At 34.7% G+C, this 72,089-nt stretch overlaps 3 protein-coding genes across 4 annotated transcripts; 2 read left to right on the forward strand and 1 right to left on the reverse strand.

Moving 5' to 3' along the window:
* The first annotated feature begins 26,579 nt into the window (after positions 1–26,579).
* Positions 26,580–30,705, forward strand: LOC132276588 (26S proteasome regulatory subunit S10B homolog B-like). Its single transcript, XM_059778076.1, has 10 exons — positions 26,580–26,736; positions 27,169–27,288; positions 27,568–27,704; positions 27,881–28,042; positions 28,179–28,265; positions 28,362–28,448; positions 28,540–28,677; positions 29,906–30,097; positions 30,171–30,269; positions 30,406–30,705. The coding sequence occupies exons 1-10, from the start codon at positions 26,637–26,639 to the stop codon at positions 30,478–30,480; spliced, it is 1,197 nt and encodes a 398-aa protein (XP_059634059.1). The 5' UTR covers positions 26,580–26,636; the 3' UTR covers positions 30,481–30,705.
* A 996-nt stretch (positions 30,706–31,701) lies between these two features.
* Positions 31,702–41,260, forward strand: LOC132276589 (uncharacterized). The gene is made up of 8 exons (XM_059778077.1): positions 31,702–32,205; positions 36,759–36,851; positions 37,080–37,158; positions 37,281–37,359; positions 39,742–39,781; positions 39,871–40,005; positions 40,170–40,307; positions 40,868–41,260. Exons 1-8 carry the CDS (start codon positions 31,964–31,966, stop codon positions 41,154–41,156), a joined length of 1,095 nt encoding a protein of 364 aa, XP_059634060.1. The 5' UTR covers positions 31,702–31,963; the 3' UTR covers positions 41,157–41,260.
* A 487-nt stretch (positions 41,261–41,747) lies between these two features.
* Positions 41,748–48,131, reverse strand: LOC132276586 (uncharacterized). 2 transcript variants are annotated; one of them, XM_059778075.1, is made up of 5 exons: positions 47,875–48,131; positions 44,979–45,405; positions 42,920–42,951; positions 42,643–42,830; positions 41,748–42,561 (listed from the first exon to the last, which is right to left on the reverse strand). In XM_059778075.1, exons 2-5 carry the CDS (start codon positions 45,307–45,309, stop codon positions 41,868–41,870), a joined length of 1,245 nt encoding a protein of 414 aa, XP_059634058.1. In that variant the 5' UTR covers positions 45,310–45,405; positions 47,875–48,131; the 3' UTR covers positions 41,748–41,867. The 2 variants fall into 2 exon arrangements, with proteins under 2 accessions (XP_059634058.1, XP_059634057.1); XM_059778074.1 differs by having other exon boundaries at positions 41,748–42,830.
* Positions 48,132–72,089: the final 23,958 nt, after the last annotated feature.

A 72,089-nucleotide genomic window follows, 5' to 3' on the forward strand; every position in this document is an offset into this window, starting at 1 on the left:
TTTATGTATTTTAATTGCATGATTATAAGCAATTGACTTAGGTTTTTTAAGTAATTAAAGTTTTAATGTAATAAAATTATTTTTTTATGAAATTAATATCTTGTCTTAGAATTGATTTTACTTTAATCAAATTTGAACTGTTCTTATTGTTTCAGATTGGTGGGTAAGGGCTTTGTTGTGTGTCAATTTATACTCCAATAATAAATAACCACTCGCAATAGCACGAATCTTTGTAGAATAGCACTATAGAGAGGGTGTCGAACCTATAGGGAGATGGGTGTATTATATTTTGCTTTTAAATAATCTTTATTGGTTTACAGGTAACTGGTTGAATTGATTGATTGGTTATCACGATTATAAATTGAAATTAAACTAAAATTAAACTAAAGTGATCAGAGAGAGAAAGGTCTTAGGGCTTTGACTTCACCACAACCTTCATACTATGTTAACTATTTTAACTCTGGGATTTAACAAATTATATTTCAAATGAATTGAACTCAATAACATTCGTTCAATTTGATTTTTAAAGAAAGATATTTTATAAATTGCAGTTAACTATAACCTATCTGTGGTTAGCATGGACTATCCACCTACCTACTCTAACTACTTTAACCAATTTTGTAAATAATCCATCTTTCCTAAGCATAGACTATGAAAACATTCATTTATAAAAAATATTGGAATACCATTACATGACCTCCATTCTTATGTCTGGCAGGGCTCCACCAGATACCGTCCAATAAAAATAAGTTGAGAATAGAAAACGAATAGTTATATCTAAGATAAGGTAATAATAATTCAAAAACTATTTAAAACATTAAATCCAATTGAGTTGTCTCAATTACTCATAGTCATGTAATCAGAAACATAATATATATTAAAAATAACCCAGAGTTAAAACAATCAAACCATAGTATTAGATTGGGTTATATCAGTACCCTAAGAGAGGAATTAGCTACTTTTGATGATGCCAAATATCATCTGTGTTGAAGTCGTCTCCATCGTCACGGATGACACTTCTCTTCTCAGGATATTCACCTTCTAAGGTTATGGAAACCCTAAAAGCCGCCACCAAAATATCAGCCTTCTGAATAATACGAGAAAAAGTGACTCCTTCTATCAAGGCTTGTTCCTTCTTTTATAGAGGAAAATAAAGGTTTGGTGGACTTTTAGGTCTTCTAGCCCATCTAGAATGAAATACGATGTTGAAAAGAATAATCGATCCCGTAACTTTAAATCTGATCTGTCATGGAAGGCTCGAGTTTTAGGAAGTAAAGCTCGAGCTTTTGGGTTTGGACTCGAACTTTGGGAACAAGGCTCGAGCTTCAAAGAATTTATTGCTCGAGCTTCAAAGAATGATGCTCAATCTTCACTTTTACACTTTGTCAAATTTCTTCAACTATTTTCCGAAGCGTCTTTTCCTTCAACACTTAGAATATTTTAAGATTCTCTTCTTTTAACATTGCTCGATCCAGGCTTCATAGGGCTCGAGCTCTAGGTACCAAGCTCGAGCTTTAAGTACTCAAGGCTTGAGCTTTGAATGATGGTGCTTGATCCTTGAGGTCTGGCACGAGGCCCTGGGAGCTTGGTTATTCCTATAAATCAACCCTTCAAATTCCAATGCCTTATGCTCGAGCTTGAGGGCCAAGGCTCGAGCACCTTGTAGTTAGGCTCAAACACCTTAAGTTGGGCTTGAGCTCTGAATGTACAAGGCTAGAGCTTCAATGCCTTGTTGATTTTTCTTTTTTTTTTTCTTGCAGGGCTCGAGCCTCAAGACTTGGGCTCGAGCTTTGGTTCTTGAATTCTTCAAAACTTCACCATTGAAGCTCTCGGCTTGCTTTGAATGACCGGCAACGACTCTGTATGCTTTGATATCAGTCTTTTTATCATAAAGTCCCGATTTTAACCATTTCTCTGGGAATGTACCTATAAACACACATTGAACATAAATCAGTCTAACAATGGATAGAAGTATCACTTTAAGCCTTAACATATGTATATTTAGGGGCCCAAATATGCAATATTCAGCACCCATCGCACCCCCAAACTTACATATTGCTAGTCCATTAGCAATACATTTAGCCTATGCAACAAGCCTATGCAACAAGCCTTTAAACCCTTAGGTTACCCTTAGTGGATGAGTTGTAGTCTCGTGAAGGTTTCTAGGTACCCACAAACATTTCAAACAGTGCCTTAATTGCACAATAAGCTCATTCAAGCCTGTTCTAAAATTATAATATCCCTACAGTTTATTAATCAATCAAATATAGAAAGTACAGCCAATCATATAATCAGAAAAACTCTCAACTTCCAATTTCAATTTAGCAGCCATGGTCTCCATATGTCAGTTTAATCATTTATTTAACAATCTTAATCTCCAAAACTTTTTGAAAGTGATCTTACAATTAAACATCTGGCTTACTGCCATGCTTGCATTTATTCCTTGCTATTCCTCAATTCACAGGCAAACTTTTCAAATTCCAATTCTCAAGGCATTATTATTTTTTTTCTACAAGAATGCGTTTTTTTCAAAAAGGATACCATGCAATGTTCAGGTCTATTAAGCTTCTAAATCACTCATGTAATGAACTTTCAGCCAATGACTCCCAGACTAGATGGTCTTAAGGCATTAAGTGATAAAGCACCCCTCTGGATCTAATTGTTTAAGTAATGTAGGTAACCTAAACCCCTTATGTAACAAGCTTTCAGCCAATGACTCACAAACCAGATGGTCTTAGGGCATTAGGTGTTAGAACACACCCTAAGGACTTAATTACTCAAGCAATCTAGGTACATACATGAACTTGACCCTTTTTTACTTCTTTTTTTTTTTTTCATTCACATTAGTGAAGAATATTTTTTTTTATTTTTTTTTTTTTTTCATTCATTGCATACATACATTTTCTTTCTTTTCTTTTATTCTTTTATTTTCTCTGTTTTTTTTTTTATGCCTCGATTATCAAAATTATCAAATCCACCTGCTCATCATAGTTTAACTAAAAACAAAACAAGACTTCTAGTTTTTACCCCACAGGATTCATGTAACTGTGAATATGTGTAAAATGTAGCAACTCAAAGATCAATATCATTAAACAAAAATCATCCTAACAGAGTAGACTACAGGCCACCATCTAATTTCAAAAAATTTCAAGAATCCCTTTTCACATTATTTTGGCATACAAACCATTACTAACCAACATTAGACTGCCAACAGAATATATGGCAATCAACAGACTTAAAATCACACTTATAACATCAAATATCATAACCTTGTTGTTGGCCTAAGGATTTTTATCTAAAGGTCAAGCTTATTTTTGATGATTACAAACCATTAATGATGTTTATGTACTAATATTTTCATTGAGTTATATATAGTTCATATCTTATATGATGAGCTAGATAAGCCATTTCAATCATTCAAGTACTCAAGCTATAGACTCAATGAAGCCTCAAAGATTGCAAGAAATCAAAGAAAGACTCAAACTTCAAAGATCAATCAAACAATTTCAAGGAAGAAAGCAAGTCTTCATCAAGCTCAAAAGATCATGGTTAGGGAATGGAGAAAAGGGTAGATAGGATGGTGAGAACTTTAGATTTAAATGTTAAAGCATATTTGAATATCTTCTGAAGCTCAAGTTTTTAGGTTCATGCATATTTTCTCTAAAAATCAGTTTTTAGAAGGCCTAAAATCTTTCCATGAACTTTACTTATGCATGCTCTCATAATAGGAAGTGCACAGAACAAAACTTGTTTCATGTTTAGTCTTACACAAGGATTGGAGCCGCCTCCCAAATATTGGAGCCTGCTCTTTGTAGCCAAATTGTGTGTCGTAGAATGCATTTTGTGAACTGGAGCCTCCTCCCAGTTATTGGAGCCGCCTCCCATTTATTGGAGCCTCCTCCAATTTTTTGAAGAGCCGGCTCTTCTAGATTATTTGAATCTTCAACGGCACTTTTCTGCATTTAAGACTTCCAACTACTTCTAACAGACATATTAAGCCTCGGTTGTCTGTATAAAGAAGGCTCATTTTACTGAAGAAATACACCACTGAATAATACATTCAAGAGAGCATTCAAGAGCATTCAATAAGCCATTAAATTCTTCTCTGAGCTTTCACTTTCAACCATCACTACATTCTCTCATCCTAGAACTTGAGCTTCATTAATATTCTGATATTCTCTAGTTGTGAGCTTACACGTATATCTATTGAGAGAGATTCTTGTATTTCATTTACAAACTTTGGTACAATCTTGTAAGGGTTGGTGTGACCCAAAAGAAGCCTAGGAGAAGGATGTTCTCCTAGCAAGGAAAAGAAGCAAGGTCTTGCTTCAAGTTTGAAGGTTTGCTCTCCACCATTAAGGAGAAGCTCTAGTGAATTTGGGAAGTCTCAAGGGGGATCTTGAGCCGAGGAGTAGGAGTTTCCGAACCTCGCTAAATCACCGAGTTTATTGTTTGCATTTTCCTATCTCTATCTCTTTTATTCTTGTGCTATATATTGCTTAAATTTTTCAATTAATCATTGCATAATAGTTGTTGTAAAACAAATTCATAAATTGCGAAAATTGGCCATTGACTCTATTCACCCCCCCCCCCCCCCCCGAGAGTCAATTAGTGGTTAACAATTGGTATTAGAGCCTAATCTCTAGAAAAAGATTAATCATCTTAGAGAACGATCATGGCCAATACAAATTTTCATCAAGAAGGTCAATCTAACAATAAACCCCCTTGGTTTGATGGAAGTGACTACAACTATTGGAAAATCAAAATGAGAGCATTCTTAAGAGGCATAGATGTAGATGTTTGGAAAGCCATAGAAAAAGGAGACCATGTTCCAACTAAGATAGTAGAGGGTGAAAATGTTCGAACACCCGATATTGAATGGACCCTCAATGACTGTAGGCTTATACAATGTAATGTCAAGGCTATCACTAATCTCTATTGTGCCTTAAGCAAAAACGAATTCAATAGAATTTCGGATTGCGAAATGGCTAAAGAAATTTGGGATAAACTTGAAGTTACCTATATAGGTACTAGTCATGTTAAGGAATCCAAAATGAATATGCTTGTCCATAAATATGAACTTTTTACCATGAATAACAAAGAAACTATTAGTGAAATGTACTCTCGTTTTACTAACATTGTTAATCCTTTGAAAGCTCTTGGAAGAAAATATACATCATCCGACAATGTAAGAAAAATCCTTAGATCTTTGCCAAAGAATTGGGAAGCAAAGAAGACCGCCATCCAAGAAGCCAAAGATCTTAACACACTTCCCATTGACGAACTCATTGGTTCATTAATGGCTTACGAGCTAGAAATGAATGATAAAGATGAAGAAACTCAAAAGAAGGATATAGCTCTACAAGCTACTACCAAAGAAGTTGCAATTGATAAGGCTCCTCATGATGATGAAGAAGAAGAAGTTGCTCTCATTACCAAAACTGTGAGAAGAATCCTTCAAATGAAGAAGTTCTAAAAGAGCAACAACTTCAAAAGAAATGGGTCATCTAGTGAGCAAGGAAAAAGAGAAGCACCTACTTGCTTCCATTGTGGAAAACCGGGGCATTTCAAATCCGATTGCTATGCCTATCAAAATGAAAAGGAAAGGAAAAAGAAAGGAAAGGCCATGCAAGCTACATGGGAGGATGATGATTCAAATGGATCCGAAAGTGACGATGAACTCAATGAATTGGTTAATCTTTGCCTCATGGCCGATGACGATGAGGTAAATTCTAATCATGACTCATTTGATTTGGAAACTACTTATGATGAATTGGTTGATGCACACAATTACTTGCTAGATGCCTTTAGAGAATTGCATGATGAATTAGGCAAAATGGTTCAAAAATGTGCTACTCTAAAAAGGGAAAAGAATACCATCTCTCAAAACCTTGAAAAATTTCAACTTGAAAATGAAGCTTTGAAAAAGGAAAAAGAATTAGCTAAAGAATCGGTTTCAATAGATTTAATTTCTGAAAATAAATCATTAAAAATTATAATTGAAGATCAAATTGAGACTTTAGCAAAATTCACAAAAGGTAGAGAAAATTTGGGTCTCATACTTGGAAAGCAAAGAAATGCTTATGCCAAGGATGGACTTGGATTTGATCCTCACAACAAAGATTCTTGTTTATTGAAAAAGAGAGAACCTTTGAACAATTACTTTATTAAAAATTCCTCTTTTAGTCCACAATGTAATTATTGTAAACAAATAGGACATAAAATCAATCATTGTCCTATTAGGCCATGTAGGACAAAAGAAGTTTGGGTTATTAAAGGGACTTATACACCTCTTCCTAACTCTCATGGACCCAAGAGAATGTGGGTACCAAAAGAAGATTATTCAAATTCCTTTTGTAGGTTTGCTTGAAGTCTCCATATTTATCCAAGGACAAATGGTTTCTTGATAGCGGATGCTCAAGGCATATGACGGGAGATCAATCAAAATTTCACTCCATCAAACCTCATAAAGGAGGAAGCGTCACATTCGGTGACAACTCAAAAGGCAAGGTCATTGGCATTGGAACTATTGGTATCTCCTCCTCCTTATCTATTGATGATGTGTTACTTGTTAAGGGCTTAAAACATAACCTATTTAGTATTAGCCAATTATGTGATAAAGGATATGATGTTTTGTTTAAATCGGACAAATGCATTGTCAAAAAGGATAATATTGAAGTTTTCCATGCTCTAAGAAATGGTAATGTATATTCTTTGCTTTTATGTGAACTACACGATCAAGATGTCAAGTGTCTTGTATCCTCAAATGAGGATAGTTGGTTATGGCATAGAAGGTTAGGTCATGCTAGTATGGATTTGATTTCAAAACTATCTAAGAATGAATTGGTCAAAGGCCTCCCAAAGACTAATTTTTCTAAAGATAAAACTTGTAGCGCATGCCAAATAGGCAAGCAAATCAAGTCATCATTTAAAAGGAAAAAGGATATAACGACTTCAAGACCACTAGAATTAATTCATATGGACTTATTCGGTCCGGAGAGAATTGCTAGTCTTGGTGGAAAACTCTATGCATTTGTCATTGTGGATAACTTCTCTAGATTCACTTGGGTATTTTTCCTTACACATAAAAATGAGGTTCATACAATCTTTACTAAATTTTGTAAGAGAGTCGAAAACGAAAAAGAATGTAAGATTAAGTCTATTAGAAGTGATAGAGGTATAGAGTTCGACAACCAAGATGTGGAAAGATTTTGTGATGAAAATGGATACAATCATAATCTTTCGGTTCCTAGAACTCCTCAACAAAATGGATTTGTTGAAAGGAAAAATAGGTCTCTCCAAGAAATGGCTAGGATTATGTTAAATGAACATAATTCTCCTAGATCTCTATCGGCTGAAGCTGTTAGTACCTCATGCTATGTCATAAATAGAGTCATCATTAGAAAACTCCTTAATAAGACTCCTTATGATCTTTGGAACAAAAGGAAACCAAATATTGGATACTTTAAAGTCTTTGGGTGTAAATGCTTCGTGTTAAATGACAAAGATAATCTAGGAAAATTTGAACCTAAATCAGATGAAGGTATTTTCCTAGGATACTCTTCTCGTAGCAAAGCATTTAGAGTGTTTAACAAAAGAACACGAGTGGTTGTGGAATCAATACATGTTGTATTTGATGAATCACCATTATCCCCTCTTAGATGCTCATTGGATGAAAATGAAGATGTGTTTGAGATTGAAAAGAATGTTGAAAATCTTGATTTAAATGGTCCTTCTCATAAAGATCTCTCCAAAGATGTTCCAAAAGAAAGTCACTCTCATGAAGACACTCCTCCTAAGGCTTGGAAGCAAGTGCTTAATCATCCAATAAATCAAATTATCGGTGATCCATCTAAAGGTGTAAGAACTAGATCTCAAATGAGTAATATTTGCGATTATGTAGCTTTTGTTTCCCAACTTGAACCAAAAAATATTCATGAAGCCGAAAATGATGAATCTTGGCTTTTGGCCATGCAAGAAGAACTTAACCAATTCAAAAGAAATAAAGTTTGGCTTTTGGTTCCAAGGCCTAAAGACAAAACTATCATTGGCACAAAATGGGTATTTAGGAACAAAAAGGATGAATCGGGAATCATAGTAAGAAACAAGGCAAGGCTTGTTGCTCAAGGATATAATCAAGAAGAAGGAATTGATTATGAGGAATCCTTTGCCCCCGTAGCTAGACTTGAAGCTATAAGAATGCTCCTTGCTTTTGCATCCCATAAGAACTTCAAGTTATATCAAATGGATGTAAAAAGTGCTTTCTTAAATGGTAACATTGAAGAAGAAGTATATGTTGATCAACTACCGGGCTTTGAAAGCTATAATTACCCAAACCATGTTTTCAAATTATCAAAAGCCTTGTATGGTTTGAAACAAGCTCCAAGAGCTTGGTATGAAAGACTAAGTGGTTTTCTACTTGTTAATGGTTTTATTAGAGGTAAAATTGATAATACTCTTTTCATTAAAACCATCGATAACAACTTATTGGTCATTCAAATTTACGTTGATGATATTATCTTTGGATCAACCAATAGTGTGATATGTGAAAAGTTTGCTTCTAGTATGCAAAATGAATTCGAAATGAGCATGATGGGTGAACTTACTTTTTTCCTAGGATTGCAAATCAAATAAACACTTGATGACATTTTTGTTTGCCAATCTAAGTATGTTAAAGGTTTGCTAAAGAAATTTATCTTGGAGGAAGTCAAACATGCCAATACTCCAATGAGCTCATCTTTGAAACTTGATAAAGATGAAAAAGGCACTGATGTAGATATTAAAAAATACAGAGGTATGATTGGTAGTCTCTTATATCTAACCGCAAGTAGACCGGATATCATGTTTAGTGTATGTTTATGTGCTCGTTTTCAAGCTTGTCCTAAAGAATCTCATTTATGTGCCGTTAAACGAATCTTTCGCTATTTGAGCTATACCACATTCTTGGGACTTTGGTATCCTAGACATACATCATTTGACCTTATTGGTTACTCGGACGCTGATTTTGGTGGATGCAAAATTGATAGAAAAAGTACTAGTGGGACTTGTCACTTCATTGGACAATCATTAGTATCTTGGTCTTGCAAGAAACAAAATTCCATAGCTCTATCAACGGCGGAAGCCGAGTATATTGCAGCAGGTAGTTGTTGCGCTCAAACACTTTACATTAAACAACAACTAGAAGACTTTGGACTCTATTTTGATCACATTCCTATTATATGTGATAATACAAGTGCAATATGCATCTCTAAAAATCCTATTCAGCATTCAAGAACAAATCATATAGAAATTAGATACCATTTTCTTAGGGATCATGTTTCTAAGGGTGATATTGATCTTATATTTGTGACTACTGAAAAGCAATTAGCTGACATCTTCACAAAACCACTCTAAGAGGAGAGATTCTGTCTACTCAGAAGAGAAATTGGAATGATCACATAGCAGAATGTCATGCAGTGAAGTAGCAGCAGCAGAGCCTGCTCCAATCTAAATAAGAGCCACCTCTATAGAAAACAAGAGCCGGATCATCTCATTCAAGAGCCGCCTCTCCAACCTGCATCCAAGAAAATCACAAATCCGAACTCTCGGTATCTCTAGAGCTGGATCACCAAATTTCATGAGCCGGCTCCCTAAAACCTGCATCCAAGTCCTAACTCTCGGGATCTCTCCAAAAATCAAGAGCCGACTCCAAAAAGCTCTTGAGCCGGCTCCAATTTCCCATGAGCCGGCTCCAATCAGGTATATCTCTCTTAAATCCTCTCGGCAGTAGCATTTTAGGCATTATATTCACCAATTCCAGAGAGCATAAACCGTGAGAGCTCCTTCACCATGAGTATGAGTGCTTCAAATTTTAAGGTCTCAAAATGATTTCATCCATCATATAATATCAAGTGGCCTTTATTCTGCATCCTAATTCATTCTCCTCTCATTGTTGTGCAAGAATTTCCTCATCTCAGGTAAAAACTTCAACCTCATTTGTTCTCCTTTCTTCATTATTTCGTCTATCACATATATGTATTGATCCATGCTTTGATGTAATACTCCATGAATTGCTTTAAACTCATCTTAAATTGAATTTTGTTGCATGAATTCCTTTCATTTTTGAACAAAATTTTGGTTTAATCTCCTTTACATTACATGTTCAAACCCTAGAAATGTTATATTTTGATCCAAAATTTGGTCTTGCTTCATGAATCTAAGCATTTTCTTGTGGATTATGTTGAATTTCCCTCTTGGGTTTACATTTCCATAATATTTTACCAATTCCACATGAATTGTCATAATTGATTCAACATTTCTCAAGACTTAATTTTCTATCAAACCCTAGAAAATTAATACTTTCAGCAAATTTTTTTTGGGGGTTGCTTTGTGAATTCATTTCTTTTTAATTTTATTCCATTAAAATTCCATTTTAAGTCTACATTTCAAAATTCATTTTTCAAAATCCAACGACAATCGCATTGTTGCTCACAATTTTTTTTGGGTTTTCAAACATAGTTTATTTTATTGTTTTGTTCTCCAAATTGTCTAGATATGAAAAATTTTTGTTCAAAGTCTTTTGAAAATGCCTCCATATCTTTCAAAATTAATATAAGTTTAGTTTTTAAATTGTGACTTGTTTAGGTCCCTACTGAGTTTCCATGGCATCATCCTCCCGTAGAAGGAATCCTTCTCGTGGCAAAACTAGGATCACTCAATCTCATGACTCTATCCCAAATGAACAAACTCCTCCTCCAAGTCCAATTCAAATTTCTGCCACAAAGTTATATAGAACTCCTACTCACAAGAGGCTATATGAGAAAGAATTTCTTCATAGGAAAGTGGCCAAAGGAAAGGTTCTATCACACACAATTTGTGATGACCTCAACCTCAACACCTACAAACTCTTTAATGCTATTGGCCTTGGGTCATTTGTTGGGATGAAAAACAAGTATTATCCAAGACTTGTTCAGTTATTCTACACCCACCTTGAGAAAATGCCTGGTGTAGAGAAGTTACAATGCTATGTGGCTGGAGTGGAATTCGATCTTGATGTTAGAAGCATTTCCAAAATCTTTCATTTTATGGATGATGGTATTCAATTCTACTCTCCTCAAAAATGGTTCACTGGGAAAGATTTTGACAAACTAGCAGCCATTCGCCAAATGAGCTATGATTCCCGCACTACCAATATCAAAGAAGTCAAATCCAAACAATTGACTATGGAAGCTCGCTTGATCCACAAAATTAATGCATACTCCATTCTTCCTAAAACCGGCAGTCGCTCAAAAGTCTCTCGCATGGAAATCTTTCCGATTTGGTGTGCCTTAAATGGAAAAGATTTTGACTTGGCCTACATTATCTTTCATCACATGTTGGCATGCAAGAAAAAGAAAAAGACTCCACTCCACTATGCCATGATTCTCACTCACATTTTCATGGCTAACAAAAGTGAATCAGCCAAACTAGGCCCAAGAGATATCCTTGATGCTTTCAATCTAGACACAATGGGGCTAAAAAGGGATCCCGATGGTATGTGGTTTTATCCTAGGCAGAGAAGATTCGAAGAGGCTAGAGCTCGTGGAGAAGAGATTGAGGATGTTGATGATGGGGATGAGGAAGAACATGAAAGCAATGACAGTGCTGAAAATGAGGATGTTCCAGTTGCACATCGCTCAAATCATGATCTTTTATTGGAACTTCTAAATGTTTCTCGTCAAAATCAAGCCACTATTCAAGAACAACAAACCACTCTTGAACACCAACAACAACAACTTGACGAAGTGCTTATGACTGTCACTCATATTAGTGAAGACTTTGAAGCCTTTCGAAAAGGCCTTGAACCCCCTCCTCCTTCTACTTAGAACAATATCACCTCGCCTAAAAACTCTTTTTATGCACTCACTTGTTTTATCTGCTTTGAAGAAGCCTCTTTTAGCTATGTTTTTACTTATGTCGTTTTTCTTTTGAAGTCTTTATCATGATCTATGCTTTTGTCTAACATCTGCTAGTTATGTTCATATTTTCCTTATCTACTGTTTTGACTTCTGTCATCTATAAAATGACATATTTCCTATTTTATTGCCCTTTAAACTCTCATTCTCTAATAGTTCATGAATTGGCATGTATTTTCTCTTCCATAGAAGTAGACATTTTGAGATGACAAAGGGGGAGAAAGATCTTTTTGAGATGACAAAGGGGGAGAAAGATGTGTTATTATTCTATGTGTCTACTCTACTTTTTATATATATCTTGATTGATGCATATTGATAGGGGGGAGACTTATAAAAATATCTATAAAAAGTTAAATGAAATCAAGCATGATATGATACTTTAGATATGCTTATTGATAGGGGGAGCTCTCTTTCAAATACAACTCTACTTTGTCAATAAACACATCAATGTTTTGTCATCATCAAAAAGGGGGAGATTATTGGCCTAAGGATTTTTATCTAAAGGTCAAGCTTATTTTTTATGATTACAAACCATTAATGATGTTTATGTACTAATATTTTCATTGAGTTATATATAGTTCATATCTTATATGATGAGCTAGATGAGCCATTTCAAGCATTCAAGTACTTAAGCTATGGACTTAATGAAGCCTCAAAGATTGCAAGAAATCAAAGAAAGACTCAAACTTCAAAGATCAATCAAACAATTTCAAGGAAGAAAGCAAGTCTTCATCAAGCTCAAAAGATCATGGTCAGGGAATGGAGAAAAGGGTAGATAGGATGGTGAGAGCTTTAGATTTAAATGTTAAAGCATATTTGAATATCTTCTGAAGCTCAAGTTTTTAGGTTCATGCATATTTTCTCTAAAAATCAGTTTTTAGAAGGCCTAAAATCTTTCTATGAACTTTACTTATGCATGCTCTCATAATAGGAAGTGCCCAGAACAAGACTTGTTTCATTTTTAGTCTTACACAAGGATTGGAGCCGCCTCCCAAATATTGGAGCCTGCTCTTTGTAGCCAAATTGTGTGTCGTAGAATGCATTTTGTGAATTGGAGCCTCCTCCCAGTTATTGGAGCCGCCTCCCATTTATTAAAGCCTCCTCCAATTTTTTGAAGAGCCGGCTCTTCTAGATTATTTGAATCTTCAACGGCACTTTTTTGCATTTAAGACTTCCAACTACTTCTAACAGACATATTAAGCCTCGGTTGTCTATATAAAGAAGGCTCATTTTACTGAAGTAATACACCACTAAATAATACATTCAAGAGAGCATTCAAGAGCATTCAATAAGCCATTAAATTCTTCTCTGAGCTTTCACTTTCAACCATCACTACATTCTCTCATCCTAGAACTTGAGCTTCATTAATATTCTGATATTCTCTAGTTATGAGCTTACACTTGTATATCTATTGAGAGAGATTCTTGTATTTCATTTACAAACTTTGCTACAATCTTGTAAGGGTTGGTGTGACCCAAAAGAAGCCTAGGAGAAGGGTGTTCTCCTAGCAAGGAAAAAAAGCAAGGTCTTGCTTCAAATTTGAAGGTTTGCTCTCCACCATTAAGGAGAAGCTCTAGTGAATTTGGGAAGTCTCAAGGGGGATCTTGAGCCGAGGAGTAGGAGTTTCCGAACCTTGCTAAATCACCGAGTTCATTGTTTGCATTTTCCTATCTCTATCTCTTTTATACTTGTGCTATATATTGCTTAAATTTTTCAATTAATCATTGCATAATAGTTGTTGTAAAACAAATTTCATAAATTGCGAAAATTGGCCATTGACTCTATTCACCCCCCCCCCCCCCTCTAGAGTCAATTAGTGGTTAACACATGTCATTCGTTCGATAAGAACTAGTACCCAAACAAACCCTAGAGTAGCCAAGCTCCTCGCTTACTTAGATCATAACCCACACAGTTATCTACAACTTAGCAAGTACCCTACTGTACTAGTGACTATCCCATGTTCAACCACATCTGCATATATGCGTATGAATATATATATATATATATATATATATATATATATATATATATATATATGGTATCAAAGCCTAACTCTATTTAAAGGACTTTACCGTCTTAGAGTACAATAATGGCTAACAATGGTATACTCACACACTTAAAAGGACAATATAATGACAGATTTTCCAATCCATAGACTATCAAATTTGGCTTATCATAGTTAATAGACCAATCATTCCCATGAAAAAGGTAGAAAAGACAATGGTTCCTAAAGAAAAGAAAGAATAGAATTCAAATGACCATAGATTGATTCAATGCAATGTTAAAACTATAAATAATTTTTATTGTGCATTGAATAAAATGAGTTCAATAGAATTGTTAACTGTGAAATGGCAAAAGAAATTTGGAACTCACTTGAGTTATTCCATGTTAGTACTTGTAATGTTGCGGAGTCAAATTTATGCATGTTTATTAATGAATATGAATCTTATAGCATGAATGACAATGGTTCAAATAGTAAAATACGTTCTTATTCTACTAACATTACTAATCATTTGAATGCTCATGAAGGAACTTACTCATTCTCTTATAGTGAGGAAAAAGAAGCAATTCAAAAGAAGAATAAGGCTCTCCAAGCTTTTAGTAAAGAAGCAAGTGACATCAAAGTAATGGTTGAATATTGATGAGCACTAAATATTGCATATTCAAGCCCTTAAGCATGCGTATGTTAAAACCTTAAGTAGTACTTGTATCTAGTTTTAGACTAATTAGAGTTTGCTTTACGTTTGGAGGTACTTTCCCAAAAAGATGGTTAAAACCGGGATTTTATGATGAAAAGACTGATATCAAAGTTTACAGAGTCATTGCCAATCATCTGAAGCAAGCTTGGACTCAAAATGGTGATTTTGGAGAAGTTCAAGTGCCAAAGCTCGAGCACAAGTTCCACAGCTTGAGCACAAAGTCAACTGAAGCAAGAAAAACAACTAAGGCCAAAAGGGTTGAGCAAAGATCTTTCTAGTCGAATAGAGACTTAGGGTGCTCGAGCCTTTGCAAAAGGGCTCGAGCATAAACTGCCTCGAAATATGAAAAGACGCTTCGGAAGTTCCATGTTGCTAGACCTCAAGCAAAGACCAAAAAGCTCAAGCAGAATCCAAAAAGCTCTAGCAGAAGTCCCAAGGTTTAAGCACCCAAGCATAGTGATTGAGCACCATGAAGATGTTATCCCAAAATATTCTAAGTTTTGATGACAAAGACGCTTCAGAAAAGATTTGAAGAAATTTGGCTAAGTATAAAATTCCTACTCGAGCACATGCCAAAAAACTCGAGTCGAAGCTTTTTTGCTTGAGCCTTTGCTATTAAGTTAGACTTTAAAGTTGCAGGATTAATTCTAATTAAGTCTCATTTCATCCCAGATGGGCCCAGATGACCCCAGAAGACCTAAAGCCCATCTAATCTTTATTAAAAGTCAGTTGGTTCTATAAAAGGACGAATAAGGCCACAAAAAGCTCTCTCGTTTTAGTTTTCATTATTCTAGATCTAGTGGCAGCTTTTAGGGTTTTTAGTAGTTGTTCTGAGCATTGAAGGTGAAGATCCTCAGTAGAGAAGTGCAGTCCATGATTATGAAGACCACAACAACACAGATGGTATCTTGCATCGTTATGAGTAGCTAAATCTCTTCTTAGTGCATTGATATAACCCGAATCCAAATATTATAGTTTGATTGTTCTATACTTTGGGAATTTAACTTATTATGTATTTTGATTGAATGATTAATTATGAGCAATTGACTTAGATTAATTGGGTTTTAATGAAGTACATAGTTTTTGAATGATAAATACCTTGTCTTAGATTTAATTGTTCTTAAATTATATTCAATATATTCTTAGTGTATGAGATTGGCGGCTAAGGGATTCTCGAACAATAAGAATAAAGATCATGCAATGGTGTTCAAATGTTTTTTTGTGAATGAATGTTTTTGTAGTCTATGCTTAGGGAAGACGAATTAGACTACAACATTAGTTAGAAATAGGTAAATAATTAATTCGTGTTAACTGAAGATAGGTTATAGTTAATTGAAATTCATGAAACATCTTTTTTTAAATCTGAATTAAACGAATGTTATTAAGTTTAATTCCATATGATACATAATTTTTTAAATCCCAAGGTTGAATAGTTGACCATAGTATCAGGATCTTGGTGAAGTCAATCCCTAAGATATTCTTTCTCTGATCTTATTCCTTTATTTTAGTTTAAATTTATTCATGTTCATGACGCACAACAAATCAACCAATTTTTTCTCTCTGAATCAAGATAGTATTAATTGAACACTTGATATTCCATCATAGTCCATGTGGTTCGACCCTCTTTAAGTAGCCATATCCTTCAAAGGATTCATTTTATTGCGAGTGGTGTTTTATAATTGAAAATTCTACACACATCAAATATCATGAAGATATTGCTCTTTGTGTTATGGCCGACAAAGATAAGGTAAACTCTAGCCATGATTATTTTGATTTAGATATTTCCTATGATGAATTAGTTGATGCACATAATGCAATACATGATTTTTTTAAAGATCTATATAAAGTGGTAGAGAAAGAAATTTCTAAGAACATCATTCTTAAGAAAGAAAACATCTCTCTCTTAATTGAGCTCTCAAAAGTCAAAAATGAAAATAAGTCTTTCAAAAAGGAAAAGAAATGTGTACTATCTAAAGAGTCACCATCAATTGATCTTGTCCCTAAAAATGATTCTTTAAATAAAATCATTGATGATCAAAATGACACTTTAGCTAAATTCACAAAAGGAAAAGTAAACCTAGGTACTATGCTTGGTAAGCAAAAAGTTGTCTCTTTCAAAAATGTCATAGGATATGATCCTCATATTAAAGATGCATATTTAGTGAAAAAGAGAAAGTGATCAAATGATTCATTTGTCAAAAGTTCTTTTCATTACTCTAAATGCAATTATTGTAAAAAGTTGGGATACAAAATTTACAATTGTCCATTTAGAAAGAAGACAAGAATCAAGAAGATTTAGGTTCCAAAAGGAACTTTTGTGCCATTGCCTAACTCTTATGGACCCAAGAAAATTTGGGTGTCAAACGAACATTTCTTAAACTTGTCTTGTAGGCTTGCTTGATGTGATACCCCTCGATTCTAGAGCCACGGGTGATCAAGTCCAAGCACAGATCCGAGGGATACCAAACAATCAATATATAAACAAGTAGGAATAAAAAAAACTGAATTAAGAATAAAATAATAATGTGCTGAAAGAAAACTAAAATAAAAATCCTCAAACTTTAAATAATAAACTTAATATCATTTAAATCCTTCAAATCCGTACAACTTGGGAATCCATCTAGTGGACCCCTAATAATTCCAACCGGTAAAACGTTTACAAAATTAAAATCCGAAACTAAAATAAGAAAGAAAATCCTATGTAGTCGGAAGAGTGAGTGTCTGTATCTGCATCAACACGATAAGCTCTAAGCCTGGTACTGATGAACACCTGAAAAATAAGAGTGGGTCAGGCCCACATGCAAGTTCCATCCTACTACAATCCGTACATAAACCCGATACGCAAATACATCCTAGATAGCTCGGCAATATCTATAATAGTCCATATATATATATATATATACACACACTATAGGATGCTCACTAGCCTATAACATAGTTCAGCCTGGGTAGAAGGTGACATATAAAACACGCTTTTCAACGGCCAAGTACCTAGACCTACCAGGGAACATCAGCTATATCTAGCTACTCAACCTTTGCGATATACGCACCCTAACCGTGATCAGGAGACTCAAGCTCGTATCACGGTACCATAAGTATATATATAAATTTCTTCCTAATATAGAAAAGTAAAGCAAACATCCGTTATGTCGTTCAACCGTTTTAGTTGACAGGACATGCATCCATGTAGGATTTAACTGTTTTAGTTAATCCATTCCGTATGTATGAAGGGGTAGGACTTAACTTTTTGATCTAATCCATCCCTGGTATGTCACCATCCCATACCGGTACATATAATGCAAATGATCCACAAGTGATGCACATTCATTAGAACATCAAATATATCCAGAAACCAGCATAATAGAAAACAGATATTATTAAGATCCCATCATGCATCCAGTATATAATTATAATCATAAATCCTCCAAATAAATTGTTAAAATAATGACAAACAATTTATATTATCCACATCCGTACAATTGATAAAATAGAGATCAAACAGTTCATTAACTAATATCCATAGCATGGTATAATGATTATCAGAATTATAAACTGAGTATATTATGCTAGAAATCCCAAACCATCCTCTCATACTAGTTCATTTAAATTATTACAACAGAGACTAGTAATGAAATCCTCATCAATCCCTGACGGCATCAATCCCTGACGGCATGAAAGTTAACATTTATATCACATGACGTCCTTTTAACCCTCCATCTTAAAACCTAGGCCTGATATCATATGACACTGAGAAGTCTCACTGCACATTGTATAAAACCCCAACGGTACTTTATACTCACTCATGTAAACTAGTTAAAACAAACCAGCAAATAAAATCTCCTCCACTCCTGTCAGTACACAGCCATGTATTTAAATTACACGCTGTCCACAACCACAACCTAATCAACCCTCTTGGACTTAAATATATCTTAGAAATCATTGACATAGAGTCTTAAAAATACCTGTTATCTCAGTCCATTGAATTTGCTAAAACAACTAGCAATTCAGTCATCTTTCCTTTCCTCCGGATAACATGCACACTAATATGTTCATGTTTCCTGATACTCTTAAGATTAACACCCTAGCATAAACCAACTTTCTTAAGGTTTTAATAGGTTAATTTTTAAGTATTTAGAACCCCCTTTACTTTCCAGAAACTCCGTTTAAAGCCCTAAGGTCAAAAAAATACCGAAAATACCCCCGAAGGGGTATCTGTTCAAGGGAGCCGGCTCCCCCCCCCCCCCCCCATGGGAGCCGGCTCTTTATCTTCTAGAGCTGGCTCTCCCTCATGGAGAGCCGGCTCTACCTGCTTGGGAGCCGACTCCCTCACTAAGGGAGCCGGCTCTCTCTCCCTGAGAGCCTGCTCCTTCGTCTCTACCCTTCGTCTTCGCTTCCAGCGCCATTCCAGCCATCCGTCCCACCTTTGATACAGATTTTTAAACTTCCTAGAGTTCAATTTACATCCACACAGTCCTAGAACCTCCTCACATCCCCTTAGGATTTGATTTATAGAAGCTTAAATCCTAGTCGCAACAGTTGAAGCAAAGAACAATTTTAGAAACACAAAACGTAAAAACAGATTTCGGCTTGGTTCATTATGCATAAATATTCATTTTAAAGTTTAATTACATTCCTAAGGTTCCATCTAAGTTCCTAAAGTCCTAGAAACTCTTCACCTTCCACTATGAATTAATTTACAAAAGTCTCAACTCATAAACAAACACAGTATGCAGGAAACCGATTCCAGTTCTTTAAACACAACAAGTTACAGTCTGTTACACATGCATCAACCATTAGTTTTAAAGTTGAATTAACCCTGGAGACTATAAAGAATGCACATAACACAAGTTTACTGGAAAAATATAGTCTAAAACTTGCCTTTAGGTTTCGATTTGAAACCTTTCAACCTCCGTCTACAAATTCTGGCAAACCCAAGACCTTCCCTTCCTCCTCTGGTCACTGCCTTTTACCTCTGTTACTTATTGGCTCAAACCACGAGCAATTCCCTTACTTCATCTCTCAAAACCCCCTCTCTGTTTATTCTCAAAACAATTCCAGACCCTCTGTTTTCCCCTCTCCAAATATAACGTGAATAGGGTTTTCTCAAAACCCTTGCAGACATATATTGTTCTATATATATAGGCTCTATCAAAACCCTAATCCTAATTCAACGACTCATTATGTCGGCTACCACTTATATATATATAAATTATACCCTAACTTAAATATCACCTAAACCTGGTATTAAACAAGTGCCCAAAACAATCACGTTCATAATAATTATATCTGTATTAAATAACCAACTAATTAATTATACTTAAAACAAATACAGGAAAATAAATAAATAAATATAAAATAAATCACTCAAAACACATACAAAATTTCAAGTCAATAAATAATTAAATGCACAAAAAACAAATAATCAATTAATTAATTAAAATGCACATAAAATCAAATTTAAATTCCCATTTTATCCCTTTTGAAAACTAGGGGTATTACACTTGATGGCATATTCTTCAAGGATTGTAAAGGAAACATTACTTGAGAACTACCCCATGGGTGTGGTAATTGGTAAACTTTATAGATTTGTTTTATGTTATGAATTGTTTCACCATTCACTTCCTTGGTATATTTATAATCTTTAAAAGGCTAATTCAAATATATCTTCAAGTCTTAAATCATTTTATATGAAAAGTACTTAACACCTCACTCAATTTCTATTCATTTTATATTGATTCATTAAGTTGTATGTAACCATAAGCATAGTTATTCCTTGAATTAACAAATGCACTAACATGCTAGATCCACTAAAATTGCTAATTTAATATGAAACATGTTGATTAAAGAAAGTATCATATTTGTACCATGTATTGAATTGAGCTTCCAAGAGGAACCCAAACAATGTGTGCTAACTTACAAGGACCCTAAAAGTATTGGGTACCAAAGAATGCCACTTGAGTATAATTTGTAGGTTAAAGACCTCTTCACTCAAGAACAAGTGGATTCTCAAAGGTTGATGCTTCAAGCACATAAGGAGAAATCAAACTAAGATTTCTTCTATTTTACAAAAGGATGAAGGATGCACTACATTTAGAAACCGTGCCAAAGCGAATGGAATTATTTGCTTCGGTAAATATCCCTTTCTTCATCGCAAATGTGTTTTTAGTTAATAAGCTTAAATGTGACTTAATTGTGCCATGTGATAAGGACTATATTATCATTTTTATATCTAGTCATGGCATAATTAATGTGGATGGTGACCTTGACATGAATGCTACTTGTTGCTAAAAATGTCTAAGGTATAGATTTTGATAATCTATATGAAAGTAGTTTGTTAAGACACATTGTTGATCCTTAAAGCTACTTCATTTAAAGTTATTCAAATCTATTGAAGTAGCATGTCTTGGATTATGTGACTTGAACATGCTAGCATGAATTTATTGTCAACCAAGACTAAATTTGTGAAAGATATTTGCAATTGCATATTATTAAAGAAAGTCACTCAAAGATGTTAAAAGTTACTTCATTTGGATTTATTTTAATTAAATAACTATATCTATAAAGTCATTTATGTGCCTTTATGATTTTAAATATTTCATTTACATTCTTATGGGTCATTATTGGTAACTAAGTTAGAATATATTCCCAATAGTTCAACAAAGAAAAATGACTTGAATATATGTCTTTGTGCACATGTTACTTTGATTAAAGTAATAAGAATGCTATATGCTTTTGCATGAAATGATTTTTATCAAATGCTTGACTTATTGAATTCATATCTAAAAAATCTATTAAGGAAAAATCACCCAAATTTGAAATGTATAAATTTTGAACTAGATGTTTAAAATTATCTATTTCCTTATTCACTTAAAAACAAGCTCCTAGAACTCATTTTGAAAGGATTAAGTGATTTTCTCATGAGTGATGGTTTTTGACATAATTGGTATTTATGTATCTCATCATTTTTAAAACTATTAATGACATTATGTTGATTGCACTTATATGGATGATATTGTCTTTAAATCAACATTTATGCTTTGTACAAAGAAGTTTACCTCAAGCATGTAAAATAAATTGAAATTAGCATGATAAGTAAACTTGATTTCTTATAAGGAGTGAAACTCATTTAGTGTCATGAAAATTAAAATTCATATATTTATTTGACACTTTAATATTGGGATTATGACTTTTAAAGAGCATTTTTTGTTCTAGCTTATATGACAAATGTGATCTCACAAGTGTTTTATTATTTGATGCATCTATTTTTTAGCACTTTATAACTTTATGTGATGTTTCTACATCACTTCTTAAAGAATATGTCTAAAAGAGATATTAAGTTCATCCACATGAAGAATCATGTAGCCGATCTCTCACAACATCTCTTAAAGAAAATATTTTGGTATCAAGGCCTTTATCTTTATATCATTGTTTTTGCAATCTAGAACTCCATGAGATGCATTTACATCACCTCTTAAGAAATATTGAGCTCATCCACATGGAAAATCATGTAGCCAAATATCTCTAATCGTATATATTCAGGTAAATATACTTTTGCATGATTAGGAATTCATTGCATATGACTAGAAGTAGTGTCACTACTTGTATATGCTTTATACTTTTTATGCCATGTATGATTTTTATCATTCAACCATATGCTTGTGAAAGAATATATTTTGGTATCATTGCCCCATCCTATATATCATTGTGTTAATGTGTATCCAATGAATGATATATGATGCAAATAGAAGCATATTCAGGTGGGGAGATTATTGATAATCTCTTATTACATGCTAAGTCCAATTAACTTATTTTGGAAATTGTCAAGTATGCTACAAAATGACTTGTTGGTCATTATATTCATACTCATGAGCTTTCATGATTTTGATGATTTTTCCTTCCTTCTTGAAAATATCAAATGGGAAATTTATTTTAAGATTGAAGTACACTTAAATTCCTAAATTTGCCTCTACAAAGGTTGTTTGCCTTTTGGCATATTCTAGTCCATGCTTCATTTTTTTTTTTATTATTATTATTATTATTTTTTACTATATATACTTTTTGCCTATTTGAGTTTATGTTTCATCTTTGGTTTATGTTTTATGTATACTTTTGTATATGCTATGAACCTTAATGATGTCTTACACTCATGCTATCAATAAAATTGGCTTAGTTCTTATGATATAATTGCTTACATATTTCATTCTAAATCATATTATAGTCATTAATACTATTATTTCCAATTCTTGATTGCCATTATTTCACTATGCTAAATGATAAATGCCCAATGAAGTTGTCTAAGCCTCCCACATTTTTAAGATGACGAAAAGGGAGAAATATGTGTGATGTGATTCGCTATGTATGATCTTAAATGTATGTAAATGTCTAAAATGAATGTAGAATGTACAAGCATCTTATCTTATGACATTATGTTCATTGAATGCACTTTGATAGGGGGAGCATTTTTCAAATGCTACTCCATTTATTTATGAATACATCAATGTTTTGTCATCATCAAAAAAGGGGAGATTGTTGACCTTAAGGATTCCATCCAAAGACAATTTAGAGGTTTTGATGATAACAAACCATTAATGGTGTTTAAGGACTAATGTTCACATTGAGTGTTACATTCAAAGAAGAACCTCAATGAAGATCATAAAGACCATTCCAAGTATTCCATTACTCAAGATCACATCTATGGAAAGCAAAGAAGACAAAGGAACATGAAGTTGCAAGGAAATATAGCTTGAACTACAATGAGCAAGAAAACAAATCAAAGGAAGGAAGAAATCAAGAACACCTCAAAACCTAAAGATCATGGACAAAGCTTGAATACATGGGTAGATAAGATGGTGAATGTTTAGGATTCAATGTCAAAGTATTTATAAATCTATTTGAAACTCATCTCTATAGGACCATGCATATCATATCATCATTCATATGCTCCTATATCCATTAGAAATAGACTATGCACTTCATTCACATATAATTGACATATGGAGTCTTTGTTAAAGAATGAGTTAGTTCAAGCTTACTTAAGCTTTTAAAGAACTCATCACTTGTGCTAGAATAACTAGGACCATGCACATCAACCACATGATTCATATTGGTCAACTATTAAGGCATATGAAGCCTTCATTATCATGAGTTGGTAATGGACATTAGGACCCTTGGACGTGCCTCATGAAAAACTATATTTTTGGCTAAGTGTGAAAAATGGATTTTTGAAATAAACATATTTTGAAAATAATTTTTTTCGGTAATTACTCCTTTTTTTTCGATAATTACTCCTTACACTTCAATTAGCCTAAACTAATTTTATTAGGATTTATGACCAAGTCTACATTAGTCTACATAAGGATTTATTTGTATCAAAACTGTCGGAAATCCAAATTTGTACTAAAACTGAATTTCTACATTTTGATTTAGTTGGATTTCACTTTCTTATATTTTTTATTGAATCCAAATAGGGGATACTTTCTTATTTACTTCTTAGAACAAAATTCTAAAGTAGCAGTTTTTCTGAAAAAGTTCATTTCGGCAGACCGAAATGAAATAAGCAAAAGGTATCATTACATCCAAAACACCACCACCACCACCACTACCACCATCGTCCCACAACTAGGAGCTCAACCACCCCCAAATTAGGCCTTATCCCCTTTCTTACACACACACACCCCACCACCCCACACCCCCCAAATTAGGCCTTATCCCCTTTCTTACACACACACCCCACCACCCCATCACACCCACAACCAAATTCAACCCACCACCACCATCCACAACCAAGGTCAGGGATGGACTCCTCGGATTCAAACGTCCGGTCCATCGCAAAGGCAGTGGCTCCGAGGAATTCTTTCTGAGCGTGGAGTCTTGCGAGAGATCGAGACCGCCCCAAACCCTCATCTTGATTGGCGACTAATTCAGAATCCATGCCTTGGGATTTAACAAGTGACTCATCTTTAAATGTTTCTTCAAGACCTTCCCTGAGCTTATACTCTTGCAATTTTATGAGAACTGATGAGTTTCTCTTGTTGTCCTTTGTTGAATGTTCAGAGATATCCTTTTTTCTGCTCTTTTTGTCCATGATCAGAGCAGCACGGAGAGATATTAGCTTCCATAGCGAAAGATGCATCAAAGCTTATAATAGATTTGAGAGGAATACCAGAATGAATGACTAGCTCAACAAGATCAAAGAAACCCTAGATCAACTGAAACAACAAAATTGGAGTTCAAAAATATGAAGGTCAAAAGGTAAAGTAGACACAAATATTAGGGTTCAGTTTGAGAAATCCAGTGAATCAGTGGACCATTTCTAAAGGGAGGGAGGGCAAAAAAATTATATATTTAAGCTAATAAAAATTGAAAACCCATAAAGATTCAAATGATTCCTGAAATTTTAAACCCTAGATCCACAACATTAACATGAAATTGGAAGAAAACCAATCCCCAAAATCCAAAACCCAGATCCCAAAAAATGGCAAAGAACAAACTACAGAAGACACTTACATCAAATGTAGTAGATGAATGTCTCCAGTGAGCAACAAGACATAGAGTTGAACAAAGCCCTTGACTTCGGCCCAAAAATTGACTTCGGCCTAAAAATTGACTTTGGCAAACCCATTTCACCCACAACCCGACTTCGGCGAACCCTTTTCATCCACGACCTTCACCGCCACCACCCGACCACCGCATCTTCACCCACGACCTTTGCTGCCACCACCCTACCATCGCATTTTCACTCACAACCTTCGCCACCCGAGAATCTGTGTTTGGTAGAAATAGGATTGAAAAGAGAAAGATAAGGAGAGAATAGTTTGGTCATTTTATGAGAAAATTAAAATATATCTTAGGGCATATTAGACATTTCATGTCAATTAAGGTTGTATTTAGTAGGGGTGAACAAATAATTCGTCAATCCGGTCCAAACCAATCCGATCCGTGTGGTTTGGTTCGGTTTTCAGATCTCATGGTTCGGTGATGGTTTAGAAAAATAGTAATCCGCTATTCGCGGTTCGGTTAACGGATTGAGCCCTGAAAATATTAATCTGAACCGATCCGAACCGTTGCCCAAATAATATATTAATATATTATATATATAACACTATATATATACAATATACAATATTGAATGTACTTACTGTATTTCTATTTCTTTTATTCATTATTATATTTGGATAATTTATATTACCTATTATTAAGTATATAATTTACATATCTATTGCTATTATTTGATATATGATTTACAAATTTTATTACTATTACTGTTAGCATGTTACCTAGTATATGATTTACAAATCTATTTTATTTTTCTAGTTTTAATTACTAGTTTTTAATTACTAATTTGAGATTTTAATGGGCCATAAAATCTAATTATATTGGGTTATTTGAAAAGCCCAATCCGCCCAAACCGATTCGATCCGATCCGTTATTTCACGGATTGGTTTGGTTCGGATTGAAGGTCCTCACGGATCGGTTCGGTTTCAAATTTCTCCAATCCGTGAGGATCGGTTTGGATTGAACTTTATCCCAAATTGAACCAATCCGATCCGTGATCACCTTTAGTATTTGACTTATTTTTTATAAAATGGAGTGTCATTATTCAAGTTTACAAATTTAAAAAGTGTCATTATCTAAAAATAGTTTAAATTATATTTATTTAAGGCAAAAGTAAAAGGTGTGAGTTCACCCAAATTTTTTAAAAAGTAACTCACCCGTGCTATCATTTGTCCTTTCTTTCCTATTTTTCATCCATTCCACTTCCTTCCCAGGATACATTCCACTTCCTTCCCAAGATAGCATATATGTCCCGTGATCATCAGACTAGGGCCACTTAAAATTTCACACGTCTCGGGGCCACACCACATCATCTTTTCCTTTTGAGAATAGAAAAAGGGTAGTTGGGTAATTAGGATCTCCACCAAAGAGAGTCTCTATATATTTCTTGCTCTGTACTTCACCCTTTCGGTCCAGTGTCTTCTGATTTCTTACCTCTCGAATTGCGGCGATGAGCGACGGAGAAGAAGCAACTCGACGCCGCACTGCGGTGGCGGAGTACCGGAAAAAGCTTCTACAGCACAAAGAACACGAATCTAGAGTGCGTTCAGGTTCGTCCCACTGAGCCCAATTCCTAACCCTAATTCGATACAAGAGGTTCTTTAATGTATTTTATCGATCTGTTCATGCCAATACGTATATATATATATATATATATTTGATTAACTTCTCGAAATTTTAATGATTTGACAGTATATCTTCTATTCACTATGAAACTGCCTTATTTTACTGAAAATCTTGTAGAAACTTGTTCTATATCTCCCATCAAAGCGTTAAAAAGTGGTCAAGAAGTGATTATTGCAAATATTCCCAAAATTTGATCAATTTTGGGTAGCTTAGTGGTTGTATGAAAGTTTCTTGTTCTGTCACTTTTTTCTAGGGCTATTTAAATTATTTTTTGATAGACTGTACATTGACATTTGATAATTGTGTTGGTGGTTTTAAGTTTGATGTAATGTGAGTGGGAATTATGAAAATTGCAGTGAGAGAGAATTTGAGAGCTTCCAAAAAAGAATTTAATAAGACAGAAGATGATTTGAAGTCTCTTCAGAGCGTTGGCCAGATAATTGGAGAAGTTCTTAGGTCTCTCGACAATGAACGATGTAACTACTCTTCTCTTTAGTTGTGTTTTGTTTTTTTAATTATCTCTTTCCTCTAGTACTTGTTTATCATTTCTATATATATATATATATATATATATATATATATATATATATTTGACTCAATATGAGATCTGGAGGATTAAACTATTCAATTTGATCATTCATGAAGTTCTTTAAATATGTAGACAAGTAGACGTTATTTTGTCCTGGGAAAATACTTCCGAACCCCTTTAACACGTTGATGCCCTTGATGGTTTGGATGTATGTTTGGTATGTTAGTGATTGTTAAAGCAAGCAGTGGCCCAAGATATGTCGTTGGCTGCCGTAGTAAAGTGGACAAGGAAAAACTGACTTCTGGAACGCGAGTAGTACTTGATATGACAACACTCACAATCATGCGGGCTCTTCCACGTGAAGTAAGTTTTTGTGATTCTTGTTCTTAGTGCAATCAAAGAGGAAAATTAGTAATTGGCGGCAATGTCTATAGGCTTATTGTTTATTTTCTATTTCAACCATTTGATTGGTAATAGTAATGAGAATTTGTTATCATTTAATGAATTTTTTTAACTTTGTGGGATTATTTGTTTGACAGGTTGATCCAGTTGTTTATAACATGCTTCATGAAGATCCAGGTAACATCAGCTACTCTGCCGTGGGAGGTTTATCGGATCAAATCCGAGAACTTAGAGAATCTATTGAACTACCTCTCATGAATCCTGAGCTCTTCGTTAGAGTTGGGATCAAACCTCCGAAGGTGATTCATGCTTACCTTTTTTTATTCTTTATATACGGTTTATAGGCTGAACTAATTAACTTTAGCCCTTCCCATTGTGGGAGAATATATGGATCAATTCTGATTCAGAAGACGTCTGGAATATTGATTGTTACAGGGTGTTCTTCTTTATGGGCCTCCTGGCACTGGCAAGACATTGTTAGCTAGAGCTATTGCCAGTAATATAGATGCCAACTTTTTAAAGGTTAGAATGTATTCTATGTTTTCTTTTGTATTCTTCCTTATATGGATTACTTTCCTAAAAATTTAGAACGTTGCATCTTTCTCTCATCTTTTGTAGGTTGTTTCAAGTGCCATAATTGATAAGTACATCGGTGAAAGTGCAAGGTTGATAAGGGAAATGTTTGGATATGCACGTGATCACCAAGTAAGAGCTTGGATTCTGCATAATGTGTATTTCTTTGTGATATATCTTATCAAAAGGAAGTAATTCTGATGGTTTGATTCTGTTTGTCAAGCCCTGCATAATCTTTATGGACGAGATTGATGCAATTGGTGGACGCCGTTTCAGTGAAGGAACAAGTGCTGACCGTGAAATTCAAAGAACACTGATGGAGTTACTTAATCAGCTTGATGGTTTTGATCAGCTTGGGAAGGTATTTTTTGGCTCATGTCTGTCACTGTATGTTTGTTGAAAATTTAGGAATAGAAAAATTGTAAAAACACTTTGATAAATATTTTGTCCTTAAGGGCTAGCTCCTACACCAAATCTCTAGGGAGGGGTGGCATATCTTCATTCTACCATCCACACATATCTCCAACCTTTACAACTAATGAAATTTAAACTTTTTTCCTTGGCAAATTTTATTGGAAAAGAGAAACTTCAATGATGGAGCTTGCAATTGAAGGTTCCATCATGTAATTCATATGTGACCTTAACATGGACTCGAAACTCTGCAGACAGAGTGATGGAGATCAAGATAGGAGTTTAGGAGCCAAGTCCACTTGCCAAGGGTGATCCACACCTATGCTAGGCGAAGGCGCAAGAAATAGATTTTAGGGTTTTTTTTTTCAAAATTTAGTAATTACATATTAATTTCACATTTGGCATTCCCTTGGAAAGATCTATGGTTTAATAATTAGGGTTTTCTTTATTTTAGGGGTTGTCCATTTTGAGTAGGTCTTTATTTTTAGGGTTGCTGTGTTTTGCGTAGAGTTTTGCCTATGACGGCTATGATGTAATAGGGCTATGCAATTTTTGGATTAGTGAATAATATTGTGGTTTTAGAATATTCTCTCCTGTTTTTTTCTCCCTCTATATTTTCTTGCTTTCTCTTCCCTTCAGTTTGTGACTTTGTGTAGCCTTTCTCTTTGTTTATTTTCTCATCCCTTCATCTAATTCTCCCTTTTTTTCTTCTAGCCTCATTTCATCTTTTTATTCTCATCTCCTTTCTTTTTGGTCTTGCATCAGTTTTGTATCAGAGCAATCTTGTCCGACATCACAGAGTATTCAGATGGTAGTTTAAGGCCATTATTAATTGCAATCTATAGAAACCGTGCAGGAAATCTCTCTTTCTATGTCCCAACTCCCATGCGCTTGACTGTTTGTTTTCTTATATAAATATATATCTATGCTTGAGTGGACGGATGTATTGTTCCTTTGATGGGAATAAGCCATGGGAATCAGTCTTGTTTATCCATTCCAATGTTAGCTGTGAACATTAAAGATTTTTCACATTCTAGGGGCAAAATATGCATTTTGTTCTTGTCAATCTCGTGTATTCATCGTGATTGCTGAATGTGGGCTTTTTTCCTAGTTTCATTTTTCATACACAAGCTTTCTTTCCTAATTGGAAAACGGAAATATTTGAATTTGTGCTACAGGTAAAAATGATTATGGCAACAAATCGACCTGATGTGCTTGACCCTGCACTTCTTCGTCCTGGGCGTCTTGACAGAAAGATTGAGATTCCGTTGCCAAATGAGCAATCAAGAATGGAAATTCTTAAGATCCATGCTGCTGGAATTGCCAAGCATGGTGAGATTGACTATGAAGCTGTTGTAAAGCTTGCTGAGGTGAGTCAGAACAATTCAAATGTTCACTCTAATGCCAGATGTAAAATATAATTTGTTTCTGCAATTGTTTCAGGGCTTTAATGGAGCTGATCTTCGTAACGTGTGCACGGAGGCTGGAATGTCGGCAATCCGTGCAGAACGAGATTATGTTATCCATGAAGATTTTATGAAGGTAAGGCCTTTATTTATGTCTTTGTACTATATTTGTTGGCCACCCTTGGCAATTAATAAGGAACAGAAAACTATTGGTGTCATTTAACACTAATGGATGTTTGATGTGCTCATCATTTCTTCTTGTAATTTTCTAGGCTGTTCGAAAACTGAACGAGGCAAAGAAGCTGGAATCAACTTCGCATTACAACACGGATTTTGGAAAAGACTAAAAATATATGTTATTCTCTTGTAAGAGCCATGGATGTTTGGGCAGTGCAGTTTCTTTACTTCCAGTCACTCTGGGTTTTTGTTGCCACATACTTGCGCTGGCTGGACCTTTGAGAACATTGTACACTTCAAAACAGTAGTCCTGTCTGTCAGTTTATTTATTATGATTTGTAGTAAGCTGAGAATTTGAAGAAAATGAAGAAAAATATTTGTTGGGTTGGCAGGAATTTTTGTTGTTTATTTATACGTTTTGGAAAGAAAAAAAAAAAAAAAAAATTAAATGTTTTGACTTTGATTCAGGTATTTTTCACAAAACTTAGGCCATTCCATTGTGCTTTTGTAACAGGTTTGGTATTTTGTGCTTTTTGTAGCTTCAAAACGGCTCTATATATATTAATTAAGTCTTTTAGAATCGAAACAATTTATTGGAAGTTTTGTTTTGTATTTTTGTTTTTTTGTCTTCCTAATTTGTTACTCTGATTTTTGGTTATGGAAAACTAGTAATATGTGTTTTTCAAGTGTTTATTACAGAAGGGTGTAACACGTGTCATGTCAATATGAGAGAAACAAACTAATACTATATTTGACGGTGTTTTAGATTTGAAATTAGAAAAAATTGGATAGGAGAAAATTGGTACAAAATTTGAATAAATTTTTTTTTGATTTAAAATTTAAAAATTTAATATAAATTTTAATGTGTTTGTGAAGAAGGTACGTTCATCCGAATGCTGGTAGAAGTTTGAACACAGGGTTGTGCACAACCCATAGTCCATAATGCTATGAAATTGGTATTAGACAGTCTTGGATCAATTTGTCACGTCATGGATTAATCTAATGAAAACTCTATTTTTTTTTTTTTTTTTTTTTTGGGTAATACAATCTTGTGGTGTAGATTGAGTTGGTACACCAAATTTCAAAGGTTCACAATTCCCTAATAATTTTTTTGAGCTGAGTATAGTTTAATTTGATCAAAAAATTGATAACTTAGTAATCGGTTAGTGTAGCTCACTAAATTAATTATGGTTGGAGCTGAGTTTGGTTCAACTAATTAAATTTGATTGTTATTTAAATGCGATATTTGGTTGGAAGGAAGGATTGAGAATAGATGAATGAACAAACAAGAGTAAACGAAAATTTAAGAAGAGAAAGAAAGGAAGTAAGGACATATGCTTCGTCACTCCTACCATATACAAATTTCAATTTAAACCTTTTTCAAAAAATATTCAAATAGATATATGCCTTTTATTATTTTAAACTACGTACAATGAGAATAGAGTACATTTTTTTAAATATAAAATAAAAAATAAAAAAATTCCACCTCATTCATCAATTTTACTTTCCTTCTGATTCTCATCCATCCCTACCAAAAAAGAAAACGCGGACGCAGGTGTGAAATAGACCCGATAGCTATCTCACCACAAAAGTGTCCTCTGTAAACCATCTCCGACGGCGCATTCTCCGGTCACCGTTAACTATCAGCAGCAAATGGAGATCGCTCCGGCATCTTGCGGATACTCGGTGGGTCACATCCGCCGCTTCGACCATATTATTCCTAAAAAAATTGTCCGCACGAGGACTCGGAGTCGAACTCAGACGACGACGTTATTTCCCTGTATAGTGGCAAGCAATTCGGCTACAGTTGAATCCAAATCTCGGAATCGGATGTTTATTATGGGAATGGGTTTTGTGGGACAGTTTTTCGCTCAGGACTTGAAGAACCAAGGATGGTAAAAATTCTCTTTTCCCAAGTTTCACATTTATGTATAAACCCTAGTTTCACATATATATATATATATATATATGTAGATATATACACACATTTTAACATATACGTGTACATCACTGCATCTTAATATGAGAATCGGTTGCATGCTATGAGATACTCCGATTGTGGTAGTTTATTATGATTGGTTCAGTTTTATCTGAATATTAGTAGCTATTACACCCAATTTACTTGAAACGTCCCTTTGTTTTTTAAAATTATACAGTACTTACGATTTTCTCTAGCTGAACACAGTACACCATGGCTGCTGAGGTTAATTCTTGCGGTGGTAGTAGTAACTTTTGAGAGAGGCTTCTTTTCAAGTGCACATTCAGCTTTTTCCTTCCATGTAATCTTGTCTAGGCGTGCACACTGGTTCGGTTTGGTTCAATTTGGAGGGTAAACTGACACCGTAAAAGTTCTAGTGATTCCATAAAAGTTGGAACTGGACCAAACCGATGAAACTGCTAAAACTGAGCCAATCATACAATACGAGAACATCTGGATCTGTTGGGTTTTACCGGTTAAGATTTTCTAAAATATAGTATAATATTAAAGCCTTTTAGCCTAAAACAAACTTTATATAACCTAATTTTTGTGGCAGAGGTAAATTGTCGTCTATTGCCTACTCAAAATGTATTTTTAATTTCTTATATCATTTAGTAACATAACAATAAGAAATAGAATACGGATCTCCATGTAAATGAGGTTAAGGCTTGAAGAGGGTGTATATAACCCTGGTTTAGTGTGATACAAGCTTATGTTAACAAAATGTTACCACCCAATCAATGACAACAAATACATATGTATGCTTATGCATATATGTGTGTGTGTGTGTGTGTATATATATATATATATATGCATCTTTTTGTGTATAAATGTCACAGTTCATTAGGGATTAGTTTGGTTTTTGGACTTCTAAACCGTGAATCGAACTGATACTAATAGTTCCTCTTTTTTTTGGAATTGGAACCAAACCATTGAGGCACAAAACCGAATCAAATTGCATGGTTTGGATTGATTTGAATAAGATTGATGATTTCAATGGTTCCATGTGCACCCTCTTGTCCTATTAATCAGACTCCGCTGAAAAATAATCCCAAAGCTGCTGCGTAACTTCATTTAAAGAGTAAAAGATGCTGTGTTGTTTCTCCACTTGTCTACATAGAGCACATGTTGCATCACTGATAATTATAAAAATTTCAACTTTTGCCTTGCATGAACCTTTACTTAACTGCCAGCAATAATATGAAATTATGCCAGGGCAAGTGGGCAACTGCTTTCAAAAACCAAACTTTCTTGTGCCAGTTAGCTATGGGTATTTGACCTCTCTATTCAACATTAAATGTGCGTAATGGGGGTAACTGTCCAAATGAACTCGTCATCCTTAAAACGATCAAACTTTAAGGTCAAGGGGATGTAACTGATTGGTCTTGGAATTTCCACTGTAGATGGGTTAAGTCAGTTCCATTCTCCTCCCCCTATGAAGTCTGCGACTTCTGTTAGGCTGGTTTCTGTACTAGGCACAATTTCGTAAGAAATTTCTGTATTAATATGGCCCCAATGAGTGCTAGTTAGTAGTTACCTAACCCAAAAAGGTTATCTCCTCAAAAGCTTTTGTAATTTCATTCCTCAATCTCAACATTTTCCTACACGATGACGAGATATTGGAAGAGATTGCTGATCGATTAAATTACGTGCATACTAACTTCCAAAGTACTTCTGTCGCATTATTCAGAACTTTTTATTGAGATGCTGTTGCAAAGCATTAAATATATATATATAGAGAGAGAGATTTATTTATTTTATTCTTTATTTTGTTAGATGGGAGTTTTTGCACAACATTAAGGGGGCATACCCTGTAGCAAGCTCAGTGCAAGCCCCTACAATGAACGAACAAAAGATAGACAATGATACATCAAGAAACCAGATAACACCAAAGCTTTATAAACACAGCTTCATTGAGTTGTCAACCATAAATACACCGTATTTTACATGAAAACTGAGCTGACAATATTCCAAACTAACTTCATACTTGGATTTTGACACCAGATAAACTACTAACTTCTGACTCGATAGTGCTTGGTCTCTGTTATCATTATATATTTTAGAAAAACTCTATAAATTAAACCCAGGAGGTTGGCTCAAGTGGGTAAGTCACTTGGCCTTGGAGCCTCATGAAGCATCAGGTTTAAGGTTCAACTCCTCTTGGGTGCAAACAATTATTTCTTCCCATATGTAATACAACAACAATGTTTAATAAAATCTTCATAAGAATATGCAGCAAATTATTTCTCTTAGACCTTCTAGCTGCAGAATTAATTTTTCTGGGCCTGCAACTAAAGCTTCGGAAATCGCTAGAATAGCAAGTAACATCTATGAATTCCTTCCACACTTGAGGATCAGCTTTAAGCATCCTTCTGGTTCATTCTACCATAAACAGCTACTTATCAAACAAAAAAAAAAAAAAATCTACCATAAACAGCTCCTTTTCTATCGCAAGGTTATGAGCCAAACTAAAATTGTGTTTGATGCCCTTTAGTCAATTTTAGATGGGTCATTTCAATATATTTTCACAAACATCCCCTGATACTGCCTTAGAAGCATTAGCATATGCTATTATTATTAAGGTTTTCATCCATTTCTTTCTTCCATATCAATTTTTTCGTCGGATCAACCTTGATATCTAGAACCTCCTTCGTTACCTAATCTATAGATTTTCTTGATAGTTTTTTTTTATATAATAGATTTGATGAGCATTCAAGGAATCTAGTATCATATGAGTTCTACGTGTAATAATATAAAATAAAATAATCAAATGAATTCAACAAAAAAGAATATCACAAGCATCAAAATCGTCAAAATATAAACAACATATAAAATATAATTTAAATCCACATAGTTCAAAATCACACAAGGTTGGATAACATAATTCCATTATCAACATGTGCAAAACAAAAAGTAAATACTTTTAACATTTATTTAGTTATAAACATGATCTGGTCCCCATGCCAAATTAAATAACATAGATGGATCTACGTGTACCCTCTTCAGAACTCGCTGCTCTTCCTCTCATTCTCCTTGCTGCTTTCTAAAATGTGAAATCACTTCTTTAGTATGCCAAAAGCCTTCTTGATTGTATCGCCCAATGAGGCATCATTGATTAAAAAACTCTCCAACATTTTCTAGAGAGAGAGAGAGAGAGAGAGAAAGTTGTATGATGGGGAGGAGGGGAACTGCAGAGTGTTGTTGGAGTGAACTGTGACGTAGAGTGAAGAGCAAAGAGGTGTAAATTGGAATGACGAGTTTTATTATATGTTCCCTCCAATGACCTGGAATTTCCCCTTTTTGTTGTCCAATTTTCTCTTTAAAATCTTGTCCATCCTTGATGCAAATTATTCATGGTGCTTTAGAAATTGTCTAGTCAAAATTGATGCGGTCAATAGTGTCTTGAAAAATTGTCTAATCAAAGTATATTAAGTAGTATTTCTTTTTTTTTTTTTTTTTTTTTTTTTTTGATATAGGAATGTAATGATGTCAGGGGAATGGTAGAAGCTGTTAAGATCAAGGTGTGAAGTACTTTCTTCTAGTAAATGTTCTACCAACTTCTCCTTTGTGAAAAGGTGCCCCCAAACCTGGATATAGAGCAGTTTGGAGAAATGAAGCGAAGGTCTGAAGGTGCCTGGCTTCCATAAGTTCAGGAATGGAACGGTCTTCACTTCCGCTCTTTTCCTTCTCTCGGCTGTCTCTGGATTTGCTCTTGGCCTTTGAACGTGCTTCACTGGAGTTTTCATCACAGAATCCATGAATCAATCAAGTCTTCTTATTCATTTGAGTGATGCTTTTCATAGCCACATTATTAATGCTTTGTGGGTTGCTTAAAAATCAGTTTAGAAAAGTGAAGTGTCATTAATAGTTATATTATTAAAGGGACAACCCTCTATACCTGCCGTAACCAAGTCTTAAATCAGTATAATTTTAATATATTATCAAATTTTAAACTTCTCTTCAGGCTTTCCCCAAATCTCCCTTTAGAAATCAAGGCTCTGTTGATTGGAGTAACCCTAGTCTTTCTTTTTTTCCCCGTTTGCTTCATTTCTGAGGTTAAAAAATAGATGGCCCAGAAAGAAAAGTTATAAGTCATTTTCTCCTCTTTTTCTTTTCTTCTCTCTTATAAGACAAAGGAGAGAAATTGAAAATGTCCCCTTCTCTTCATTTTCTCCCACACCAAACACATTGTTAATCTTTGTTATTCTTAAATTGATTTTTCAAACTACAATTTATCATAGTTCGTAAGCTTTCTTTATAATGTTGTCAGTTGCTGCTAAAAGTGAATATGATTTCTTGCTTCTTTGTGTGGTTCAAAACACTAGATTTTGTTTATGTGTGTCAGTGTGTGTACTAGTCTTTCTCTTGTATTCATACTTGATTTCAAATTGAGCTCTCAATTTGATTGTTCACCTTTTCATCACATGTTGATTTGTTATAGAAGTTGACAAATTGGAGATGGACCTGTAGGGTTGTATCTGGAACTTGCACCGACATTGTGAAGAAGAAGAAACTCGAGGAGATGGGATTTAATGTTTTTGTTTTCGATGCAAATAAGCCAGAGTGAGTCTATGATCATTATGGTGATCTTATAGGTAAAATGCTTCCTTCTGTGCAAACTGGCCATATTTAAAGATCTTTGTGCATGGATTGGTGTAATTGTTACAAATGATAAAAAGACGTCACTTAATTTGTTGAGCTTTTGTTGTTTTGCCTAGATTTTACCATTTTTTAGCTTTCTGCTCCTCTTATTCTCTTTCTGGCACCTACTTTGTTTATCTTTTATTTCAGACCAGAAGTCCTAAATGTTTTGAACTATCATACGCACCTCCTCATCTCCATCCCCGTTCTTAAGGGTATTGGTGACCCGGTAAAAGTTTATATGAGTTTTAATTTTCAAAGCTGCTGTTTCTGATCTTATATATAGCTTTGTAACTAAATCTCTCTGCATGCTTCCTTGACCACTTAATTTTTTTCCCTTTTTGTTTGCAGATTCTTCAGCATGAAGAACTTCTAAAAAGTAGACTGATGGATGGAGACCTCCAGTGGCTCTGTTATTTGTCATCAACAAGTATGTGTTAGTTATTATTGTTATTGTGCTAGTTTATCATCACAACTTCATATTTGAAAACACACGATCATAATTCATACAAGAACACTCTAAAGCATATTCATGCATGCATAAATACATGCATAAAATGTTCTATCAAATGTAATTCATGTTTGTACGATGCATAAAATGGACTGTCCAATGTAGTTCATGCATGTACCACTCCCTCTCCGTCTGATTGATTGTTCCAGGACTTGTTTTGTGCTGAAGTAACGTTGGTTATGTTATGTAATTTCAAGGTCACCTCATCACTCACATCCTTTACTCGTTGCATCTACTTTCTTTTTCAACAAAATAAATAAATAAATCATTTGTTTGGTCATCTCCCCAAGAATCAACCATATGCAGCAAATTAAAATAAATTTGACAACTTCACATTAACCTTTTTTCGAGGTATTATCTTAATTCTTAAACCAGGTGGCGTTGATGATACGCAATTCCGTGACATCACATCAATTGAAAAACCCCTCCCTTTGGGGAAAAATGGAGAAATGGTAAATGTATTCAAGATGGTTTCATTTTCACACAATACATTTTCAGTTTATACCATATCTTCATATCTGAGATGTGTCCATGATTAAAACTGGGACGATACACATTACACCACAACTTTGAATCAGAAAGAGAGATTTTAAGCGCACTCAATTGGATAAAATTTTTAAGTAGTTGGTGTTATTTTATATCAACCATCTTTAGTTGAAAGCTCTTACCACTCTTACACATTTCATTCACTCCTCACCATTGCCACTCTCGTTCTTCATGTTATGATCTCATTTTTGTTTCTCCCAAATCGGGAAGCATCTCACTGCTTGGATTACATTGAATTTACTCAGTTTGTGCTGGAAGTTTATCTTATCTCATAGGCATCTGAAAAACTTGGCCAGTAACAATATTACTCATATAAACAGAAATTAGAATAGGGATGAATTTAAATTATGTTATCCTATTCCTTGAATCATTCAAATGAGTAAGATAGAAGAGATAGGGATGAATTTAAATTGTGTTATCCTATTCCTTGAATCATTCAAATGAATAAAGATAGAAGATATACAACAAATGGAGATCATGGAACTGAAATTATAATTTGTAAATTCCCAAAGGTTTTCATTTGATTAGAAGAAAAAAGAAACTGGAAAATGAAAGTAAGAAAAGTGAAATAAAAAAAGAAAAATAAGCTTTTCAGCATGTATTTGGTTAGACTGAAAATTTTGTAGAATATTGTAAAAGAATTTCATATGGTATGGATAGCATGAAAGTTACAAGTAAAAATTATTTTTTACCTCAACTGCCCTTTTTTAATTGAATGGTTTAACAAGACTAAACAAATTTGTCTTCAATAAATATTTTTTCAATCTATTTATGAATAAATAAATATAAGAATCTAGAAAAATAATTTTCTAGGACATGCAGAAAGAGAGATACGGACCATTATACCATTCTTTTAAAAAGTTACTACTCATAACACATTTTATTTTAGAGATATAAAAAGAAAGGGGATAGAGTGTAAGTTCACATAATGTTCCCAAGAAAGCAAAATTTCCGTGTTTTTTTGTCTGAGTTTTTTTTTTTTTGGGAAACTTAGGTGGTTATGAAAAATCACTTTACCTCAAAATTTTCCTTTTCTTTTTTTACAAACCTCTAAGTTGTTAAAATGAATTCAATTTCGTCTACTTTCCTTTATTTCCTATCTAACCAAACCAAGTCAAAGCCATTCTTCATTTGGACATTTACAGCTTTGTCCCATAGTGAAAAGATCTTCAACAAAGCTGAGCTGCATTAAATATGCTTGAATATTTCCGTGCTCCATTGTACGAGTACGACAATGATAGTAAATTGTCTCTAAATCAATTCCCGTTTCTTTGCATCCTCTACTCTTAAAATTTTCAGAAGTAAAATATATATATATATATATATATATATATATATTATGTCATGTCAAGCACGTAAATTTTATCTATAACTTTCTGAAAATATTCAGTGAACCTAAATTATGTAATCCTATTCCTTGAATCATTCTAATGACGAGATAAGACATATGGAATTGAGTTTTTTTTTTTCTTTCTAATATTCAAAGTGATTTTGCATGTGAATTGGACATGTAGAGCTTTGTTCTATATTGACTAGATCTATAACAAAACTATGTTTTGCATGCTTGAGTCATTTCTTGCTCTACTACAAGAATAGGATATCTCATAGTAATTTTTGTTTCTAGTTCCAATGTCCTGTTTTCTTTACATCCTGTACACTTCAATCTTCAGAAGTAACACATTTACATATCATGTCATGTCATGTCAAGAACCTGAATGTTATTTGCAACTCTGGAAATGTTTCTTTAATTTGTAGGTGTATATGGAAATTGTGGTGGTGCATGGGTGGATGAGGAGTAAGTTTGTGTAGCTTATTGTTGTTGGAAGTATTTTACGCTAAAGCTGGGACCCACTGTCACTAAAAATATGCACAATTCTGTAACAGTTATCCAATTAGCCCTACAAGTGAAGTGGCTAAAGCAAGGTCAACTGCTGAGGAAAGATGGTTAAAGTTAGGTCATGATCTTGCGCTTTCAGCACAAATATTTCGACTTGGAGGTATCTATGGGCCTGGCAGAAGGTTGTGGTGATTTATTTCATTAGCAAACTTCAGCATTGCTACATGCATTTATTCTTTGCTTGACTAGTCGTTTATTTTCTCCTAGAGCCTGTGCTGTTATTAAACTTATGTTTGTCCCACATTTATTGCTCTTACGATTGACCTTATGGGATGTTCTGCTACAGTGCTGTTGACACCATAATTAAGCAGAAGTCTTCATCAGCAAGTCAGAGAATGAGGGCATCCAGGAATTACACTTCAAGAGTTCACGTTGCAGACATTTGTCAATCACTCAAGGCCTCTATCTACAAGCCATCGCCAGGGTAAGTTCAATGATAGACCTCACCTAACTCAGTTAATTTTATCATGTACTTCTCTTCCCGGTTAATGAATTGTTCTCTGAGAAAATATTTGATGAAAACCTAAAATATAAGATTCCACAACATTACCACATCTCTGAGAAAATAAATAAACAAGTTTAACTGATTGTTTTTTGCCAACTTAACCTAATTTTTCTTCAATTGTTATTTGTATTCAAGCGAAATGTATCTGTCCCTACACACATACGGATGCATGAAAATAAAAATAAGAAATTGCTTGGACAAACAAATGCAAGCTCGAAGGGACTCATGAACATGAACATGTAAAGAGGAGCAAGCATCTGTATGATACATCTGTATGGAGTAACTCATTAGGTTGCCACGTGTCGATTGTAATTCATCATTTTTTAGTTTCTTTCCTTTTAATTCTACCCCGCTTTTCACTTGTTATTTAGAATCTCACTTTCATGCTGTTGCAGTTTGAGTTTTCCCTCTTTATTTCTGAATCAAGATTAGTAACATTTGTAGACTACTTTTCTTTTATTTTTTCTTTCTTATTTCAGGAAAATCTACAACATCGTAGATGATGACCCTGCCCCACGGATTGAAGTATTTACATTTGCACGGGACTTAATTGAGAAGAAATGGCCTGGCCATATCAAACAAATCACATCTGATGATAGATCAGAATCAATTATCCCAGAGGGAACTTCAAGGGGTGAAAAGCGAGTCTCAAATGCACGCATGAAGAAAGAACTAGGAGTGACGCTACTTCATCCAAGTTATGAATCAGGGTTGCAGAGCATTATCAATCATATGGATAATCCAATTCCGTATAGTCCTTTGGGTTAACGAAGTACTACAGTATTATGCTATATCTACATTTGGCTTTGTATGAAGAAGATTTGGTGTCAGTCAAATCTTATTGATTTATAGATGTAAAGTTTGTTTGTTTATGTGCTCTTTCATTTTTTATTTTTGCAAAGCGTAGAAATCATTACTTGAACATGCTATACATCCATTACTTTGCATGTATATATGCTAATCAATTGGGTTGGCAATTGTGAAAGTAAATGCCTCTGTGAATAGCAATTGTGAAAGTGAGTTTGTGCCATGGCATATCTGAAGCTTTGTTCTACGGAGATTATATGAATTATGGAGTATTGGAGGCAAAGTTGGAAGATTATGGAATGTCAAGTCCCAATCTATGCCATTCCAAGCAGTTAGACGTAGTAACTTCCACTTCTAAAAGCAGAAGAAAAGATATGCCAAACGAGCCTGAGATTTAAAGAGTGCGAGTCCTTGAGAGTTAAAAGAGAGTCAAGTAGAGTGTGAGATGCTAGCCTTGTACAAAGTATAAAGTGACTCTTCTACTCAAGGTTGCTGAGATTCCAACATCCTTATATTCCAATTTTGACTCATGATACCCCATTACTTCTAGCATTTCTGGAATGAGGAATAATACTGAATTATTAGCAAAGCTGTAATACATTCTTAAGAATTCATGAACACTTGTCATGAGACAGACAGACAGAGAGAAATGACTCCTATTAAATGGAGAGCTCAATCCTTGTGAGACCTTGCCCAAAACCACTTCTTCCTAGAAGGGTCGTTCTCTGACAGGGATCTATTGTTCCACCTGGATCCAAGAGAAAAGTGTCGCCTCAAGAATGGCTTTGCGAAGGAGCTCCTTCCACTCGAACTGGGTTCCATCTTGGGAACTTTTCCTTCTCGCTCTATATTTTTCCGACGATCAAGAACATCAAATCCAGCATCCAGATAACTATCCATGACTCGGTTCCTTGATATCTTATTGTTTCTTGGTTTCAGCTCTGCTTCCGCCCTTAGAACCTTTTTGGACATTTTTGACATTTGCTTCTTTCCAATTGTACAAGTTGGGCACGATGGGTCATACTGGTCCGCTTGGGGTGTCATAGCCTCCAGACATTCTGCATGGTAGACATGCCCACAAACCAGCACAGAAACGACTGAGAGCTCATTACCGGCAATAATTTTCTGGCTGCTCCATGGAGATCTCTCCACCAATGCCTTCGAGCAGGCTCCACAAGTTTGCGTGTCAATGGAGGGAGAATATGAAAACCTGCTGCTAGATTCACCTAACTTGCCACTGCCAAAGCCCACACACTCACTGTCGAAGGACCACCTTTCCCTTTGAGAAGAGGCCACAAGCTCAGAAAACGTGCGCATGGACCAGCCGTCAGAAGACCCACAATGGGATCCAGTTGCTAAATCATTACTGCAAGTGGAAAGTACAAAAGATGGTCTTCCTTCAGAAACTGGCGATTTCAACCCCAGGATTTGACTATCTGAAACTTGCCTTAAAAGCTGGTGCCCTGGTGAACGGCGGGCTCGTCTTGATCGGGTGGAGTTGGCAGGAAGAGAGCGAGTTTGGGAGTACAAAGGATCTGCAGTTGGCGGTAAGAAAGACGAGCTTGACGGTACAGAATATGAGATCTCAGGTGCAGATGTATTTTCAATTTCTGGTGAGTCGGTGGAGCACTGTACCTATAAGATAACCAAAACAGGCAAACATATCAATCAAATTGAGAAGGGGAGAGCAGCCTCTTTCACTAGCTTCAATTGGTTAAACTCACCTCGATACTATCATTTCCTGCCACTGGTAAATCTACACCAAGCATGTAAAAAAGAATCATATATAAGATTAAAACAAAATGAAGCAACAAAATATTGCAGATTTGTGATACGAGTCCCTATCAAGTTTGATAATGGAACCACAAATGAAAAGTAAAGGACTACGGCCAGAGTCATACAGTTCATACTACATTATTCTGCATTTGACAAATAATTTCTGCTCAAAGATAGAAAACCCAATCACACGCATGGTATTTAAAGCAGAGTAAGATAGAGTAAGGAATCAATAAGAAACCAGAAAGTTGACCAATGCATTCTTTTCCAGATTTCTATTCAATATCCATACCATGACAAGTGGCATCGGTAAGGGAGCTATAGGGAGTGAGCTGCAAAATGAGCTATTCACAGAGATGCAACAGATCCCAAAACTAATTCCTAGCAATGCTTAAGAGTTTTTTTCCCAATCTCTGGTTCTTTTGATCTATTATAGTACAACTCTTGACATGGATTAGTGACCAACACAAATAATAGGTAACAAGAACCAACTTTATAACCTGCAAGTTGTCACACAAGGCAGAAACCAAAAAAGAAGTCTTAATATCATCCAAATATAAATAATTTTATGTTTTACACAACAGCACCAAATGTTATTTAGCAGGAATACAAATGTCATTGTACACAACAAACACCAACTCTCGGACTCAAATATACAGCAGCAAGATTTATTGAACTCACCTTGGGGAATTGATTCCAACCATCCAACAATAAAGGAATTGGATGTCTAGAATTTGAAACATAAAGAGTCCAGAAAGGACTGCAGAAGCGAATTTGACAAGGAACCCCATCAACCATTAGACATGGTGTCAGAAATGGAGAGCTTGATATTATTATGCATAAAAAAAAAAATATGGATGTAAAATCATGTCTAACTCCAACGTATTATGAGAATCATCTATAATGTCAAATGCAAATCATTCCCTAATATGAGCAAAAATGAATGGGTAAAAGATAGATAAATATATATATATATGTATGTATGTATGTATGTATGTATGTATGTATGGAATAATGAGTGGCAAACCATTCTTATTTATTAACAACCATCTCATTTAAAAGCTTAAGTTGTTAGAGAGGGTGTAATTTTAATATTTAAATCCTCCAACACGCTCCCTCACATATGGCCTTCTTTTGGTCCAACACGTGTTTCAATTTTAATTATCAAGGTGAGGGTGAGGGTGAGGGTGAGGGTGAGGGTAGAACGCAGGACCTTTCCTGCTCTGTTACCATGTTAATAACCGTCTCCTCTAAAAGCTTAAGATGTTAGTTATGGTGTAACTTTAATATTTAAATCCTTCAACACCATTAATGATGCTAATGCAAGGGTACCCTTTTCTTTTATCTAACCTTTCAAAAGGTCAAAGAAAGAATGGCAACATTGTCAATTATTAATTTATTATTACTATTTTTTAAATTGTTGTGTTTCCACAGTAATATTTATCCAAGATCATAGAATTTGCACATTGGCTGATGATTATGATTGCATACTAATGCTATACAAACATTTGACTACAAATATCCAAGATCATAAAATTTTCAGTTTGCACCGCGGGTATAAACATGCAAAGATATATATGATGTCTCACAGCCTTAGATAAATCACACACACACCAATACTGAAATTCACACCATGTACTATTACATACAAACAGTAGTCAAATGTACATTATGCCAATTCACTGTATCATGTGAAATTATTATTGCAACCATGATGATCGACAACTAAAACATGGAAATAGTGACAACATTAAGATGATGCATTTGAATTTACATCTATTTTTCATTTATCATATATTATTATATTTGTTTAAAGAACACTTGCTCATAAGAACAACCTCAATCTCACCATTAGTATCTAGTTAAATAAGAGCTTCAGCCACAAAGTTAACCCTGACATTCAGCCTACTCAAAAAACTAGTAATAATAAAAATTATAATTTGTATTTTATGTTCCAACAAAATTTAGATAGATATAACCACACACAATGCCATTGTAAAGGTTTACCTGAACAAGGAGTTATTAGATTTGCAACCTGCGTTTCATGAACTGGGGACTTCTGAGACAAGGGAGTTCTGAAACTTTCTAATGGGCTTCCCCCAACAGAAAAATTACCCCTATCGGAACTTAATTCACCTTTCATCTCCATGCTACCATCCCCACTGATTTCATGAGAAAACCTATATGAATGATTCTCAATTTCCCCTGCCACGCGACTTCTATTATCCCAGTGGGAACTCCATGAAGGTGAATAAACAACATTCCTATTCAATGTTTCACCACCGCTTCTGCTGGGCAGCGCTCTATCCCTTGCAGCAACACAACAAGCTGACCCCATGCCCACTTGTATACAATAAATAGGCTCAAGTTTCCAAGAAAAGAATCGTCCAAAAACTAACAAAGCTCTAAGTAAAGAGTTCCATACAACTTTTTCCTGGAAAAGCAAGGAGAAAAAGGAAAAGAAAAGCATAAGCATAAGCAAGAAAGTAAAAGCAGGTATAATTTAGAGTATTCAATCATTCACTATCCATTTATGATTAAAGAAATCACTCAATATCAATTTAGAATGGAAAAATAGGATTCATTCAGGACCCCAAGTAGTTAGGAAAAGACTTTATTTTTGCCCATAATCCATTAGCGTTTCCAACTAGTAAAAGAAGTTGAGTAACTAAACAGTCAAAATATATCTTAAACTAAATAGTACAGAATTGAATTAAAAGTTCTTCCTGCAGAGAAGGCAAAACCAAACATGATTTAACAGTCAATCAAAATTAAGAAAACAGACAGTAAGAACCTAACTCAAGCCCAATGCTCAAAGCAGATATATGAATAAGTAGATTATTCTTTGGGGGAATAGGGAGCCAAACAGCAAAATAATTGTTGCATATTCAATGTAGCCAAATAATAATTGTTGTATTTTTCATAATTTGCATTATGAAAAATTATGCAAAAAAGAAGTTCAGAAAAAAGAAGTCAAACAAGAAATATCTCTTGATAAGTTCAGAAATAAGAGAAAATTCTATTACTGACAGAAACTCTTCTCCACTAACCTCTCTCACTTTCTGCCGCACTATGACACAAAGACAAAACATTAACATGTATACATTCTAATCTATCTAATCATTATATAATAATCGACTTAAAGTTATAACTACTTTATTTGTTTGAAAGACGAAAATGCATCCTACAGAAAACCAAGTAAAATGAGCCTAATTTCTTGGTTTCATGCCAAACTGATTTTGGAAGGTAATTTCATTTTAAATTTATTGTTTGAAATTACTTCTAATTTTCAGAAAAAGGAAAATATCTCAGAAGTAACACTCAACCCAAAGATTTCACATCAAACGGATATTTGAATCTAATATTCATTTTACTGTTTGATTGTTTCCCTTGATGGAACCTAATATGTAGCTTAAATGTGCACTCCTTCTTCCTTAATGGACTTGTTGCAAAAACAGAGTTCAGTTGATGAATACATTTCTTCTTCTATGAATATAATGTGATTTCTTCCCCTCTGCAGGAACACAGTGCCACGTGAAATGGATAATGAGCAAAGCCTTTTAAATTCACTGTCTGAGTACAGATTTTTTCCTTCCATACCCAATTTTCCCTTGACCTTCTTTTGGTTATTGCACAGAAAAATGGTATGACGTTTGTAATCTAAACAACAGAACATATATTTAGAAAGGGACAGGGATGAAGGGAAGGAGAGATAAAGAGAAACAGATGCATCTAAGAAACTAAAACTGTACATTTTTACTATAAAAGATCCACTAACATCAAATCAATATTAGAATCATTTGTTTACGTAACTTTGTTTTTCCCTCCTTCTATTAGTGTAGATAATTTCACACATACTGAAATGATTAAACTCTATTTTTACCAGTGATGTTCTTTTCATAAATAAGTAATACCTAAAGGCCAACACTACAGTTTATTTTCAGAAAACCAGTTATATTTTGTTAAATGTGGCATCTCATGCTTAACAGAACAAAAAATAGAGTTTTCCTTCCTCCAATAAAAAGATTTTTTCTGTTTCCTAAAACCCTGCCTGAAGTTGTCAATCCAAGCCTCACTACCACCAAACGAGTTCTTCCAAAATAAAAAGGATAAAAAATAAACTTCTACAACACTTCCATATAAAACCCCACAAATACATACAAAACTACATTTGAGTTAATGATACGAGGAAATACAGAAGCAACCGAGCAAAACTCTTTCATAGTATTATTACACAAACCAAAACGTTGCAATCAGTCACATGAAATAATATCCTGTTTCATCCAATTGTTGATTGTTAAAAAAGTACAATTTACTTCAGTAAAACATTACGTCAAGCTCAAGTGGTATCTCTTCATCCTCTCATAGAGGAGGGTTCAAGCCCCTATTGGAACATAGTGGAAGCTTGTATTCTTACCTACCTACCTATATATATATATATATATATCATATTCAAGTATAACTTCCAGATATGGATCATCATGTTTAAGAACACAAGCAAATAAGACTTCCTTACTGTCAGCAATAACTACTAAACAGAACAGCATTTCTTGACATTGAAAATACCTCTGATTTCAATAATTACCCAAATCCAGAAAGAAAACAAACACACACACAGTAAAAGGGCATTAATTTCCATTCATAATCGAGAAAGACTAGGTGCTAGAAAGCAGAGGACTACTAGTGTGAAACATTCTCATTCCGATAAATTGTTCACGAAAATTTAAATCGAAACTCCAAATTTGGTAAGAAATCACACCGTGGGAAGCTCATAAATGAGCTACTGATTACAAATTAGAAAATAAGAAGAATCTCCATAATCTAGGGCTTTTCAGAAACATTTAAGTCCTAAATAAACAAAAAGCACAAGAACAAAAACAGTAAAACAAACGAAATAACACACCTCTCTAGTTATAATTAGGGTTTCGGAGTCATAGAGGTAGGAGAGAGAAAGCTCTTCGTCTGCTTCTTCATTATCAATCTGCACTGCGAAGAGAGAGAAAATAGAAACGGTTTATTATATATATACACACATATATGCGTGTGTGTGAGCTTCGTTAGGGTTTGGGTCTGTTGAATTCGCGGCAGAAAGTGGAGGCGTTTGTTATGATGACGGAGTTTAATAGCGAGATTTGCTTGGAAAATTGTGCAACTTCTGCTTTTTCCACTCTTCTTCGCTTTATTTTTTTACTTGCCTTTTATGTTTTTTTCTTTTTTACTTTTTAACTTTTTACCACAAGTTTTGATTTTTTTATTGGACGATCGCTAGTGGTTTCTTCTCCTATACGCCAAGTGCGCAATACGCCTCCCAACACCTTTTTGAGGGTTTTTTTTTTTTTTTTTTTTTTACACCCTTTTGAGGGATTGGATGACAGAAATTATTGTATATCTTTCGGATCACTGGTCCAACTAAGAACCTAATTATTCCGTAGAAAAAAAAAAGAAGTGTGAAAAGAAAATAAGAAATAATTTTTTTTTTTGTGATATAGATAATATAAAGAAAGAAAGAAAAATAGAAAGGATGAGTCTCCTTTTTTCTTTACAAATTTTCATAATTTTTCTTTTATAAATTTTTATCTGTCAAAAAAAAGACGAAAGAGAAGAGAGAATACAAGTAGATTATTATAAAAATTTTAAATTAAGTATTATACTAAATTATACAAATTTTAAATTATACTATTATCCTCTATAAATTACAATATTATAAATGTTATTGAATATAATGATAAAAACAATTACAACTTTTTCTTTTGTTTACATTATAAACTTATTCTCTAGCCTTCCATCCAATAAAAAAAAATAAAAAAAAAATACGTAATCTCTTTTCTATGTTATCACATCTATATCTTCTTCTTTTCCTTTCATCTAAATTTTTTTTTTTATCTTTCAACTAAAAAAAGTATAAAATAAAACTAATACAATTACTTGTCACCCTGTGATTGGTTTGACCATTTAACAACTTTTTAAGTAACATCGATTGTGCTTTGAAATTAGTACATAATTTCAAAATTATTCGTGGAGACCAATCATGTGCTAACTAAAACACACGTGACATTTATAATAACAACGGTTAGTAAGCTTCACTTTAGAAATAGCACAAATCAAGTTAGCTTTTGTACTTGCGCAATGAACGTTTTACCATCATGGCACTACTTTGGTACGTGATTCATTTAGTGCCAAGCTTGAAATAGTGGGCAAAAGAAAAGTAGGAAAGATCAATTGCACATTTCTATGGAAAGAAACATATTCTTTCTCCTTTGGTTGGTTGTTAAGGCAAAACTAATGCCCAACTTTCAAACTTTAATGTTGTTAGAGCTGATCAGGAAGTTGAGGATGACCCAAAACAAATCGTCTTTGGGGGAGTTTATTCAAAAAAAAATTTAAGTGTTATTGCCCCCAAAAAAAAATAAGAAATAAAATAAAAATAAAACACTTTCAAGAGGCTAAATTTTATATTTACTGAAAGAATTTCTTAAACCCGTTATTTCTAAAATTTATAGTCGTATAGTGTTACTTATGTAGTTGTAAGAATTCAAATCAATAATCACCAAGCGTGACCAAAAGTCATCGGTCATCTGAATAATTGCAACTACCAGAATAATTATGTATCTCACATCTATTGTGTGTCTGTGTATTACAATATATCTGGCATACTGGTAGGAGATCGCCCCAATTTTTTTTTTTTTTCCTTCTTTTTTTTTTTACATTTTTTTTTTAATTTTTTATTTATCATCATACCATTTGACAAAAAATGATGGAGGATAAGTATAAACTTTACATTGTATACCATTTCTTCTTGAACAATCACAAACATTAATTTTTTTTAATTGTGGATAGATAAGGAGTTGATTAATGTTGCTTGAACATGTACTTATTTTGAGAGGTAATTTACACAAACCTTCCTTATAGTTTATCATAATTACACAAACTTCTCCTTTGGTTTGGAAATTTATTCGGAGCTCCCTTAAAAATAAAACTTTCCTACACGAACCTCCCTTCTGTTGAATCAACGTCAGTCAAGGACGGAATATACTGATGTCATGTACGAATTAAATAAAATTTCCAAAATACCCTCATCTTCTTCATTACATATACATATTTGTGTGACCTGTGTATATTATATACATTTACAGACCTTGGCTGAACCAATATGAGAAATGCAATCTTCCCAAATGATATATATCTAGACATGCTAGCAAAGAATTTGAATCAAATTATAAACACACATGCTAATTTGCAGATAGTGAATTTCATCTAAGTACATTGACTTGGATGCAATCTTCCCAAATTTATGCACTGATCTAAAAATCATTCAATTGAATTCACAATTTAGACCAAGTGCGAAGGTAATCGGAGATGAACGATCCACGAAAATCGTCAACAGACAAATTGTGTGTAATGTTTCTCAATTTTTTTCATTTTTCGGGTGTTTTTTGAATTTTTGGATTTATTTATTTTTGTACCTCGTTTTGCATGCCACACACCAGTTGGTGTGTCACGAAGGTTCCGAGAGTGACTTGGGGTATTTATTTGAGTTTAGAACTCTTAGAAATGCATTTTTGACCATTTAGGTATTTTTCTAATTTTTGGGCGAGTAGGTCCCGTGCCCAGGATTTTTTTCACTCGAAATTATTTTTCGTGGTCATTGTATTTCATATTATGTTAATTGGAGTGTGTTTATATGGTTAGGTATTTTATTACATTATATTAGCATGTTGAATGTATATATTTGCACATGGGAGCATTTTCATCATTTCTAGGGTCAAAGCAAACCCACCTTGACCAAGCATGATACATATGACCACATGACCACATTTTTGGTCATTTCCCTCCTTCCTTCACCCGAAATGCTCTCTCTCTCTCTCTCTATACCCTTCCTCTCTCTAAAATCATAGATTTCAAGGCTTTATTTCATCTACTTCCTTCATAAGTTGAACCTTGCCATTAAAAGCAAAATTAACGAGCACGACAAGGTTTACGAGTTTATCGAAGCTGATTTTCAATTGGACAACTTTGGATTTTTCGAAATTTGGGGCATTTTTTAGGCTTTGGCTTTATTTGTTGAGATAGGGGTTTCTAAGACCTGCAATCTTTGGTTTAAATGAACTATCCTCCTTGTTTTTGTATTATGGCACGTTTAATTGTGAATTATCTTATGGTTATTTGGGTTTTGTTTGATAAGCATGATAGTGTGTTTTATATGACAAATATGATAACTTACTTGCTTACTTGAAATATTTGTGAAGGTATATGGTTGTTTTAAGTTACTACATGCTCTACACATGTGTTGTTATGACTATGTGGTTGATAGTTTGTGAATGGATGTAGTACTGATTATTTTCGAAACAATTCAAGTATGATAGTGGTTAATGCATGAAATTTCATATTGGCATGACATTGAAATTCATGATACATTCATAACATTGGCATTGGGTGAGTTTGAAATTTATTTTTGAAAATAGAAATCAATTTGGGATATTTTTTGAAAGGAAGTTTGCGAAAACCGGGTTGTAAGGAGTTACCTTGTGTTTGTAGCGTTAATGGCACATAGAGGGGACGTAGGGAGACTGCCCTACGCATGGTTAAGTTACCTAGGCCCAAATGACGATAAGGAGTTATCTTAAATCAGGGATAGTTAGCCAATCCTCCTTTCGTGGCGTCGAGGAGTCACCTCAAATTGGGTTACATTAACGGTTTGACGGTTAAGGTGTTGGAAAGGATTTTGGAAAATGGGGAGAGACATTGGCATTGCATTTCATTGCATTTATAGGACTTGTATTATATGATGATTATTTTCCTCAAATTAAGCATGATCCTATCTTCCATATTCTATGTTTTGTATGCGATTCACATGATCATTAAGGAGTGTATTTTAGGCACCTCCTACTGACCCATTGTGCTCATCCATTTATTACCATTTTCAGGTCACGGCAAGAAAATAATTGAAAAAGGACCCCCACAAGCTTAGTTAGGGTTAATGGTTTCATTTTGTAAACTACCTTTTTTTTTTTTTTTTTTTCTTTTTTTTCTTTTTGTATTCAATGCTTAGTCTTTGCAATTCTTTTGTATAAGCATTGTAAATTGAGGCATTAAGGCCCGAACTTGTAAACCTATTCTTTTGGGGACTACTTTAATGTATATGGGATAATGAATGTTAATTGAATGCAAGTATAAGTTATGTTTACATTTTGAGATTATTCGAATATTTAATAATCCATATGATGCTTATGTTGATGTTGAATGCAATTATTTGGCTAATTATACTTGCCGTGAGTTGGGACAAAGTTTTGAATGTCAAATGATCAAAGGGATGGACGATAACAGGTCTTGGGGACCGAAAAAGGGCAAACAACCCATTTTTTGAGGGAGCCCGAGCGCTCGGAGCAGATGTCTGAGCGCTCAGCTAGGTGCCTTTTGTAATACTCCTAATTTTCTGAAATTTATTGAATTATATTAATTACATTTTTATTTATTAATGTGGCTATTTGTTTATTTGCTTTTATATTTAATTGTGTGTTTAATTGATTAACTGTTTTATTTAATTATTTTATTTGAATAAATTAAATTAATTTATGTTGACTAATTGTATGTGCATTTTTATTTGATTCCATTTGAAGTGTTTGTATGATCGAATTGTTTTTAAATGTTTAATTGTGTTAGTTAAATGATTTGTTTGTTTTTATTTTTATTTTTTTTAAAGATTTGGGTTATAACTCATAGACCAACTAGATGGGTCTTTGACTACTTAAGTGGGATCCTAAATGGGTTAGATAGTGACCCATAAGGATTAGTAGTTATATATATATATATATATATATATATATATATATATATATTATTTTCATTAAAAATAATGATTAATTAAATTAGTTACCAAGTTTGAAATTGTCAGACGTATGTTAGGTCTAGGATATATGTAGTATATATTTATTAATATCCCTAATTTTAAAAGGATAGTTTCGGAATTTATTTATTTATTTTATTACATTTTTATTTGATTATTTGATTACGTGGCTAAATGTTTATGTGTTTTAATTAAATTATTTGTTTAAATAAATTGTGTGCTTAAATGGTGTATTTTAATTAATTTGTTTGTATGAATTTATTTGCTTAAGTGTTGTGTAGCTATTTGTATTTTAATAGTTAGGAATTAAATGCTTATTTTTATTTTTATTTTAAGAGAGTTGGATATGGATAGTAGTAATGGACCAACCCAATGGGTCGTATGGATTACTTAGATAGGAGCCTTGATGGGTACAGATATTTACCCATGAATAGTTTATATATATATATATATATATATATATATATATATATATATATATATATCACATATAACTAATATATATACTGACTATCCTAGTATCATTACTAGTACCACTAATAATTAATCAAATGATAAAAATAAAAATAAAATATCCTTATATACAATATATATATATATATATATATATATATATATATGTATGTATGTATGTATGTATGTATTCAAATTAGGCAGAGGATTTATATATAAATATATATGTTTTATTTTTTCCTTTTTTTTTTTCTTTTTCTTTAAGGTAACTAGTTGGGAAGGGATTAGGATTTAGTAGGCTATATATATATATATATATATATATATATATATATATATATATATATTAGGTCTGCATAAAGGTAGCATAACCCTTATTCGCGCAGATAAGGAGAGAGGAGAAAGAGAGAGATCTCGGTAAAAAGAGAAACTGAGAGAGAGAAAGCGAGGGTTTTGGCCAAGAGGACTGAACCAAGGAGAAGAAAGGAAGAGGGTTGTTCGTGGGTTGAACCAGGATCATCAGAAGACAGTGAAGACAACCAAGGTTTGCTGGAAAAACAGAAGAAGGAGGTTTAAGGTTTCAATATGAAATCCTTAAAGGCAAGTTCTTTTCTAACTCTTCTCCTTAGATTACGTGTTCTATACATGCTTAGGATAACTTCAGGATGTTTAATTGAAATTATTAAACATGTATGCATGCTAAAATCGGATTAAAACAATGTATGTTCTATATATTTATAAGTTTTCATGTAACTTGTATAACTTAATGATTTAATGCATGAATTGTGTTTTAAATTGATGTAATTGTATCTAAAGGTTTTTAAATAAATTATTAAGAACATATGGGACTTAGAGTGAAGCTTAGGACCCTTATCAATGGAGTTTTGAAGAGTTACAGAGGCTGGAAAAATGAAGAAGACGACTTATAGCAGGAACGAGTCGACTCAATTTCAACTGAGCCGACTCAGTTGTGAATCAAATCGACTCAATTGGAACTAAGTCGACTGGATTGATGAACGAGCCGACTCATTCAAGAACGAGCCGACTCGGTTGGTAGAGGAGTCGACTCCTTCTGTGAAAGAGTTAACTTAGTTAGGTTACGACCTGGGTTAGTATTCTAATTGTCCATAATTTGGTTTAACCTGCTTTAAATGAATTTTATGGGTTAATTGGACTTAAAAAATTCCCAAAATGCATAGTAGACCTTTATATGCTAAGGGATTGGACAATAGGGATATTAAATAATGGATGTTTTGATTTATTTAAATTATTTTAACAAATTAAAATAAGTGCTTAAATGATTTTAATCCTGACTAGGAGGATTTATATAATTTAATTGAGATGTAAGTTAATTACTTATGGCGTTAGTTAACTGCATGCTAATTAAATTGTCATCATTGCTTAAGATATATGCGATAAATATCTATATGATTCATACCATGCTATTACTGAATTATTTGATGTATAAATATATATGTTGCATCACTTGTTAGTTTATGGATTTAATGCACCATTGTCAGGATATGGGGGCATATAATGGATGGATTAACTATTAATTTAAGTCATATCTATTCGTGTCAGGCCACGGAACCAGTTGGATGACATGCCATTAAAAGAATATGGCAGATAGTTTATTTTTATGTTTTGGATATGATGGATTTATATATGTATAGATATGTACCAAGATATGAGCTTGAGTCTCAGGATCAGTGTTTAGGGAGCGTATATTGCCTGGGATGCATAGCTTGATATAGTGGATAGTTGTGTACCCTGGTAGATCATGGTACTCATGCCTATTATATGTGCATTTTGCATGTTACCTACTATTCAGGTTGAGGTCGCCCTGTAGTCTAGTAAGAGTCCTGTAGCGTCTATCTATATATATACAAACTATGTAGTTATTGTTGAGTTGATTAGGATGTATACGTGTATCGGGTCTCTGTTTGGGATGTAGTAGAGTAAAACTTGTTCGTGGGTCTGACCCACTATTATTTTTCAGGTGTTCGTTAGTTCCAGACTTAGAGATTGTTCGGGCTGAGTAGAGATAGTCCATTTCACTCTTCCGATTCTACGTATGATTCTTCTTTATATTTTAGTCTTTGGATTTGGTTTATTTCATTTATTTCAGTTGGGATTTTTAAGGGTCCACATTATGGATTCCCGAGTTGTAATCTTGATGGTTGGTGTACTTCGTCGTCAATGCACCCAAAGTTGCAACAAAGGTGTAGTGTGACCAAGTTTAAATTTAGAGAATGTCACTACCACTACTAACTATAAATGTAGCTAGAGTGAGTAGGGATCGTCCCAAGGGACATGGAGTGTATTTTTGCTTGGAAATCAAGGTCGGATTAGTAGGTTAAATGATCAAAAGATGGTTTGATTGGTTAATTAAACTATAATTTAAACTAAATAGAAGCAATGCGAAGTAACTAAAATAAATGGAGTGTAGAGAATATAAGAGAAAGGTCTTGAGACTTCGAGTTCACCACTAAGCATTACCTTCCTAGACATTCAATGTTTGATGAATGAGGGGGATTATATGTTATAATTGAAAGTGTGTACCACTAATTGAATTAACAAGCATGAATGACCAAGTAAGTATACATTGTCTAGCCAAACTAGTGAATAGCACAACATATCAAATCAAGCCATTATTCTTTCCTTTAAGTCCACAAGCAATGCACATCATCAAATTAGAGAAATATACTACTTGCATTCATAAGCATGGAACATCAAACAACAAGCAAGAAATTGTCCTCCCATCTAAGAAAGTAAGGCAACTACACTACAACTAAGCTAGTGACATGAAAATTAAACTAAGGAGGAAGCACAATCCATCAAGAAATAAGTATGTTCCATTAAACAAACCACAAAAGTAATCTATTTAATCACCATGCCTTGACCATCACTAGATTTATAATATCAACACACATAGACATGCATCAATGTCACAAAATCTAGAAATAACCACATGAACATTCATCCTAGCATACATAGATATATGGATAGAATTAAATGATCAATTGGAAGAATTAAACTACACAAATCATTGTAGAAATAAATTTATATATATATATAAGATGTTAAGACAAACATTACAACACAAATCCCCTTTAATTACAAAGCATTAAAGTCTAGGAGGCATGCTTAGGGCTATCTCTAGCCCCAAGAGAATGGTTTAGCCACTCATTGATGTTGTCATCCAACCCTCAAAGGCTATCTCCGTGGTAGAAATGGTCTTCTTCTCCTTGGTGGAAACCCTAGGTGAGTGGAAGAGCTCTCTCCAAAATGGTGTGTATCTCTCTCTCTCTCTTTCTTTAATCTCTAGACTCCTCCCACCTCTCTCTTCTATCTATGGTTGTATCTCTTGTATATATGGTTCCAAATGGCTAAAATCCCTATATAGGTAACTCAAATGTCACACCCAATGGTTAGACCTCGTGCACTAGGACCTCTCAATGATTGCACCATAAGCACATCTTTTAATTGGCTGAAACTCTGTTTTTCTCGCATTTGAGGAAGTTCGATTGATCGAACTAAGGCGGTGCCTTTTTGGAATAAAGACAAAGCTGAGATATTTTTAGGATATTTTAGGAAAAGGACAAAAGTGGTAGGTGGGGATAAGATCAAAAAATGTTCGATCGATCGAAAAGGGAAATTTTCTGAGGATAAGGACAAAAGGCTCGATCCATCTTGGCATGGTTGGAACGATCACTGTGTGATCGATCGAAGCTTGGTTCGATCGATCGAAGAATGCTGTTTTTCACCACTTTGCCTCCACTTTACTCCTTTATTCCACTGAGCTTGAGATTGCATCTTTTATGCTCTAATTCAGTTAAATTGACTTATTTTGGGGATAAGTGCCTGAAAAGGGAAATAACATGAAATTAGACTAAAACGGAAAAATAAGATAGAATAAGGTCCTAGAATGTTCAAGCTTAAGGGGTTTAAATGCGCACTTTTCAGCGTTTATCACACCCCCAAACTTAAATATTGCTAGTCCCTTGCAATGAACTACAAGGAAAATAAAGAATTGAACAACTATACAACTATGACTAGAAATCAATAAAAGGATAACGCCACTGAAGGAGGTGGTGTAGGCTCGGCCTCCTGAGTTGATGAAGATGAAGAGGCAGATGCAGAGGAGGAGGAGCGCTCGGACTGAGCTGGGGCTGGCTCCGCAGGCTCCTCTACTTACTGCCGGACCCTGCAGTCATATGTCCGGTGGGTTGTGGTCTTGTATCGAGTCATGGTCTGCAAAAAGAAAGAAACATTTGCAAATATAGTCAGTAACAGGAAACAGTATATGAGATATAAAATTGAAAACACAACAGATAGAAACATGTTTGTCAGATGAAGATAGACAACTTAGAGTATAAGAATATGAATCTATGTAAGTGATAATGCAGCCAAGAATAGACAGTGAATGGTCTAATAAAGTGAAACATGTTAGATATGACAATAACAGAATGCAACCAATGTGGAAAATACAGGCATTAGGCAATAATATGATAGTATGAAACACAGAAGAGGGTATATGAGCTCTATATGCAAAACAATGAAGTTCGTTCGATCATAAAAAAGAAGGGATCTATCATGACATAAGTTGGATCGATCGTACCATGATCGATCATGGTACTGGTGTGATCGATCGAACCTGTGGAAAAATATGGACAGTCACGGATCTATGACATGGACAACACGGGGGCATCCAAATGATCACTTCAAGGCTCGTGACCCCCTATACACCTCAACAAAGCAATTGTGGTCACTTAAAATGGCACGTGACCCCTGAAATCGAATTCGGAAACAAAATAATATAAACATATATATACATATATATACACATGCTGGCAACAAATCAACATGTAAGGCTTTAATCTAAGCATGGCAACATGTTTAACATGAAAAATGAAACAAAAATGAAAAAGGAAATTACAAAACTTACCAAAACAAAAGGAGAGAAGTGGATCGAGAAAGATGAGAGAAGAAGAGATCGATCTGAGATGAAGAGTGAAGCTTGGAAGGTCGTCGGAGGTTTGCTGGCGGTTGGGAAGATCAAAGAGAGTCGCCGGGAGAGAGGAAAGGGCTTTGGATCGATGTAGAAATCGATCCAAATGACCCTTGGGTCTGTTTTTTTAAAACTTTCCCGACATGTTCGATCGATCACATGGGTGATCAGATCGATTGAACACAAATTGATCATGAAGGTGCTCAGATCGATCTGACCTGTGGAACAACAAAATATTTTTGATTTTTTTTTTTTTTTTTTTTTTTTTTTTGAAATTTTGGAAATTTCAAATATTTTTGGATTTTTGGAAAATATATATATATATTTTTGAAAAATATTTTTATAAATTGAAAAATTTTTTTGAATTTTTTTTTTTTTTTTTTTTTTGAAATTTGAAATTTAAAAAGTCAAAGTCAAAGTCAAATGGAAGCACACAGATCGATCGAAGATTGATCGATCGAAACTCGATTGATCCAAAAGGTAAAAACCTGCAGAAATCTTCCAACGATACACAGAGAAGTGGTTTTTCAGAGTTCAAAAATTTTTCTATGTATAAAATTATGATCGATCTAAGGGAAAACTAGATCGATCGAGGAACTCTTGGATCGATTGGAGAAAAAGTTCGCACGATACACAGAGAGATGAAATATGTAGAGAATCTTCGCACGATGGATCAGAGAGATGATTGTATGTAGAGATGATGTTTGATCGATCGAACTTCTTTTGTGATCGATCGAACAGGCACTAAATGCCTAATTTAAAGATGAAAGTGCATGTATTCCCAATCAAAGTCTCGAACAATGTGTATGATCCAAGAATATATCTAGACGATGCAAGAAATGAAAGTAAAATAGAAATGTGGGAGGAATAGGATTGTAAACCCTACGAATTGCACTAGTCTTTAACGTCTCTAGCAAGATGTTGGGCTTTTTTTGCTCGGATCAAAAATCTTATTATGCATCCCCTCATTGACGGGGTGAATTGCATTTTGAATCCCACCTAACAAACTATTCCCTAGGGAACTTGTTGGATTTGGTTCAAAAGGAATTATCGGTCCTTGGTCAAAGCAAATCTTGGGCTTCCATGCCCTTTCAACACTTAATTTGAAAACATTTTTCCTTAAAGTCTTTTTGGAAAGCAAACCATTGGAAGTTTCAACATCACACAAAGATTCTGTTTTGGCAAATTCATTTTCAATACATTTTTCAATAACACACACTTCTTTATGCTTGTCAATTGAACTCAGGGTTGGATTAAAAATGTTCAACTTCACTTTCATGTGGCCAAATGAGATTTTCATGATCCCCATCCTATAATTAATGTTGGCATTAGCGGTTGCCAAGAAAGGACGGCCAAGGATAACAGGAATTTGGCTCTTGGGATTGGGAACCGGTTCCGTGTCAATGACAATGAAATCGATTGAGAAGAAGAACTTATCAATTTTGATCAATACATCCTCAATTATAGCCCGGGGTTTTTTGATGGATCAGTTGGCTAGTTGCAAAACTACTGACGCTGGTTTTAAATCACATAAACCCAATTGAACATAAACTGAATATGGAAGAAGGTTCACACTTGCTCCCAAATCAAGAAGAGCCCGGTTAATGAAATCGTCACCAATTATGCAAGAAGTAGTGGGTGAACCGGGATCTTTGAATTTCGAGAGAGTGTTATGTTGCAAGATGGAGCTTACTTGTTTGATCAAAACAACTCTTTTGGTGCTTGGCTCTTATTCTTCCTCTTAAGGGTGCAAAGATCTTTTAAAAACTTGGCATAAGCCAGAATTTGTCTAATTGCATCCAAGAGAGGAAGATTGATCTTCACTTGGCTAAACACTTCAATTATCTCATTAACTTTGCCTTATTATTTTTCAAGAGAATTGGATCCTTTTAAGGCATCCGGAAATGGAGCCTTTGGCTCAAAAACTTTGTCAAAATCCCTTTCTAAAACATTTTCAACACAAGAATTTTTTAAATCATTTTTCAAATCTTTCTCAACAAAAGGATCATGCACATGCAATGAATGAGGAATAAGATGTGAGACAAGACGGGTGTCAACTTTTGGTTGCACCGGTTCACTCTTTTCATTTTGAATATCAACTTGATTATCCAAAATTCTTTCACTTCTCAAGGTTGTCACCACATTGACATGCTTAATTGTATGACCTTCTGAGGAGGAATTGGTCTCCACAACAAATTGTTGTTTGGGTGGTGGATTTAAAGGTATCTTCCCCTTTTCCTTAGTATTCAAGGTACTAGCTATTTGCCCAACTTGGGTTTCTAGCTTCGCAATGGATTGGGAATGAGAATGAAGTAATTGGCTCTAAAGTACCCAAGTGGTCAGAACTTTTTCCTCAAATGCGGGACTCCTTGAGTTCCCTTGAGAATATGAAGATTGATTTGGAAAGTGAGTGTTTGAAAATTGGTTTCCACGTGATGATTGGTATGATGATTTATAACCTTGGGAACCTTGGCCTTGCATTGGGGGCGGAACATACTTGCCTTGAAAACTACTTTGGGGAGGGTTTGACCCTTCCCCTTGGTTTTTCTAAGAGAAGTTTGGATGGTTCCTCCACCCGGCATTATAATGAGTGCCATAGGGATTATTCCCTTAGTTAACAAAAGTAGCATTTACTTGTTCATGGTGCTCACTTTGCGCATGTCTATGAGGACAATTGGAAGTAGAATGTAGAACATTAGCAAGTCATGCATGATTCGTTAGATGGATGATCAACATGGTTAGGGGAGGAAGACACTTGATTCACTGAATTTTGGTTGATCAAAAATTGATCAAACCTTTGAGATAAAGACTTCACTTCGATGGTTATAGCATTACAATTGTCAACTTGATACAAGCCGACATTCTTCCTTCCACCTAAATTTCTACCATTTTTTGATGACAAAGATTGATGCATTAAGTTTTCACTCATGCTCTCATATAATTGCCAAACATCATTTTCATGCTTATCAAGATAACAACCACCCATAGATGCATCAACCATACCCTTGTGATTATCCGACAAACTTTCAAAGAAGTTTTGAACTAATTACCACTTAGGAATGTCATGGTGTGGGCACTTCCTAAGTAAGTCATTAAATCTTTCCCATGCCTCATGAAATATCTCCCTATCCCCTTGAGAAAACTCTTTAATTGAGGTTCTTATTGCATTGGTCTTTGACACCTGATAGTATTTTTTTTAAGAACTCTTATTGCATTTCTGCCCAAGAAGTTATCGAAAAAGGTCTAAAATTGTTGAACCAATATTTTGCCTTATCTTTAAGGGTGAAAGTGAAGAGTTTTAATTGCAAAACCTCTTTTGGCATTTTCGTGTATTTCACGGTGGAACACATTTCAAGAAACTCATCTAAATGCTTATAAGGTTCTTCACTTAGAAGTCCATGATAATTAGGAAGTATTTAGATTGTTTGCGGTTAAATCTCATAATGATGTACTCTAAAAGGAGGAAGTTGAATGCATGTCGGTGCATTGTACTCATTGGACACATAATGATCTCTCAAAGCAAGAGGGGGATTCATAACCGGTGGCACTACATGAGCACCATGGTTTCCTTGAACTATGGAAGGTTGTGGTGGAACAAAAATTGGCCAAGGCATTCCCAATGGAACATGGCCTTGTTGTTGTTATAGAATGAAAGGTCGGGGCATGTGTAATGGTACTTGAATGTTGTTATGATGCACATTAGGGTAGAGGATACCTTGTTGGTTGATGTGACGAAGGTCCTCCACATGGTCCTCGTTAATGTCCTCTATTGATGAAATGGAGTGATGAGAAATACCCCTTCCCCTAGGATCGCAAACAATGGATTCAAGGTTCAAATTGGATTCAATGATCTACGACCATGCATGCTGTAACAACCCAGGTTTTATTCAACCCAGTGCGTCAATGGTGACCCGAAAGTTGACCTAGTAACGGATCCAGATGCGGAAGTAAGAAATAAGAAAATGGTCTCCCAAGGCATAACACACCTCTAAGACCCTAAGATGACCTTCCATGAGGTCACGGAACTAAAAGAAAACTGACGCGGAAGTAAAAGATCAGAAATATGACAAATAAGCCCCCAGGGGCAAAATAGTCATTTCTGAAAACTGTGGATTCGAGTACCACCGAGCACACTGCTAGAAAAACAATAAAAAAATAATCAAGATGGACTCAAGAATCGCATAATTTGGAGTCCGGACAAAGGAAAAACAATATGACGAAGAAAAACGAGCACTTAAGGCTAAAAGGGTAAACTGGTAATTATTCAAGAAGAACCGGGTGCAATCGAGTACACCGTTGGAAAGACAGCGAAAAATTAGTCAAGTACAAAAAAAATGTCACTCGATTTGGAGTCCGAATAAGGGAGAAACGAGTGTTTGAAGTTGTGACGTCACGGTGGCCCGACAAAGGCCATGGCATGCCCCATGCGCGCCAGGCGCCCATGCTGGTGCCCCATTCGGCGTCCAATGGCATGCACCATGACATGCTAGAAAGAGAAATATTCAGCCAGAACTGAGAGCCGAAACGAAGTCCGAAACGGATTTTTATGGAAAAACACAAAGAAGAAACCCCCCCTAAAATCGAGTTTTCTACCTGACCACATGGAAGGAAACAGAAAAAATTCATTGTAAAATTCTCAAAATGCCCCTAGATCAGAACTGGACAAGAGGGCAAAAAGTTGCTACAGGATCTGAGATTGAAAACGGGATACCAAACGAATTTCTGGAAAAACATAAAGAAGAAACCCCTCCCGAAATCAAATTTTCTACCCAGCCACGCGAGAAAAAATGACAAAAAATTCGATGCAAAAGGCCAAAATGCCCTTCCAAGAAATCTGGTTAAGAGAGCTAAAAAGCTGCTAAAATGAAAACTAGAAACTGAAACTTCACGAGGGATTTCCGGTACCAAGACGACATTTTCTAGAAAAACACGAAGAATAAACCTCTCCTAAAATCACGTTTTCTAAGTGACCATGTGAAGATCGGAATTTATTTCCTGAAGGAAAACCCCAGAATGCCCTAAAATCAAATTATGCAAGAAAATTGAAAAATGATTCCATAGGAGGCTCAAATCACAAAGGAAAGGGTTTTTCTCGAAAACAATCATGTACACAAACGTAAATGGTGATTTTGAGCGCGCGGGAATGGTCCGCGGCTCCCGGAAATTGCCGAGTCAAAATCCGACCCCCCAACGGCCAAAAAGGCGAAAATGAACTTGAAATGGAAAATATGGAAACCAAAATTAGGAAATGATTTTAAATGACTGTTTGGCCCTTGGCCACACCTCATACAAGATAAATGAGACCTAGTGGAGGTGCCGGAACATACTTTACACCACCCGATTTGAAAATGAACCCTTAAAGACTCGGTTTATACTATTTTAGCCCAAAAATGCAATATGTGAACTAAAATGCAAAAATGAAAACTAAATAGTGTTTAACCCTTGGCCACACCTCACATATGGCAAATGAATGTTAAAGGATGAATTACATACACAATGCACACACCGGTGCGAAAATGACATATTGAAACCCAAGTTTTCATGATTTTCTCATTAAAGGCAAAATTCTACATTTTTCAATATACATGGATTACAAGTGAAGTTTGGCCCTTAGCCACATATCATATACATATACCAAAAAGTGTGCTTAAGCACATAATACAAGTTTGGAATCAAATATACACATTTGACAAAATGGCTACAAATGGCATTTCAAGTCGACCTTTACAAGAATTGAAATCTTCAAGTCTACAAATCATCCAAGCATGATAAGAATCACGAACCAAGTCTTCGTACCTGATCAAAACCCCCAGTAACTTCGGGGTAAGTAAACAAGTTTACTCGTAGAGAATGAGCATGCATGACTCAATTTCTTTCAAATTTTTAGATTAACATGATACAGTTCAAAAGGGTTATGCCACCTAACGTCTATGTTAAGGTGAGACTTAGGGAGCATCCTAAGCTACCTTAGAGTATAAGCAACAAGAATCATGATATATATACATATATGAAATGAAATAAGGTTGGGATAATCCAAGGAACACAATAAGATGGATGCTTGAAAATAGATCAACATGAATTGCATTTTCAATACAATTAAACAAGGTTTGGAATAATCCATACAACACGACAAGAAAGTACTAGAATACTAGGATATAAGTTAACAAGAATTACATTATCAATGTAATTAACATGATTGGAGCATTCCAATTAACACGATGGAGGAAATATAGGAAACCAAGAACAAGGCACAATATCTATGCAAGGACAAGGCATAAAATCTATGCAAGGACAAGATTAGAACATTTCATATAACATAAGAGATTCTTAAATCTTCAAGGAATAACACTTGAAATTTAAGGACTGAAATCAAGGATGAGCATAAAATCTATGCAATGAAATAAAATTGGAGCATTTCACATAACACGATAAGTTTAAATCTTCAAGGCATAACAACTTAAAATTTAAAGAGTGAAATCAACCAATGTGGAAAGTCGGATATCGCCCGAATTAAAACAGTACTCTTGAGATCACTTTAGGATTACTAACCCATGGGTACCTTTCCCCTAGAGCGCACTTTAGTGTAGGAGGACATTCCCCCGTACTAGAACCAAGTCCTAGCCATGTCAATTCTTGATTGATATCCCAAGTCCCAAAATCAACAAGTTGTGCAAGTCAAGATTGTATCAAATACAAAAAATACATTAACTACGTTTCATGAACAACCAAGATTTTTGAACACACAAGTCATGCCCTAAGTTCTCAACTATAATGGCATGTGAAATGTCAAAAAATCAAAGTATGTATCTATATAGATTAAAACTAAGATGTATACATATCACGTGGAATCCATTGAAGGAAAAATACCATAAGTATATGATATATGATTCAAGTACTTACTAAGCAACACATGAGTGATCAAATCATTATAAGACAAAAGTGCAAGTCTATGAAGTACTTTAATGAAACCAAGTTACAAGGGTCACGATTAAATCAGTGGAAGCATAAAAGGGAATTTAATCTACTAAAGGGATTAAATCATCAAGATTACAAGGCAAGTCCAATGTCAAGTTGCAAGTTCACTTCCTACGAGATACAACCATGTGAATTAGATTCCATACAAAGGAAATAAATAAATGCAAGTCTCAAAACTTATCCGATTATTCTCAATTCGATACATGTGAAGGAACTTGTCAAGGAAAGCATTGATACTAAGTTAGAAACTTAATCAAGACCAAGGAGCCATTGAATTGATTTTAATTAATCATTTTAATTAAAATCTTTAAGTTTTGAAATTCATCCAAATGATCTCAATTTAATATATGTTATGCAACTTGTCAAGACTTGATTTACTAGCACCATACAAGTGATTTCCATGCAATGTACGGCCACGGGGTTTAAACTTTAATACTAGAAAAATAATAAATGAAAAGTTTCAAAACTTAATCAAATATTCTAGATTTAATATATGTAAAACTATATGACATGCATATCAAGAATATCAAGTCGGAATTCAAACGGAGTGAATAGTACGCATAAGAATAAATTAATTAATCAATTAATTTAATATTCTCTAGATTTTAAAACACCTCCGATTACTCTCAAATTCACCTATGTTGAAGAGCATGTTAGGGCCTAATATAATATGCTAACACATATTGATTTCAAGCTAGTTAAGGCCACATGATTTAATATTTTATTCAAGATAAATATTAAATAAAATCTTCGTTACTTATCCAATTGATCTAAATTTAATATATGTCAATCAACATATTAAGGGGTAATATTCTATCATACCACATGTTTAAACAAAGCTATGAGCAACCGGGAAAATCAAATCTCATACTAGAAAATAAATAATCAAAAGTTCTAGATTTAATATCCTAGCATGTAAACAAGTTGTATAAGCATCCATAGCATGCTATATAACAAGAAAGTAAATTATAACACCCCCTACCTCAATTTGAGATGAAAATCTCAAAAGCCCACCGAAATAAAAGTGCGCCGAATCCGACGATACCGAAGGGTTTTGTCGGGGACAACACGGTGAACAAGAATCCGAAGAAAGCCCCATGAAAATCACAACTTGGCTTCAAACCCAAACTCAAGAAATGGTTAGAAATGGATTCTAATAAGGGGGAAAGGTAGAGCACGACGAGGGAAACAATAAACGTTAAGGCCGAAGACTTTTCACTTAAGAAAAGTGGATCAAAGGAGGAGAGAGAAAGTTACAGATCCATGGGCATCCATGGCTACCGGCCAAGAAAGGAAGAAGAAGAGAAAAATATGATTTTTCTTCTTTAAGTCCCTTATTTATAGAAAATCTCAAAAAGTGCCCCGAAAGGGCCCCGCCGGGTCCGGAAAAGTGGAATTTGAGCAAACGTGCTCAAACGGCAAAACTCCGTGAACAAAAAAGATTCAAAATGAGAAAAGATGAATAATGGAAGAAATGACATCAAAAATTGAGTCTCGAGCAAAGAGATATGCCCTGAACTAGTTCGGCTGCAACCGGGGCCAGAAACTCTGAAACTGGAGAAAAACGAACAGAATAGAATTCTAAGAGTACACGACTCGACGAAATATGAAAATGAATCCTGTACGAGGATCCAGGCTCCAGACGAGGTATTTTGCAATAACTTTCGTTAATTGCACAATGGTCCCTACAAAAAGGGTTAACTGCGAAACTGCCCCAGAATGAAAATATCGATGCCCCTGAAATAAAATATATTCAGAAGATATTTACGAAAAACACCCCAAGAAAAGAAAATAATTCCATAGAACTATGCATCCATACCTCTATAGACACCGGGAGCAACCAGAGTACTTTCTTGCAAAAGTAAAGATACGTATTTCGAGAAAACCACTGAAGATGAAGACACGTGAAGTCAAAAACCAACTCCGAGCATGAAAGTGAGTTTGTGCCAAAAACTAAAAAATGGGGAAAAGACATAATAGAGAAGAAGACGAAATAGGGAAAATGACGAAAAGTGAATAGTGTCCGAAAAGTGAAAATGTGGAAATGACTCGGTCCTCAAAGGAAATTGTCAATCCACATGAAAGAGTCTTAGAAACCATTTCCAAGCACTCGAGACAACACTATGTGACAAGAAATAGAGTTCGGAAAAGAAAATTAAACGGAAAAAATTTATCTGTAAAATTTCAGGGAAAATGAAAGGAAGCAAAATGACCGGGTCATTACAACCTACCCTCCTTAAAGAAATTGTCCCTAAAATATGGAACATACCGGAAGAGAACAAAACAGGGACCGAACAAATGGTCAAACCAAAGGACAACTCATAAAGCACTGAAGGATAACTCTAGAAGTCTCAAGATCTACTGAAGGAACGCAAAATCACGAATCGAGACAACACCTCATACGAATCGGCACATCAACTCAACGTCAACTACTGAGAGAATCCTAAGACAATGAGACGTTGAAACACGATAGAAGAAGAGAGTGACAAGGCAGTACGAACAGTAACCAAAACTTGCCCACACTTACTTATCAGCAAGGTAGCATGACAGTATAAGGCACTAGTCCATAACATGCCCTAAACCAGGTCAACTCTAAGAAACCTATTGATACGGATGACATCAATGTCAAAAATGATCATTACCAAAAGCACCACGGGAACTAGGCATTTGCGAGAGTTGGGGTAGCTAATCCCAAAACTCTGACAATAATGCCATAGGCACCGCTACGCTTAAGGCCTTACATCCAAAAGCCACGAAGGAAAAGGAAATGAAACGGTGCCTCCCTAGCCCACGTCTCACTCTACCAGATAAGGAAAAAGAAATGAATCGCAGTCCTCTACGCTCACATGAGCCTTACTCGCATCAATCGTCAAACTAAGGTCTCGAAACACCCAACCAAGAAAACAAACAAGAAGGTTCCCGACATGGGTCCTTGCAGAATGAATTTCTCCTATCCAAGGAAGAAACTCGTAAAACAAGAACGCATCCAAGGGAAATGACAGATCCTAAGTGAAAATGCCAAAACCAGATAGTCAAGATAAACTTCTAAACAAGTTGCCACATAGGCAAACAGACATGCTATCAGATCAAGGCATGTTATCAAGAAGCACGTAAGGTATGGTACGATAACACACGCGAATGAAAAACGTAAGGTATGCCGACATACGTCGCATACAGTCATGCTAACACAAGCATGCAGACATGATAGAAACCCAAATCATGTTATCAGGAAGCATATATACACATCAAACATGCTTAATAAATAATAAATGTCTCAAAACACCTGAGCATGTGAACATGTTATCATACAAGACATGTTATCAAACAAGATATGTTATCAAGATACAAATGACATATCAAAGTAAAACACTATGAGCATGATATGCACCCAAAACCCGTCATCCAAGGTATTCGAACCCGGACGCTCTGATACCACTTGTAACGACCCAGGTTTTATTCAACCCGGTGCGTCAATGGTGACCCGAAAGTTGACCCGGTAACGGATCTAGATGCGGAAGCAAGAAACAAGAAAATGGTCTCCCAAGGCACAACACACCTCTAACACCCTAATATAACCTTCTATGAGGTCACGGAACTCAAAGCAAACTAACGCGGAAGTAAAAGATCGAAAATATGACAAATAAGCCCCCAGGGGCAAAATAGTCATTTCTAAAAACTATGGATTCGAGTGCCACCGAGCACACCGCTGGAAAGACAACAAAAAAATAATCAAGATGGACTCAAGAATCGCATGATTCGGAGTTTGGACAAAGGAGAAACGACATGACGAAGAAAAACGAGCACTTAAGACTAAAAGGGTAAACTGGTAATTATCCAGGAAGAATCGGATGCAACCGAGCACACTGTTGGAAAAACAGTGAAAAATTAGTCAAGTACAAAAAAAAGTTCACTCGATTTGGAGTCTGGAAGAGGGAGAAATGAGTGTTTGAAGTTGTGACGTCGCGGCGGCCCGACGAAGGCCATGGTAGGCCCCATGCGCACCCGGCGCCCATGCCGGCGCTCTATTCGGCGTCCAATGGCATGCACCATGACATGCTAGGAAAGAAAAAAATTCAGCCAGAACGGAGAGCCAAAACGAGGTCCGAAACAGATTTTTCTGGAAAAACACAAAAAAGAAACCCACCTTAAAATCGAGTTTTCTACCTGACTATGTGAAAGGAAACGAAAAAAACTCACTGTAAAATTCCCAAAATGCCCCTAGATCAGAACTGGATAAGAGGGCAAAAAGTTACTGCAGGATCTGAGATTGAAAACGGGCTACAAAACGAATTTTTCTGAAAAAATATAAAGAATAAACCCCTCCTGAAATCAAATTTTCTACCCAAAATCAAGGGAGAAAATGAAAAAAAACTCACTGCAAAATGCCAAAATGCCCTCCCAAGAAATCTGGTCAAGAGAGCTAAAAAGCTACTAAAATGAAAACTAGAAGCTGAAATTTCACGAGGGATTTCTGGTACCAAGACGATATTTTTTGGAAAAACACGAAGAAGAAACCCCCCCTAAAATCACATTTTCTATTTGATCATGTGAAGACCGGAATTTATTTCCCGAAGAAAAACCCCAGAATGCCCTAAAATCAGATTATACAAGAAAATTGAAAAATGATTCCACAAGAGGCTCAAATCACAAAGGAAAGGGTTTTTCCCAGAAACGATCATGCACGCAGACGTAAATGGTGATTTTGAGCGCGCGGGAATGGTCCGTGGCTCCCGAAAATAGCCGAGTCAAAATTCGACCCCCCCAACGGCCAAAAAGGTGAAAATGAACTTGAAATGGAAAATATGGAAACCAAAATTAGGAAATGGTTTCAAATAATCATTTGGCCCTTGGTCACACTTCATAAAAGATCAATGAGACCTAGTGGAGGTGCCGGAACGCACTTTACACCACCTGATTTGAAAATGAACCCTTAAACGCTCGGTTTCTACTATTTTAGCCCAAAAATGCAATATGTGAACTAAAATGCAAAAATGAAAACTAAATGGTGTTTGGCCATTGGCCACACCTCACATATGGCAAATGAATGCTAAAGGATGAATTACATACATAATGCACATACCAGTGCGAAAATGCCATATTGAAACCAGAGTTTTCATGTTTTTCTCATTATAGGTAAAATTCTACATTTTTCAATATACATGGATTACAAGTGAAGTTTGGCCCTTGGCCATATATCATATACATATACCAAAAAGTGTGCTTAAGCACATAATACAAGTTTGGAATCAAATATACGCATTTGACAAAATGGCTACAAATGGCATTTCAAGTCGACCTTTACAAGAATTGAAATCTTCAAGTCTACAAATCATCTAAGCATGATAAGAATCACGAACCAAGTCTTTGTACCTGATCAAAACCCCCAGTAACTTCGAGGTGAGTAAATAAGTTTACTCGTAAAGAATGAGCATGCATGACTCGATTTCTTTCATATTTTTAGACTAACATGATACAGTTCAAAAGGGTCATGCCACCTAACGTCTATGTCAAGGTGAGACTCAGGGAGCATCCTAAGCTACCTTAGAGTATAAGTAACAAGAATCATGATATATATACATATATGAAAGGAATCAAGGTTGGGATAATCCAAGGAACACGATAAGATGGATGCTTGAAAATAGATCATCATGAATTGCATTTTCAATACAATTAAATAAGGTTTGGAATAATCCATACAACACGACAAAAAAGTACTAGAATACTAGGATATAAGTTAACAAAAAATACATTATCAATGTAATTAATATGATTGGAGCATTCCAATTAACACGATGGAGGAAATATATGAAATCAAGAACAAGGCATAATATCTCTGCAAGGACAAGGCATAAAATCTATGCCGGGACAAGATTAGAACATTTCATATAACATAAGAGATTCTTAAATCTTCAAGGAATAACACTTGAAATTTAAGGACTGAAATCAAGAATGTGCATAAAATCTATGCAATGAAACAAGATTGGAGCATTTCACATAACACGATAAGTTTAAATCTTCAAGGCATAACAACTTAAAATTTAAAGAGTGAAATCAACCAATGAGGAAACTTGGATATCGCCCGGATTAAAACCGTACTCTTGAGATCACTTTAGGCTACTAACCCATTGGTACTTTTCCCTAGTGCGCATTATAGTGTAGGAAAACATTCCCCCGTACTAGAACCAAGTCCTAGCCATGTCAATTCTTGATTGATATCCCAAGTCCCAAAATCAACAAGTTGTGCAAGTCAAGATTATATCAAATACAAGAAATGCATTAACCATGTTTCATGCACAACCAAGATTTTGGAACACATAAGTCATGCCCTAAGTTCTCAACTATAATGGCATGTGAAATGTCAAGAAATCAAAGTATGTATCTATATAAATTAAAACCTAGATGTATACATATCACATGGAATCCATTAAAGGAAAAATACCACATGTATATGATACATGATTCAAGTACTTACTAAGCAACACATGAGTGATCAAATCATTCTAAGACAAAAGTGCAAGTCTAGGAAGCACTTTAATGAAACCAAGTTACAAGGGTCATGATTAAATCAATGGAAGCATAAAAGGGAATTTAATCTACTAAATGGATTAAATCATCAAGATTACAAGGCAAGTCCAATGTCAAGTTACAAGTTCACTTCCTACAAGATACAACCATGTGAATTAGATTTCATACAAAGGAAATAAATAAATGCAAGTCTCAAAACTTATCCGATTATTCTTAATTCAATACATATGAAGGAACTTGTCAAGGAAAACATGGATACTAAGTTAAAAACTTAATCAAGACCAAGGAGCCATTGAATTGATTTTAATTA

The sequence above is a fragment of the Cornus florida genome, unplaced genomic scaffold (assembly GCF_030987335.1).
Source record: "Cornus florida cultivar Cherokee Brave unplaced genomic scaffold, ASM3098733v1 CherokeeBrave_3.0.0_Hap2_Chr10, whole genome shotgun sequence".
In the NCBI taxonomy this organism is placed as follows: Eukaryota; Viridiplantae; Streptophyta; class Magnoliopsida; order Cornales; family Cornaceae; genus Cornus; species Cornus florida.

Coding starts and splice junctions, on each gene's coding strand:
- LOC132276588 (XM_059778076.1), top strand. CDS start 26,637: ATGAGCGACGGAGAAGAAGCAACTCGACGCCGCACTGCGGTGGCGGAG. Junction 26,737..27,168: donor CGAATCTAGAGTGCGTTCAG/GTTCGTCCCACT, acceptor TGAAAATTGCAG/TGAGAGAGAATTTGAGAGCT. Junction 28,678..29,905: donor GTTTTGATCAGCTTGGGAAG/GTATTTTTTGGC, acceptor TTTGTGCTACAG/GTAAAAATGATTATGGCAAC.
- LOC132276589 (XM_059778077.1), top strand. CDS start 31,964: ATGGAGATCGCTCCGGCATCTTGCGGATACTCGGTGGGTCACATCCGC. Junction 40,006..40,169: donor ATCTATGGGCCTGGCAGAAG/GTTGTGGTGATT, acceptor GTTCTGCTACAG/TGCTGTTGACACCATAATTA. Junction 40,308..40,867: donor ATCTACAAGCCATCGCCAGG/GTAAGTTCAATG, acceptor TTCTTATTTCAG/GAAAATCTACAACATCGTAG.
- LOC132276586 (XM_059778074.1), bottom strand. CDS start 45,309: ATGGGGTCAGCTTGTTGTGTTGCTGCAAGGGATAGAGCGCTGCCCAGC. Junction 42,952..44,978: donor TCTAATAACTCCTTGTTCAG/GTAAACCTTTAC, acceptor TGCTTGGTGTAG/ATTTACCAGTGGCAGGAAAT. Junction 42,831..42,919: donor CAGGAAATGATAGTATCGAG/GTGAGTTTAACC, acceptor GTTATCTTATAG/GTACAGTGCTCCACCGACTC.